The sequence below is a fragment of the Nesoenas mayeri genome (genome assembly GCF_963082525.1).
Source record: "Nesoenas mayeri genome assembly, chromosome: 1".
Classification (NCBI taxonomy): domain Eukaryota; kingdom Metazoa; phylum Chordata; class Aves; order Columbiformes; family Columbidae; genus Nesoenas; species Nesoenas mayeri.
This window is the reverse complement of record NC_137541.1, coordinates 184,878,759-184,950,847: the sequence shown is the minus strand read 5'-3', so window position 1 is coordinate 184,950,847 and position 72,089 is coordinate 184,878,759. Positions and strand designations below refer to the sequence as shown.

The window sequence follows — 72,089 nt, the reverse complement described above, 5'->3', positions numbered from 1 at the left end:
TACCTTTGTTCAGACAACCCCAAACAGGAGAGCCCAAAACCAGCTCAAGCCTTAGAAGTAGGTGAGCAAGTACTTGCATGAACCAGTGCTGGTTTCCAGCATGAAGTTTCTTTGCTTGCTACACCCTTCTTTTTCTTTTTTTTTTCCTTTTTTTTTTTTTTTTTTCCTCCCCTTAACTCCAAAGCATCATCCCTGAGCCACAGCAGTTCTTGGAGGTTAAGAGAGTGAAGATAATATCCAGAGTAGCAGTGATTTTGGGAAGCTGCCCTCCTTCTTGCCAGCATGCAGCCAGCTTCATACCCAGCCATGAGCTCTTTTCGACACAGCTGGAGGCTGGCAGGAGAAGAGCTCCAAGCTGAACTTCAGGGCTCAAATGCGGTCTCAGCTCTTACAGAAAACATGCACTGCCTTCTCCTCCTTTAAACTAAAGTCTACTGGAAAATGCATCTAACAATTTTCTTTTTTTTTTTCAGATTTGTCGGTAGTAAGCAGCTCTGCATTAGACCTAGGTTCAGTAACACTATGTTGTTACCCTCAGTTTTACTCTGGGGAGACCGAGGCACAATGTGATTGAGGGTCTTGTATGAAGCCACGCAGAAGGTCTGTGCCATTAGCTACAGGATGTGATGGCTGCTGGTGTTTCATCTGCAGTTGTTCTCTGTGCACATTTGTCCTGAGCAGCATTTCCAGCTAGACCCTCAGCACTGCTATATTCCCAGCCCCTGAGGTTGTATGTTTGAAAATATACACATGGCAAATCTGTGTTCCAGAAGAAGACAAAATTAAACTGTTAATCTATCTTGTTTCATCAAAAAATTTAGTAGTAATAGAAAATAAAGTGTTAAAAAGCTAATTGCTCTTTCTGAAGGTCACTTCAAGGACACAATGATACGCTGATTCTGCCTGAGATGTGGCATAGCACATATGCTCACTGTATGACTGTTGTAATTAAATATAATGCATTTATTTCTCAATGGATTTTTTTTTTCCTTGCTTAGTGTGTCTGTCCTGCTGCTTTGTTTCCTAACAACTCTATTAATTAAGAAAAAGTGTCAAAGGACCAGCTGATGAATGAACGAATCATGAAATTAAGGAACTTCTGGTTTTCAATGTTTTCTTTCTTTTAGAGATAGAAAAGCTACATCTGTCCATAAGCGCTTGTGTCAAGTATGGGGACAGCTAATATTACAGTTCCTTGGAAAATAAGACAATCCTTTTACTTCAGCACTTCAAGAAGAGAAAAAGTATTCATAGTATGTTTGGGGGAAAAAAAACAGCCAGCAGTTGTCACAGTGTCAAAAGTAATTATTTTTTGATTGATCCATTTGCCTTGATCTTTATGACCCTCAAAAATTCCAAATACTTCTCAGTCAATCATCTAAGCTAAACCAGCTAAACCCTGTACCTCATTAAAGAAAGAAATAAGGAGGGTCTTGATATGCTTTTCTTTAGCCTGTCACTCCACAGTCTGAAAATACAGATCATGGCATCTTAAACTAGTTGCAGGAGTTTAATTTTTAAATAGCAGAAGAGATTTATGTTTCTTTATACATCTAATCACATTCTCATCAATGTCACTTTCTTGCTGGTCCCTCCTAGGACTACCTTCAAGTACCACCTTCTGTGGTGGAAGAAGACCATGGGAAATTAAATTTACTGGTGAGGGTGCTAATGCCATCAAGGAACAAAAGATTGTTGGGTGTTGCAATGGGCTAATGAAAAGCAAAGGGAAAGAGAGAAAGGGTGTATTTAGGAGGCACATACAGAAGATACATGTGAAGATTTCTGTATGTGTACTGCGTTCTTAAAGACATTGTGGTCTAATGGGCATATTGAAGCAAGGAAGAAGTGACCCAAAATATCAGACAGTAGGATTGTGTATGTCTCAGTTTTTGTGCTTTCTTCATTCTGGGTGCAAAGCAGGACAGAAGGAGGCAATACTGTAGCATGTACCCCGCTGACCCACAAACACCAGAGAAAAGCAGAAAACGCCTTTGGACATTACAGGTAAGAGAGGAAACAGCTCAAAGGCCAAAAAAAGTGAAGATATTCCCGCAGAAATGTAATTACTGGTGCTCACTGTAGAACAACTTATCCATCCTCCCATGTCCCAGCTGCTCTCTCAGTGCTCCGTGTGATCCACGTGGTCTCCTCAACAGGAACCACATGCACCTCCCTTTATCTGCTGCCGGGGGAGGTTTCATGTGATGCCTCAGTGAGGGGCCACCACAGTTGGGCTATGAGTGGGACATATACACATCCTCCCCTGTCTGATCTGCTGTGCAGTTGTAAAGCCTGAATCTCCCAGGAGCTCCTCCTTGCCTGCCTCCCACCACCTTCCCCAGGCAGCTGAGACAAGCTGCTCTGAAGTTCTCTTGATGAAACTTTCCATTTTGTATAAGACCAACGAAGTCTGTAGGGAGGCGAGATCTCTGTTGATGGATGTAGATGAGAGAAGCTGCTGGGCACATCAGCCCTTTTCAAACTGCTGTCGTTGCAGTTATGAACTAAGCACATAAGAAATTATTAACTGCTTCTTAGAGATCTGCATCATGGAGCTGCCATACAAGAGCCTGGTTATACACCACATCTCACAGGGGACTTTTGCTTTCTCTGTGCCTCAGGGAATATTTGTTATTGATGGAGGAGGAGCCACTGTCTTGCAGGTAAGAAGCAATTGTCAGTTTGAAGGAAGAAGAGTTGATCATTACTAACTTTCACAGACCTTCGCTGAGCTAAACAACCACGCATTTTACAGGGCTTCCTGAATCCCACAAGTGCTCCTTTGAGAGACAGCTAGGATCTTTCAGTTGATTCTGGGCTCCCCTATATCGGCCGTCTTTGCATTTTTTGGGGTCAAGACCCCAGTGCTTTGGTGAGCTGCAGTAATGTGCCTTACAGGATGCTCAGGTGACTTCATCTTCCTCTTCCCAAACCACAGTAACTTCACACCTGAAGTTTCACTGATGCATCAGATCCAATGTCCAAACTATGCCAATAGATGCATTTCATGTACCTCAGTAATTTCTTTCCATCATACTTCTCTATCAATAGATGAAAGCCAGCTTTTGCCCTGGTCTCTGTTTTTTCATGATAGATCTTTTCTCCTCTGAGCATCCAGCCTACTTTTTTTTCCCCTCATTCTTTAGGATGGCACATCTGGTTTGTTTTCCACTTCCAGTTTTTCACCTTTCATCTTCTTTTCCCATTCCATCACGGTGTGATGAGCATTAGAGACCAATTCCTGGACCTGGACAGCTGCCAAAGTGCAAGCTGAAATCAGAGGCGAATCAGAGCCATTTATAAATCAAACCCAAACAGAATTTTGCTGCAGTTTGTGTCTCACAGTATTGTGCACTGTGATAACTTGAAGGAGGAAGGCATCAAACACTCAGGGTCTAAAGAGGCTCAGAGTGTCAGCATTTAAACTTAGTCCCACAGACAGAATCCAAACTTCCTAGGTTTCTCTCCTCATTGCAGGTAAGACCTCATGCAGTGTGATGGCCTTTGTCCAGATCTGATGCGTTCCCCCTGCCAATAGCCCCTGTTTCCCCAAGATGGCAGAGCAGCACTTATTTCCTTTCCTGGTGTGTGAGTAAATTCATATCATGCATGTGTATCTGTCAGGCCCTGTGGCCCATGGAGATGTCCCTGTGATGTGCACATACAGCATGTATGGAGATGTGCTACAGTTAAGTTACAAAATTTGCAAATCTGCTTTCTTATCATCCTACATACCTCTCAGGAACAATGCCAGCAGCTCCCAAGCTCTGGCATAAGAAGTATCCCCTTAGTGAACATCAGAGGACAAACCTAGCACTGTCATGTAAGTTACTGAACTCAGGGGAAGCAGTTGATGCCCTTCAGCAGGACCTGTGCACTTATACCTGTAGATTTTGCTCTGTGTAAAATCCAGATTGCATGTGGCATTTTCAGTGAAGCTTCCCAGGAAAACAATGATTATTTTCATGGAAAAGTTGTTCCTCAGTCCCTGACACTGCAGTTGCCCAAAGAGTCAAGTTCTAAGAACCAGCAATAAGGAACAGGACTGTCTGTTATTCCTATCACCTTTGGGAGAATTATTTTCTGTAACTTGATTTAATTTATATACATTTTTCTATATAGCATTCTTGTCATGTACTCAGAATCTTAACTCCTGTATCACAGATTGCAGTCCTCTGTCTATCCTTCTCATCCATCCATATCTCAAGTCTTCCTTTTTTTTTTCCATGCCACTCTTTATATGATTGCCTATCATTTTCAGAAGACTTCACACTTCTGAAAGTCCATATGGTTGTCAAATTCTTTTCTGATGCCACTTGTTTATGGCTTCAAAATAATCAACATGGGTTCACACATCCTTTTTTTTCTTCCATTTTTTTCCCACTGTCTCTTTCATACACAACTACAGTAAGATTAATTCACTTCTCTTCCAAATGATGCTGCCAAACTTAACACAGCAGCAGAGAAGGCCTGGGGCAAAAATCTGTTCCATCTTGCTGTCCTTTTGCGTCAGGCTGCAAGCTAGCTGTCACTCCAGAGAGCAGCCAGGTTTTCTTTGGAAAATCTACCAAAAACTGCAGCATCAGAAAAGGCACGTTCTGGTGACCTGGTATGTCCAACAGACAACAAGCCTCCATACGCAGAGAAGAGCAGGGCATACCTGCAGCTGCATCCTCAGAAGTGTCACTGAATGATTCCCTATGATGCTGAAGGCAGAGTTTCGTACCTTGCAGCATGCTAGAGAGAAGGTAAGTAGCAAATTGCATTGATTCAATAAGCAGATGCTAAGGAGAGGAGTGGACAGGACAACAGGAGCCTGGGGCCTGTGCTGCTCGGTTCTTGACATGGAGCTGCAGGCACAGCCCCAAACTTGGGTCCTATCTGAAGAGATGAGACAGAGGATGTGTGAGGGAACCGGGGGATGGGAAGAGTGGGAGCATCTCTAGGGTCGTGTTGGTTAAGGAGGGGTTAGTGCTGTACTGAGTGTGATTTTTATGGGCCTGGGGTTTTGTGAAGGAGAGGACTGAGCTGGATGGGAAGACAAAGAAGAGGGAAGATAAAGGGAAAGAAAAGAAAGACAGGGAAAAGGAGGGTCTGTGGAGACAGGCAGCAAAAACCCAAGGGAATTCCTTTGTGAAGGAAGGGGTTGAAATGCAAACCAGCCCGTCAGCTCCGAGCAAAGGTTGTCCTGGAAACCTGGAAAACACTCTGTGCACTTGGGCCGTGTTGGCAACCTGACAGCTTCAGCATCCTCAGTCCCTGGGGCTGACGGCTCTCCTCCACCATCCCCATATCTCACCCCCATGCCTTGAAGAGCAAGGTCTTGCACAGACTCATGTGCCTGGAGCACATGCACCATTAGGGTCTAGAAAAAGAGAGGGAAGTCACAGCTGGCTCCCATCTTCCTCCCATCCTTTGTCTTGTCCCAGCACTCCCCTGAACCTCATCTCCAGCTCTTTACTCCCCATCTCCCACCCAGCCAGGCAGCAGCCCCAGCCCCAGCAGCGGCTGTGCCTATTGCTGCCACAGGCAGCCCCAAATCTCCTTTCTTCCAAATTTCTGCACAGTCTTTACAAACATAGAAAGGTAGGATTGAGCATCCTCACCTCTCCTGTGGGAAAACCACAGAGCAAACAGCTCTTCAAAGAAAGCAATGCAGCAAAGTGCTCAGAGAGAAACTTAAGGGCAGAGGTTGCATTTCTGTGGATTTACATGGCATAACAAGGGAATGCTGGCAACTAGTCAAAATCCATGAAAGTCACCAAGTAATTAATTCAAGCTTTGCTTTATTGTGATCAAAAAAAACCCAACCCAGAGCAGGAAAAAGTGGGAGTCATAGCCATACCATGACAAACCACGTAAAAAAACCCACTCGGTCCTAATCACAATCCTGCCCAGAAAAAATCTGTCCATGCAATAGCACACATGAGCTACAAAAATATAGCTGTTAATTGACTGAAACAAGAGGGATTATAAAATTGGTATTAAATACTGCATTCTTAAGCTGTATCAGTTTCGGGAGGTCCTGTCACCAAGTGCATTACACCTAAGGAGCAGGAGCACTGTGGTGGCACTGCTAACCTAACAAGAAGCATTGTCTTGGCAGGAGTTAGGTCATACTTAGCAGATTATCTCCATACCAGGAGGGCTAAAATTTCCATCAAAGTAAATAGGGGAATTTGTGACAGGCAGGCAGCTTACCGTGTTGTGCTTGAGGGTTTGTTTGCAGCAGATGCTCAGCTCCATCCTGAGCACAGCCCCGAGCAGTTGCCCTGTGGGCTGTAGTGGCTTCCTTGCCCGTGGCTTTGGTGCAGCAAAAGGGCATGGCAGAGCTGTTTGGGTCATCAAGCCACTGTGTTATTCTGCTGCCCAGCTTTGTGACAAAAGGGAGGGCGATAAAGCACAGCAGGGAGGTGGAAGACCAGCACAGGCACTGTCAGCAGCTAATGATGAACTGCAAGGCACAGAGGGTGTGAGGGCTGGCTGGTCACATTGGAGGAGAGGCTGGAGCAAGGCTTGCTTTCTACCATGCTGTGAAGTGAACGTCACTGCAGTTACCCCATGCTCTTAGGGGATGCTTGCTGCAAGGCACCTGGCAGACCTTGGGGACAGGGACATATCTCAAGCTGGCCAGGCACTGCTGCGAGGCGTGGAGGGCACCGTGACAGGGCTCGTAGGGTCCCCCGCTGAGTGCCCGGGGGTGTCACCTGCCTGGGCTGGCAGGTCCTTGTGCTGGAACTGGAGTGCATGAAAACCACGAGATGGCACTAGCAACTTTTGCAGGCTCGTGGCTTCCCAGCAAGGTACACAAAATAAATAGCATGCTGCATTGCCATGATCCCATCAAAAAATACAGGTATTGTGCAGTCACGCAGATGTAAACAGGATATTTCTCCTACTGACTGATCAGCTTTGGCTAAATCCATTTCCACTGCCATGTCATTATGTACTGATGGTCAGCAGTTTTCGTTTACTATGGGCAGGTCAGATTAATGGCTTCCACCTACCATGCCATTTTGCATTTTATGCCTCACACATTAAGGAAAAAAGGGATTAAAAAGGAAAACTGATTCTAAAGTAAACCGTACTTAATGCAAAAGGCTGAGTCAAGGCAGAGACAGGGTGCGCCTGTTCAGTTGTGAAGCTCTCCAGGACTCCAGATGCCCTTTCTTTGGCCAAATTGAAGCAACACTGTCTATCTGCAAAGTGCTAAATAAAAGCAGGCTGAATACTGATCTCCAGCTTCAAGGCCAGCCCAGTACTGTTCGACCTGTGTCCACGCCCTTCAGAGCCATCCCATCCATTGGTCACAGTCATCCCACAGAGTAGCTGCCCTGACTTCCCTCCTGGACTGCTGAGGGATCCTTATGGCTCTAGGACACAATTATCCCATTTTGCAGGGGAAGCTGTCATCCAAAATAAAGTTGCAGTCCAGCTAAGAGGTGTTTTTACAGCATGACCCTAAGGGGCTGTGTTTCACGCCCTGTGGGATGCCCAAAGACATGTGGGAGGACAGGAAGATGCAAAGCCTGGTAGGACAGTGTTGGAGACAGAGGGACCCAGGCTTAATGTAGCCTCTTCCATAGTGGGAACAGTCCTTGGGGTGAAGGGCACCACGTAGTGTCTTGAAGAAAGCTGCTTGAGCAGGTTCAAAACAGAGCCAACAAGCAGCCACGTGATCCAGTATCCTGTCCCTCTTCCATTTACCACTGTAGACATTTCCCATCGCAGGATTTACAATGCCTTGCAGGGCTTTCTACATGGAGCAATGGAATTCCTCCCCCACCTGCACACATGCAACACATTTCCTCACAGTTATCTCACAAGCATTTTGTTCCTGGGCTCAGGGTGGTAGGATCCTTCCCAGGTACTGAAGTAACATTGCTGCGCACTCTGCATTGACTTCTGGAAGAGGAAGCAGTCAAATTATCTGGATGAAGGCTGCAAAAAAATGTGACTATCTTCTCATGCAGGGCATGAATTCGGTGTCATTCATTGTCACAAACTGCTGTGGAAACCTGATTAATTAAAAAAGATTCAACAGGAAATTTGACAAATTCTTGGAGGATAAACCCATTGGTAGCACAAGGTAGCAGTTGGTCACACAGCGATCTGAACACAGTTTTTGGCTCAGGAAGTCTGGATTCTGTAAATTTAGCAATTTACACTATGCTGAACCCTGAAAGCTGGAGAAAGATGCCACAGGGAGGATTGCTCGGTACTCAAATGACACTCAGATCAGAGAGAATTCATTATTTGAACAGAAATAATTTTTAGTTAGTTTGGGGAAGGATCAACATGGTTTTATAAAGGGAAATCATACCTCATAAATCTGTGGAGGCTTCAGAAGGCATCAACAAATAGGTGTACAGCTAAGAATGGTTTTCTAAAGTCCTTCATCAAAGCCTCTTAAAGAAACCATGCTGTGGTGGTTTAGGAGGTAGAGTTATGTGAAGAAAGGACTGATTAAAAGGCAGGAAACAGAAGGTAGAAATAAATAGCCAGTTCTGACAGTGGAAGGAGGTTGGCAGTGGAGTCGTGCAGGGATTTGTACTCAAGCTTATATTGTTCAACATGACTTAAACCTGGAAAAAAGGGTGGTTTCTTGAGATAAGAATTTGCTGAGGTTATTAAGCATCCAAGATAGTAAAGATGATGGACCACTGGGGAAGTTGTGGAAGAGTCTCACAATACCCAGCAGCTGAGCAATAAAAAGGCAGATGAAATTCAATGTAGATAATTCTAAAATTAATTACATCCAAAAAATAAACCTGATTTTGCATATATAATAGTAGGCTCTGAACTGACTTTTAGTGCTTGGGAATTGGACCTTGGGGCTATATAAAGATCTATGAAAAGGATAACTTAGTGCTCAGCCACAGTCAAACAGTAGGCACATTACTAGGAAAGGAACAGAGAATAAAATGGAAAACATCTTCAAGCCATTCTGTAAACCCACAGTGCATCTGCATCTACATCTCCAAAACTATGTGTAGTTATGGACACCCTAGCTCAAAAAGCACATAGTAGAATAGAAAAAAAAAGCAAAATGTTATTAAGAATGAACAAAAGCATGGCATAATTTTCCTATGAAGAATAGTTAACCAGATTAGGACTTCTCAGGTTGAAAAGAGAAAAGAAAGGAAGGTTTTATAGAAATCTATAAACCCATGACTGGTCTGAAAAATTATGAATGAGAAATGGTTCTTGACTGTCTCTTCCTAGAGCAAACCTAGAGGGTACCAAACAGAGTTAGCAGGTGGCTGATTTGGCAGATAACCCTTCCTGTACAACATACTGCCATTCCACATGTAGCCACAGGATACTGCAGATGATAAAGGGCAAATTCAAGAAAGGAAAACATTTGCAAAATTGCTGTCTGTAGCACCCTAAGTCTTCCTGAGCCACACAATTTGGGTATGTTCTTATGAAGGCAGCTTAGATGTTCAAGCTAGACCGCTGCAGTGCTTTGCTACCCAGGCATGAAACTGCAGGCCCAAAATGCTCATCTCCTCGCTAATACCACCCACTGACAATACCAACATGTTCCAATATTCTGATTCCTCAATAGTTAACACATCCACAGTTTTACTCTGCTTCCAAAGGCCTTTGTGAGATGGGACTGTCTTACCAAGAACAGGGTAGCTCCATTGTGCTGGACAGATGGGAAGGCCAATGCCAACACTCAGGCTGCTGAACCTAGAAATCACTCCTGAAGGACCTTAGCACTCTCAGGATGTAAAACCAGATGATTAGAGGGTTGTATAACTAAAGCTGCCATATCTAGATACAGGTTCTTTAGGAAAGGTTGTTGGTGGGGTTTGTCTTCTAGGCAACTGGGCGGCATGAATGCATGCACATTTGCAAGGAAACAGAGGATAACACAGTCATGAGCTCAGGACAAGCCAACAAAAGGCATATTGTTGTAGGTATCTCCTACAACTCACTTGACCAAGAAGAGAAGACAGACAAAGCCTTCTCTGAACAACTGGAAACTGGTTCAAAACAAACTAGAAAAATTTCTGTCTTCTGTAACTGGAAAAACTTGCCAATTGGAAAAAACTCTGTCTTCAATCCCAAGATCTTCAACCTCAAGGTTTGCTGTCATGCCTGCCATGTGTCTGTACCTAGTAGTAAAGTTTGGAGGAGAAAATTACTAATCGTACTAGAGGACTGAGTCAGGAATGCAATAAGCTGGACATGCACATGTCCATGGGGTTGGATAGGCAGCATCTGACAGTGCTAAAGGAACTTGCCAATGTCATTGTGAAACTGCTATCAGTTTTGAAAGGTTGTGGTGATTGGTGAAGATCCAGAGGGCTAGAAGAAACAAAATGTCATAACCCACTCCAAGAAGGGCAAGAGGATGATCTGTGGAACTACAGGTAGATCAGTCTAACCTCAGACCACTTGAAGATTATCAAGAAATCCTCAAAGACATTTCCATGCTTAGGATGGACAAGCGGATGATTTGCAACAGCCAGCATTTATTTACCAACAGTAAACCATGCCTGACTAACCTGATTGTCACCTTTGGTGACATTATTTCCTTGGCGGATGGTGAAAGAACAATGAATGTCATTTTCCTTGACTTCAGTGAGGCTTTCAACATAGTCTCCCACAGCATCCTTGTATCCAAATCAAGGAAACATAGACTAGATGGGTGGACTACAACACAGGTGAATAACTGACTGGATTGTCAGGCTCAAAGGGTACTGGACAACGGCATAAAGTCTAACTGGTAGCCAGTTGCAAGTGACATTCTTCTAAGGTCAACACTAGGTCCACTGCTGTTCAGTGTTTTCATCTATGTCTAGCATAAGGGGATGAAATATACCCTCAGCAAGTTTGCAGATGACCCCCAACTCAGGGGAGTGATTGATACACAGAAGACAAGGGTTACCATTCACAGACACATTCACTAGCTGGAGGAAGGTGCTGACAAGAACCTCACAAAGTTCAGTAAAGACAATTGCAAGTCCTGCACCTGGCATGGACTAACCTGGTATGACAGCAGAAGCTAAGCACCTACTGGCCAGGGAGCAGCTTTGCAGAAAAGGATCTTGGGGTCCCTCCGAACAGTAAGTTGAGCATGATTAAGCTGTGCTCCCTTACAGTGAGAAGGCCAGCAGCATACTGGGTGGTATAAGCAAGGGAGTTGTCATCAGGTTAATGGAAATTATTCTTTTTGCCTACTGAGCGCTCCTCAAATCACATCCAGAGGGCTGTGTACAGGTTTGGGCTCCTCAGTACAAGAGAGATACTGACAAACTGGAGAGAGTTCAGATGGTTAGAGAGCTAGAGCATATGATGCTGTGGGAGCAACTGCAGTCTTACAGGACCTAAAGGGAGATTACAGAGAAGACAGAGCCAGAGTTTCTCAGAGGTACACAGTGAAACAACAAGACAGAAAGATCACGAGTGTGAACATGGGAAATTCTGACTGCAGATTTGGAAGCAATTCTTCACCATGCCAGTGGTTAGCCACTGGCACATATTGCCCAGAGACACTGTGAAATCGCCACCTTTGGATATTTTCAAACCTGATTGGACAACGTCCTGAACAACCTGATTTAACTTCAAAGCTTTGAGGTTTGAGCAGCTTTGTGCCTGCTTTCAGCAGACACTTGGGACTAGACAACCTCTGGAGGCCTCTTCCAAATCCTGATGTTTCTACGACCCTATAACTGCCATATAAATATATATAAAACCCAAAATGTCAAACTGTAAAAACTAAACAAAGCCAAGCCTACATAGCTTTGTATATACAATCTAAAGTTGATGTGCAGAAACATCCCAAGAAGGGAATAAAGAAATGTGTAATAGATAACACCACACACTGATAAAAATAAGAGCGAAGGACTATTATGAAGACCAGTGTACACGAAACAAATCAAGATGGGATTTAAGCATGCAAGATTACCAATATATGTCACAGCTCCTATTTTATCATGCAGTTTTACTGGACCAAATGATTTACAATAACACAATGAGAAACAAAAGATCTGGTCTGCAGAGGCAATGCTGAGTACAACATAACAATATTTTTGCTGTGTTTATTTTGTAATTAGCCCACTGACATGCACTGCCAAGAGCTGGAGAGCTTGCGTCACTGCATTCATTTTGAAGCCTTGTTAAAATAGTCAGTGAGTCTTCAGTACGTCAGAAATGAACACACAGAAGGTTAAGCACAACTGACTTTTCATCTCTATTTTATTTCAAAGGAGCAATGCATTCTGGGGTGGGAAGGAGAGAAATTTCAGGGAAAACTTCAAGTTCTCAAATGACATTGTTCATAATTTAACCAAAACAATATGATACATAAGTAAATATCATGAAACTTGTACATGTTAAAGTCTCTGAAGAAATCAACCCCTGCTTAAATAATGTGAAGAGAATTATTGAAGCTTACCTTCAATGAAATACTCTTCAAAATCTGGCTTTCTTTATTATAGACAAAATGTTTTATGTACACTATCATCTCTGTTCTTCCTGACAGTAGGATACTCAGTTATTCCAAAATTTGGTTACAAGCACCATGAATGTAAACAATGAAAACTTTCACTTCTAGTTAAGTATCAGTAAACAGAACAGAAATACTTGGAGACAGCATAAATTCAGAGTCCGTGGAAGCTCATTTGGCTTTCTTCCCATTAGGATTAACGTGGTAAAATCCGGAGCTGAGATTATTTTTGGAGCTGCTGGTTAATGCCACACATGAGCCTCACGATTGACACTTGAGCAGTCCTGTGCTTGTCTGCAGACCTCCAGTACCAGACCTCCAGTGGTTCCTGCCGTGACAGGATAGGACCCCCGGATGTGTTGAACTCCTTGCAGAGGCACATCCTAGGCAGAATGATGTTTCAAAGACTCCTCTTTGTTAAAAGCCCCAGTCAGCTTTTGTCAGGAGTCTGGATGTTGGCATCATTCCAGGATCAGACAGACACATCAGCTCAAATCAGTTTTTGATTCCATGTTCACATCAAATGTTATCTATATTACTAAAATATTGAGAAAAAGATTTTTAAAAGTCTTTTTCTGTTGCAAATAATGAAATACTAAATTTTTTAACAGATTTGAACCAAATTTATCCTGGTAGTTGTCATATCTGGAAGTGGGTAGTGTTGATGAAATGCCTGTCCCATTAATATATAATGCTATTTCATCGTTTAGTTTCATACTAAAACGAGTATGACAGAAAACAATGAACCATAAGTTTAAACCTGTGGAGCCTGACTGTCCCAAGCATTGCTGCCCACATGGTGAATTGCAAGCTGATGGAAAAACTGCTGGTCTGACCTCACAGCGCTTTACAAGTATTTTGACAGGGTACAAACAACAACATGGAGCACAACTCTGGCTAAATCGGGTCCGCTGTGTTCAGAGAGGGTTTGATCTAAAGGCCACAGACGTCAGCACAAAGACTGCATGGACTCTCAAGGAGTGTAGAGCAGGTAAACACACGCACACCATGACAAATCCTTCATTTGTGCGATTTCTGGTCCCAGACATTTCTTAAGAGAATAGTTTACCCAAGATTGCAGTAAGCCTAAACAGTTTGGAGGGCAGGAGGAGGCTGATAATCTCCTGTGCTCTTATTTTTCTATTTATACATCATGTTTAGCATGAAAGACAAGGTCTACCTCTGGTACATGCTATGATAGCATCTCACAAAGACGAGACTTGGACTTTAGCCTCTTTCCCTGTGTGGAGAAAAATGACAGTAAAAGGAAGAAGACTTGAGGAGCAGCATCCTGACTCTTGACTGTCCCTCTGGCCTCTTCTGGATTAGGGGTGCAGGTTTAATGTAATCCCCCCCACTCTCCTATAAACCTGTACTCAATTTCCCCCAGGTTTTCTTCCAGAATTGTTTGTACAAACTGTGCATTTACTTAAATGGGCCAGGGGAGCTGTTCTACTTTTTATAAATGTTATTTAGAGTATGTGTGTGCTTTTTTTTTTCTTTTTTCCTTTTCCCACAGCAGCAATTCTTCTGAGCAAAACTCCTTGGTAATATAACAAATATTTTTCTCCATAAAGGCATTTTTATTCCATCTAACACAATGCCACCATTGTAGGTCTTCCGCACCTGTACCTGTATGTAGGTTGCGTACAGTATTACACATATACCTTTTAACATGGTCATTTTCTCACTTGATAGACCAGAGCTGCAATCAGTGCCACTTCTCTGTCAAAAATGTAACTTTTCAGAACATGCGTGATACAATCTGTATATAGAACTTAAATCCTGGTGGAGGTACTTAGCTGTCATATTAACAGCTTTCTACTTACTTTTTTTTTTAATACCAGATTAATTGGAGCAAAATAGGTTAACAAGAATGCATATTTAAAATTATCACTTGAAAAGCCAGTAAAATGTGACTTGTTTTCCCTTTGGATACAGGTATTTGAGAAGAAGTGTGTTTTACCCAGAAAGAAGTATGCTTACACTGGAAGAATAAAAAATAAGTTTTTGTATTAATTATTTTTAACAGAAAAATTGTAATCCCTTAAAATATAGGGAGCTGCCATATATTTGGGACTAGTGGTGTAGAAATATATAAAAACACTGTTTTACCTTCCTTGATTTGTATTCCAAAACTGTAAGCTCTTCACTGCCTGAGTTGGAAGTAGCAAACATTGTTTACTTGGATTACCACTGTCTCCACAAGCAGGTCAGACAACAGCCCCGATGGCTCGCTTCCAGCTGCAAAGGATGGGCTTTTTGAAAATGTTCTGTAAGGTTTCCCTTTTGGCACTTTTTGCATCCCGGACTGTCGAAGAAATACAGTGGAGCTTCCTCTTCCCTGGGGAAGGAGTGAAGCTTCTCCCCACCTCAGCACTGTCAATTCTCAGAAGTTAGAAGGCACCATGTGTGTCCCCACAGGAAATGTCTTGCCTGACTCTACAGATGTGCTACTGGGACCTGCTGTGCTCAGAGCTGCCTTTGGAACTTGTGAAAGGGAAAGAAGACTCCTTCCTCCTCCCATCTTTCCTGAATTAAGGGAATTTCTCAGAAAAGTTAAAGGAGCTTCGTGTCACAAATTACTCTTCATTTTCTGCCAAAGAAAACTGGATTATTAGTTGCCTCTTCTGGTATTTCCTTCACCACCAGTCCAAGGGCCAGTCAAATAAACCATCCACTTTGCACTGCCATGGCCAAGCCCCTGTGCTGATCGTTCCCTCCAGTACAAAGCTGTATGGCACAAGTTCAGACTGCTTTACTATAAATTGTCTGGGGACACACATGTTTGAGGGATCCCAGTGCATTCTCCAAATATTTAGCATGCTGTGCTGCATCACCTCTCCTCAGTAAGGAGCAAGCTCAATGTGTGCCCACTGCTGTCATTCACAAGTAGAACATGTTTTCCCTGGAAGCTGTAGGATAAAGAAACCTCAGATGTAAAATTCTTCTTCATTAGCTGGTGAAGGTGGACAAACAGTAGCATGATCATCCAGAGAACAGGGAGCTGGTCTCAAGGACTGTTTGGGTTGCTTGGAGTGAGATGCTGATGTGAATGAGCTGGAAGACCATTCAGAAAGAGAAGGCAGTGAACCATCAACTGACTCAAAGGTATTGCACACGGCTGATACAGGCCTTCTACTGGTGGCTGCCTGTTTAGCCTTACTGACAGTTTGTTTCTGCGGGGGAAGAGAGGCTTCCAAGTCATTGCAAATTCCATTAAGGGCAGAGTATGCAGAGACCACAGACAGGTCTGAGAAGGACAGCTTCATCCCCGTGTCTACATCAGTCTCCTGGGCACCCTCCAAGTCATCAATGTTAAGCCTGGGGCTGCATTTCCATGTTTTCAACCTGGTTGCAGATGACCCAGTACTTAAAAAGTTAAATGGTTCACTGAAATGAAAGGTCTCTGCGGCTGAGGAGGAGTTCACTGTGGGCAAGCAGAATAAAGACTTGCTTCGTTGAAATGACCATGAAATGCTGGAAGCACTGCTGGATCTGCGTGTGAAATCTCCTTGATCACTGTGTCTCAAGTCCTGCTGGGAGAAACCAAGATAATGACCAAGGCTGTTTGCGTGATGCACCTTGTTTTGACCCATTTCTTTTGGTTGTTCAGGGACAGACTGGTGGCTCTGAGGAAGAAAGGTTGGCAGAGTGGTGAAGTGGGAATCTGTTGACACAGATGGATATGGTTGCTTGTTCTGCTTTTCAGACTTCCTACACCAACTGCGTGCTTGCTGCAGCCAGGAGAGGGAGAAAAGAAGATCACATTAATACAGAATTGGCAGTCTTACAACCAGAAGTCTCCATTGTGAAGTTGTCACTGCAAATAATTACGAAGCAGACTTCATTCAGTATGCTTGCAGCAAATGTTTCCCTTCAATAACAAAGAGAGAGCACCCTGCCAAAATCCCAAATATTTACATAAGGAGCCTTGAAGACAACAAGAATAAATGGTAGAGGAGACTGGCCTTGTGGGTTGAATTACACTAGCTTGAAATTCTCGCTTACTATTGACTTGTTCAGATTCATTCATATTTTGTTATCCAACATTACTGCCTTAGTGGACAGCAAAAGAACAAAAATGAAGAAATGGGAGAAGTGTGTTACCATCTTTATTATTTCTAGTTTCTTCCTTACTGTGGTATAAATGTTTTTACTTTTTCCACTGAAACATCAAAAACCGTTAGCAAGCAACCTCATACTCTGTCATCTCAATGGGAATTTACTACTTCTTCCAACCCTTTCATGTTTTCACTTTCACATCTGGTTAGTTGAACAGTGCACCCCAGAACCCACTTGCTCTATTCTCTAGCTTGTAATGACTTTAAGGACAGCTTTGGACACCGAATGTGCTTGTAGACACCTAGACTGAAGACCTAACCTGATGGTTATGATCTGAATCAGGACCTGAACCTCATCCCCAGGACAGAATTAATTACCTGCCAGATACTTGAGCATTTGCACAGGAACAGCAGCTGTGACAAATGGGGAGCTGATGTCCTTCTCAAGAAGCAGCTGGAGGCCAGGCTTCCTATGGGATTAGACACTGATGTGTGGGTAACTGAACTGAGGCCCTAGTGTCTGAGCAATCATAAAGTTATTGACTTTTAGAAGTTCAGGTTTTAAGAAGTTAAATTTAAAATCTTCTTACTGGATTTTCTCACATAATACAAAATGCTAGATTTCTGTCCCAAAAGGGACAGTGGGATAAAGTGCAAGATCATACCCTTGAGAATAAACAATAATCTCAGCTATGGGACTTGTCAGCTGGAAAAAACAGAGGAGAAAGAACCAGATATCTTGGTCACTATGTGCTATTAAAGTGACAAGGCGGTGACAAACACAATCCTGGGCAGTCTCAAGTGAGTTAAAAGACTATTAATGCACTGGGGACGACACTGCTAACACCTCACCCACGATGCTGCGTATGACTCAAATCGTGCCAATGTGAAAAAGAATAAATTCACACTGGAAAAGATGGAGCCACAAGAAAAAAAAAAAAAATTACTATCCATTATAAAACCTGAACCACAAACTAATAAAAGGTTTCTAATCACAACAGATGTAGAAGAGTCTTCTGGGGCAAGTAATGGATAAAGATGGAGCTTGATCATTTTAGCAAAGAGATTATATGACATGACAAAAATGGATGAGACCTGGCAACCAAGAATGTCCTTTGTCTCCCCCTTCTCTAAAAGAACTCCATACATTGCTGCTTCTAACATCTTCCGAATGCACATCACATTGTCTTAGTGACCCAGATATGTCATAACCATATTCTGTTTTCTTTTGCAGTGATTTTATAGGCAAAAAAGGATTTTCACATCTGCAAAAAATGTTTTGTTCATTCATGATTACCCAGCTAGAGGTGATTTATAGGACAGCCAAACCATATTTCACTTAGGCGTTGTAGATGAATACATATACCAATATGTATGAGGAAATGAGGTATGCTAATTCATAACCTATTTCTGCATAATATAATAAGCTGCTTTCCTTAATACCATAAAGAATTAAAGGAATTAACAGGGAAATTAACCACAGTAGTGCAGCAGTTTCATTAACTGATAAGAAACTGAGTAAAAGAGAGTCAAATAACATGAGTCAAATTGTCAACAAAACATTAATTAGAAATCACTTTAGATCTCTACGTGCAACATTATTTTATTTATACAATACACGAGTTAATTTGTTTAAAAAATTACTCAGGAAGATAAAAGGCTTGTGTCCATGAAGGAAATGCCAGCTGTTTCTTAACTGGACATTTTTGGGTAACCCAGCAATTACAGTATGACATACACAACCGAATCACTGCACTCTTTTGATGGGTTTCTCCAAGAAAACATTAATTATATTTTGTCTGCATTAACCAAAGGCACTATTTTTTTTCTCTGCAGTAGCTTTGGTATCAGATACACTACCTGGACTCAACCACCCTGCTTGGTGAATGAACATAAGCACCTACAGAACACTTCTGTTGTCCCTCAGTGAGACAATCACAGAATCATAGAATTTTTGGTTGGAAAAGACCTATAAGATCATAGAGTCCAACTGTTAACCTAGCATGGTCTGCCTGACCATGGCTTGTTTTTATGCCATGTTCTTGTGTTTTTGTACCTAGTTGATAATCTGGCAGACCAAGCATCCAAAGAAATCAAGGATCCAAGCATATTTTCAGAGAATCATTTTGGTTGGAAAAGATTTTTGAGATTGACTCCAACTGTTAAACACTGCGAAGTCCACCTCTAACCATGTCCCGAAGAACTTAATCTACACATCTTTTAAACAACCACTTCCCTGGGCAGCCTGTTCCAATGCCTGATAACTCTTTCTGTGAAGAATTTTTTCCTAATATCCAATCTAAACCTCCCCTGGTACAACCTGAGGCCACTTCCTCTTGTCCTATTGCTTGTTACTTGGGAGAAGAGACCAAGCAAGTGCAGTCTTCTTGTTTGTGAAAAGGTAAGGAGGCTTTTGGGACCACTACGTCTGGCAAGAGATAGGACAAAACTGCGCCTGAAAACACAAGGCTTTTGGGAACAGATTGCATTGGGGAGAGTTCCGCAAGCAGTACAAAAGCCTTCGCTTTACCTTGCACAGACCATACCATCTGTTTATATGTATATAAGATACAGCCTACAGATACCACATGTAGCACTTAGCTGTCGAGTTAATACAGCCAGTGGAGTCTGGAGAGCAACTTCGTTTCCCCTGAAGAAAAATTCCTGTGTCTGGTTAGCTGAATTGCTGTTTAGGTCCTTGGGCTGTTCTGAGTACATGGCCATTGGCTACAGTGAAAACACAGACTGCTGCTCACACAAAAATATCTGCAGTTAGACACCAGTTTTAGGTGTTTACAATCTGGAGCTGAACTGAGTCCTGCAGAGATAACTCTCATGTGTTCACTTTAATTTGGTGTATAGAGGAGATATTTTGAACACTACTAAATGTCTCATACATTTATCTGAAGGTAATAATTTGTTATTCTTATTTATTGACATTAACTTTTGACACGTTCCAAAGAAAAAGTCTTTCCGATCACCATTTGTGAGAGATACTGCATCTGATCCAGTTGTCTAATTGTAGGTATTTGCCATGCCCTGCCTGGCCTGCCAGCACACCCAGGGCCGCTCCATCTCTGAGATTTCACTGGGAATGCTCCTGGGCACATTTAATTTATTAATACAGGTAAAGTCTTAAGCATTTTGGGAATAAAGCACAGACTCAAGAATAGCTGTCCTGAGATATTCCTAATATTTACAAACTCTCCAGTTTAAATCACCTTGTGTTAGTTTTGGACTGTAGATACGCAACACACAATGACTAGTGGTGCAACCAAATTACCAGTACTCAAAAGGATGTTTACCCAGGGTATCGCCTATGAGGGAATGGAGGGCAACACCAGGATAAATGGATGAGGTGAGATGAAACACCTCTGCTAGAAACTCCAGGGGCTCTCGTGTAGCAATTTTCTAACCAAAATGCAGATAAAAAGCAGAGACTCAAAAGAAAGCAGAAATACACCCCTAAGTATGAGCACTTGGAAGGGGCAACCTGCTGCCACACAGCCAAACAGTTTTAAATTCCTGGTCTAACAGGAACATAATTACACTAACAAGAAAAATCTACTTTATGTTAGATACTAGTTTTAAGGTTTTGTTCTTTTAAACTTTTGTTGTTTTTTTTTTTTTTTCCCCCCCCTAGCTCTTTCAGTGTTCCCGTGGACAGATAAAAATATTTCATTTTATACGAGGTCTTTGCTGTTATTCCTGCTGCTGGGTCACAGCTCCTGGTCAAGCTTAGTTGGCCTGGCAGAAGGTACTGGTGGATCAGTGCGGAGAAGGGGACAAGTACAGCCTGCCCCTAGGATGGCTGCCTGCAGGCCAGGCCAAGAAGCATCACTAACACAGCTTATTTCTGAACAGCTCTGTTGATAGGAAGAACTGTTTACCTTGATTTTCTTTTAGTTGGATATGTTATGATTTAGAAGACTGATTTTCCAATGCTGTTCTTCGTGACAGGGGCAGAATAGAAAAACAATAGGTGGAGATTTTAAAAATATCTTTATATTAAAGCAACATAACTGAAAACTTTCCTGACTGTGAGAATACTGGACTACAAACTGTACTACAGGTAGAGTATCAGAAGCTCCATCTCATGAAATACTAGTGAATGAAGATTAAAGGCTAATCCTATATTGTAGACAACTGGATTACATGGACTAATAAGACTCCTCTACATCTACATTCTGTAGCTTGTTAGAGATCACATAGAGGATTCAATGATTTAGGCAAGATTAAAACTCAGGCAAAACTAGCTCCTATTCCTGTGCCAAGGCCATTGATGGTGCTCCCTTGTACCACCCTGACACAGCACACAGGGCACTACATGCGGCCTGTGCGTTCACGTGATTGCTCCTCTTCATTTAAACCTTACAGTGCTTGACAGTCCCACAGAGTTCAATCTGGATTTCCAGGTGTGACTGCTCTCAAGAGAAACTGTGAACTGGCTTAAGGAAAGAAGCCAGAGAGTTGTGGTCAATGGCACAGAGTCTAGTTGGAGGCCTGTATCTAGTGGGGTCCCTCAAGGGTCAGTACTGGGACCAGTACTATTCAATATATTCATCAATGACTTGGATGAGGGAATAGAGTGCACTATCAGCAAGTTTGCTGGTGACACCAAGCTGTGAGGAGTGGCTGACACGCCAGAAGGCTGTGCTGCCATCCAGAGACCTGGACAGGCTGGAGAGTTGGGCGGGGAAAAATTTAATGAAGTATAACAAGGGCAAGTGTAGAGTCTTGCATCTGGGTAGGAACAACCCCAGGTTCCAGTTTAAGTTGGGGAATGACCTATTAGAGAGTAGTGTAGGGGAAAGAGACCTGGGGGTCCTGGTGAACAACAGGATGACCATGAGCCAGCACTGTGCCCTTGTGGGCAAGAAGGCCAACGGCATCCTGGGGTGTATTAGAAGGGGGTGGTTAGTAGGTCGAGAGAGGTTCTCCTTCCTCTCTACTATGCCCTGATGAGACCACATCTGGAATATTGTGTCCAGTTCTGGGCTCCTCAGGTCAAGAAGGACAGGGAACTACTAGAGAGAGTCCAGCGCAGGGCAACAAAGATGATTAAGGGAGTGGAGCATCTCCCTTGTGAGGAAAGGCTGAGGGAGCTGGGGCTCTGGAGCTTGGAGGAGACTGAGGGGTGACTTCATTAATGTTTGTAAATACAAACACAAGGATGGAGCCAGGCTCTTCTCGGTGACAATCAATGATAGGACAAGGGGCAATGGGTATAAACTGGGACACAGGAGGTTCCATTTAAATTTGAGAAGAAACTTCTCCATGGTGAGGGTGCCAGAGCACTGGAACAGGCTGCCCAAGGGGGTTGTGGAGTCTCCTTCTCTGGAGACATTCAAAACCCACCTGGACACATTCCTGTGTAATCTCATCTGGGTGTTCCTGCTCCAGTAGGGGGATTGGACTAGATGATCTTTTGAGGTCCCTTCCAATCCCTAATATTCTCTGATTCTGTGAAACCACAATAAGCAAGCAGGAGAGAGAGAAGCTGAGAACATCAAGATCTGTTTTGAAGATAGTGTGATGCACATGCAGCTACCCTGCAGCAGAACAGCCTTCCCCTGCCTCCCCAAAATTCCTTTGGCTTTGGAAGCTGTTGCATCTGCTTTAATTTTTCTGAATTATTTTCCTTTTTAAGTCCTTATCTTCAGCATTCTCACAGCTCGTATTCTACATCGCCTGATACCCGGCTGCAGCCCTGCCCAGTACAGTCACGCTGCCTGTGTCAGGCACAAGTGTGGCAGAGATGCTGGAGAGGGGTACAGCTGTTGGAGAGGACAAAGGCTTGATCCAAACCGACACATTGATTTTGACTGAAATTCCAAATACAGGGAAAGAGAGGCATCAGACTTCACTATAAGGATGCACAACAAAACCAGCCATTGACTGAACAGATTAGCTCTCTAGCAGAACAGATTTTTTTTTTCATGTGGTGCTAATCTGCTGCTCATTTATAATCTCTGCACAAATCTTTGTGAAGCCTGGAGGGATTTAGAGTCTTTGTGTACTACAATGGACTGCAGAAGAATTTCATGACGAATATCCGTGAATGCCATAAACAAGCTGGAGCAAACCTCACAGAAATGTACTTTCAACTTTAGTTGGGCTGCCTATACCTAACACAAAAAAATCCATGCATACTCCTGAGGTCTATTTAAAGTTATCTGCTTTTTAAAAAAGCAGATAGCGATCTCATTACACATTATCTGTATTAAGCAGTGCTCGCAGGGCTCCGTTGAGGCCAGAACCCAGCCAAACAGCCAGTATGGCAATGGCATCATGTCGAGCCCAGATTTTGCCCACCTTGCTTAAAAGGAGTATGATGGTGTTTCTTTAATTGTATTAAAACCAGTGAGATTGAACCAGAAATAATAATAAAAAAGAATCAGCTTGAGAATAAAGTGGCAGAGATTAGTCCTCAGTATCACCACAATAAGTCTTACTTGAAATGCAAAATGTATTCAGAAGGGCACAATACTAAAAGGCAAAATACAAAAATTAGGTTTAAAATTGAGTTGAATATATTTGAAAAGTGGCAGATACTGTGTTTGTAAAACTAGAACAGGTAGGTGTCTTGCAATGCTAAATATATTCACTCTCTGGAGTTTTTGCTGTATGTACTATCATCAGAGATTTTACTATGCCACAGAAGATAACTGCATTTACAGACAATACAAAGTACCTTGGGATTAAGAAAAACCAGTAAAAAATAAATCACCTCCTATTTGATTTAGTGACTGATTCAGCTGTGTCACCCCCAAAGCCAACTGTTAGCACTAAGAAAAACTAAACACCTTAGGCACTAAAAGGAAAGGAAAAATAGAGTGGAATATTTTATAAAACAGGAGGCTACTAAAAGACTTATAGATTAATTAAATCAGCTTAAGGCACCTCCATTAACTGGGCCAATTTTTACTCCAAATGTCTGTAATTTTCACTACTTTAAACAGAAAGGCAATTTTTGTAAAGGTGACATTTATACATCCTTGCTTGTCCTTGATGCTTTTCTTGCTTTTCTTCCTCTTTGTGTTCAGATCTGCACTAGCTGCACCACTAATTCAAACAAGCTTGAAACTCTTTTCTCACCTCCATTTTCCTTCTTACAGACCCAACTGTTCCCTGCAAAAGTTCCCTCTCTTCACCTGTTTTTGTCTTTCCTTTTTACCTTCTCTGCTTCCTGGTTCACTTGCTCATCTTTCTCTCTTGTACTTAATTGTAGTGACTCAAGACTGCAGTCGCCCATAGTTTGTAGCTGGTAATGCTTTAAGAAACAGGGATAAGATGGTTTCACTGTGTTTAAGACTACAGGGGTACATTACATCATCCAGTCTGACCTTGTGTTGATCATTTCATAAATCATTAAGCAATTTCTTTACTGAGCCTGCTGACACCTTAGGCAGATGAAAGTATTTCAGCTTTCAGGAGAGTGCACTGCTGTATGCTTCACACAGGGGCATAAGACAGAGGTGCCAAAAAACTCCAAGGCCTCTAAAATGGTAGCAGATTGACTAATGCTCCTAGACTATGTACATGTTCTATCACGATCATATGAATGTTGGATGATTATCAAGGCACCCAAAGTGGAAATCAGGGGAAGGAGAGGGAAGGCTGCAGTGTGTTGGAGAGAGGAAATTCAAAGACAGGTGAGGCCTGGCAGGGTTTGGTGGGTCAGCTGAAGTAAATGCAACCATGACCACACTGATCTCTGCCCTAAACCTCTCAACAGAAATGGGAGTGGACCCTGAGCCTCCAAGATTTACCTCTCCTTGGCCAAGATAAGATTGAGAGATAAAGTATTCCTTGTGCTGAAGAGGGGAGTAGAATGTTTCTCTTGGTCTCTATTTGGGCTGAGAGAGAAAAAGTAAAAGTTGTGTCCTAACCTCAGACCTTGTAATTATTTTGACATCAGCAGGTCAGTAATACCCACCTCTGCTGTCCATATATCTCAGACTGGTTACTTTCTGCATTTCCCACATCTCTCTTGTCTCAGTTCCTTGCTTCACTTATGGCCAATCTCCAGCACTCTGTAAGAAGGCACAGTCTCTGCTCCCACCTCTCAGCCTAAAACACACTGGATCAGCTGTGCATCATGGAAAACAATCTCTCTAATTTCTGTATTCGGCTATCTTGAGTGTGAGGTTTGACTACAACCATACTTTTCATGCAGATACATACATGTTGTAAGTAAACTGAGGGAAATGAAGACACTTTTGTTCTCCTCTTGGCCCCAGACAAAAGGAGATGAAGAGATGAGTTCAGGAGTCTCACAGACACCTGTATATACTACACTGAATACAAAAAGAGATTTTCAGCTACAAGCTTTTAATGATTTTTTTTTTTTGTTTCTATATAACATATTTGCCTGTGTCTGTGTAGACATGTAACCTTCATGCTGCTTCCCATCACCAGGTACTTTGTGCTGCAAATGCCTGGCACAGAATGCCTTTATGCATGCAGCTGGCAGACATCTGCGCTCCCAGATTGACTTCTGGCAACTCCAAGGACATATTCAACAGTAACATAGTGATCCTGTATGTAAATGACTGCAGCTGACCTCATGAAAACATTAGGGAATGAGTACTGCCTGACCATAGAGCTAGAGTACATATTTTGTATACCAAGCGATGGAGGAATCTCCAAGGTGGCACAGCAGCAGGTTAACAAGACTTAACAGCTGGGTCTACAGGCAATCTTTTCTCACAACTGAAGATGCAGGTAATAAACCATGCTTCCTAAATATGATTATTCTGCTTCTGAACTCAAGATTGTGGTTGCACGCTGTAGGTAAGAAGAAGCCTGTCTGATTACCTCAGCAAATAGTCTGAAAAATATCTCTAACTAAAAGCTGTGATCAGTTAACATCTGCACTATTATTTCAGAAATGTTCTGTAAAGCAGCACTAGGCAGAAAATAGCCACCCATAAACAGTATAGAGTCATTAGCACAATAATTGCCATAAGAGCCTTAAAATGCCAGATCTCACTACTTTGTTTCAGGCAAGATTAGCAAACACTGGTCATAAACCACACATTTCTTGGGATTTTTATTTATCTTGGCTCTTTGGCAATGTTATCTGTTTCTTTCTTGGTGCTAGAGATGGTGGAGGGGGAGGAATTTCAGCGAGAAATTAATTATTACAAGGTGAATCTGGTGCCTGAACATAGGTGTATGGTCCATTTTGGCATCTCTTAGGGTGTCTGCCTGGCATTCCAGAGGGGCACAGCCCTCCTGTAGGTCCTGAGTCTAATCTGCCAGGAGAACTCTTCAGGGTGTCTTGGGTACTCTTTGGCATGTTAAAACAGCAAATCTTACATTTAAGTGCTGAGTCACTACCCGGCTGAGATACTCATTTGCTGTCACCCACCTTCCTCACAAGAGTGTCTGCATGTCCCCCCTCATGCAGAGCAGATAGGAAATTCTGCCAAAATGCTAAGTTTAATGTACCCTTCTATCCTATCCGAAGACATTCTTGCAATTTAAATAAGCCATCTGTGCACTTTCTTCTCTTTGCTCACTATCTGTGGTTCCCAAACATGCATGGCCAAGCCAGCCCATCAGTTATTAACCTTTCCTGCTTCCCACGTGTCACTGCCAGCCATGCAAGTTCATTAGCACTTCAGCTGTCTCTGCAGAGATTATGCCCAGAGGCAGACAGGAATTTGGACAAGACCTATAAAACTGGCAGTATGTTCAGTATACCAATATATGCTATATTCTTAGCTACATTATTTACATATTCTTCTCACTACTCTGCCAAGAGCTCCTCAGAACTCCTCCTTCTGGGTTTAGCACTGGGGAAGCAGCATGGGTGTCTTCCCACAGGATGCAAACATGCTTCTAATCCACGCTCCTGCTAAAGCCAACTGAAGCTTATCCTTTGAGTCAGTTGCTATTTAGGTGTACCCTTGGAGCTAACTCGCCGATGTGGAAAAGCAACTGCGACAAAATAATTCTGAAGGGTTTCCTTACAAATGAAGGAATAGTTTCTGTGGTATTAAACATGCTGCCCATGAATAATGTTTTTGGTTTTGTTTTGTTTTGTTTTGTTTTCTCTTGCACTGACTTTATTTAAGCCCTTTGGTAACTGCATTTGTAAAATGGGTTAAGAGCATGGATCAATGTGGCTGGCAAGTATCCAAGTCCCTGTAAGCACACCAAGAAAAACACAGAGGTCACATCTTATTAGTCTAATCATGGAGGTTTATTCAAACTTCAAACACTAAATAGTGCTTGTTATTAATAGGGATGTCAATTTGTCATTTTGGGTATAACTGGTAATTTTAGCCTGTAAAAAGGTACAGTATCAATATGAAGTAAATAAAAATATATTGATTACTTAGTACCAACTGATGTGCAGACTGAAAAATTGCACTATGTAATTGTTTGGGTTCACATAACTGGGAAGAAGTGAAAGTTATTACCAATCCTGTGGCATTGATAATACTGTAACAGCAGCACTCCAAGAGAAATCAAAAAGTATCCCTGTTACTTTAAAAGGTAGATATTTTTCTTTGAACTCAGAATGAGTTAAAAGAACATGAGGAGTCCATGGATCACCCAATCCTGTGTTTCCTATAACTTGTCCTCCCTCATACAATCTCTTTTCCTTAACTGACCATCCTGTCTTGAATTAGGGTAGAAATCTGTTTGCACCTGCTGGGTGGTTGTTATGTAGTTGGCCATCAATATTGAAAACTGCCAACTTAAACCTATTTATTGACATTGTTTTGTTCTTGTGCTAGGAGAGTCATCCAGTGAAACAGCCTTTTCCCATTCCTGCCATTCACTCTCTGGTATATTTTTGGAGCTGCCTTCAGACGTATTCTGGCCAGGCTCAGGTGAACCTGCTCTTCCAGTTTCCATTTGTAAGACAGTATCTCCTCTCCTCTGTATGGAGTAAGAGCCCTTACCCATACCTGCACCTCCCTGTAGCCACCTTTCAGGAGCCCAGGGCTGAACACAGGTGGGGCCCATGGGACCTTGTGCAATGGCACAAGCACTTCCCACACTCCTTACAGAATCACAGAATGGTTAGAGTTGGAAGGGACCGCTGGAGATCATTTAGTCCAACCCACATGCTAAAGCAGGTACACCTAGAGTAGATTGCACAGTACTGTGTCTAGGTGGGTTTTGAATGTCTCCAGAGAAGAAGACTTAGGGGACACTAACTCTGGTACACACTGGAGACTGCACTTCTCTTTCCATGGCCGTGTTGTACCGGTGGCTTGTAGTCATCTGAATACAAACAGGACATTTTCCCTTGGGTTTAGTCATAGAGCTCCACTTCTGACTGCACAGAATTGTTAAAAACCTGCATATTGGGACCTAGACTTCATGACTTTACAGTCATGTAAGTTAGACCCAAAGTCTCTGTTTTCTGCTCATTTTATGTATATTAAACTCATTTTGCTTCACCATACTTGTAATGTGATATCCATTTCTATAATTTCATTCCCATTTGCCATTTTACCCTCCTGTTCAGCATCATTGTCCTCACTGAAAATAGAAATGAAAATTAATTGCACTTGGAGGCCATGCTTAGCAGGCTTTCACCCTTCTCTTTTGGAGCATATGGTTAAAATCTTGTTTTAATTTTCTTTGCAGGGTTTACCTCAGCCTGCTGTTTGGCAAGTCTCACTTTACCTCTGTACTGCCTGATGCCTGTTATTTCTGAAAGTTTGCTTTTGTGAAATTGAAACCCTTATTTAGAAGCTCTGTTGTTTTTTTTCCCCTTCCTTTCAATTTACTTGAAACCAGTGCAAGATCACATAAACCAAGATTATATCGCATAGCAGAAATCTCCTGAAAAAGAATAGGAAAAAGGGGACGAAGGTGCATGTGGTTGTTGTGTAAAAGTTTTGTGATGGCTCATGGTAGCTTAAGTTTACAAGTTATCTCAGCCCAACACAGATACGCCTCCAGTGAAAACAGTAACCCTGACAAACTGGTGATTGTCTTAGCAGACTGGCAAAAGCTGAATTGCCTCCTGAACCCTACACATGTGCTGTTCGGCCCTGGCATAGGGTGTCTCTGTGGGCAGCGTCTGCCAGCAGGCACTGAAAGGTGTCACCACCAGCTGGATGTGACTCACCAGAGCACAGATGCCCCGAGTATCTGGATTTTTAGCCCCAGGAGCTATGCACCCAGGGGTGCTATGCTACAGGGAGGGTGTCTGCACCTCTCTGCATGCTAGGAGGTCCGTACAGTGGAAGGATGGTATCTACAATGTCTCTTCCACAGAAACAAGGTCAGACAATTTGACAAGCTTCATGAACGCAATTCACTCTGAAAAATCCTACTTCAAAATCTGAACAACATTTTTCCAAAGGTGAGAGTCTGTGCTCCTTGATCCAAATGCTAAGCAGCAATAAATAACTCTGCAGTGCAGGAATGCATGTTAACTGGGGTCTGGATTGCCACAGATACCCTCTCTGCAGGGCAGGGAGCTATTAAAAGCTTGCTGCTTGTTATTCCCTTTATCTCCCTTGGATGTGGCATCATGAAGCAGAGCATGCTGATACATTGCCCAGATATGGTGCCTACAGATGTCCTAATGAATAAATTCTCTTTCAGGACTTGGTTACAACCACTTGAGATTAGTTGAAAAAGAGTCTGTGGGAATGTCTCTCTTAGAGAAATGCACTTCAGGGTGCATTTATTTTCCTTCACCATCTCTCTCCTCATCCTGACAACCACTGTGCAAAAGAAGATGCAGCTTGTTACTCTATGATGCTAGAAAATAATGAGTGCGATCAGGAATTCTGCTTGTCTTCCATAAAAATCTCATAACTGCAAGCTGTTTTATAACCCCCTATCAGTTCTGTGCCTGTATTTCTTATAAAACTACACCCATCAGCCATCATTTCTCCACTCGGGCTCATAATTCCTTCCCTCCTCATTCTTTTAAACAGCTACCTCATCTCACATCACTCTTTGCATAAACTAAGGCTGACTGATATCGGGATAGTATCATCCGCTGCCTTACTGTTTAGTCACACACAGCAAGGGGTTTCAAGTTCTTTCTTTAGTGGTACCGTCCTGGCTCTTTCTCCTAGGACAGAGCAAAAAAACCCTCTGCTTTTCTGGCTGCCATTGCAGGCTAAGCTTCTTGCACCAAACAAAGAAATGTGCTTCTGTTTACCTGTGTACTGTACTTACCTGCAAAAGGATTCTATTTCCATCATGGTCTTCTGTCTGCCACCTGCCTTCACTGATAGGGCTGCAAGGGTTGGGCAAGAGAGGCACAAGCTGCCCCACATCTTTTACTCTGAACTCCAGCACCGCTGACTCTGTCGGTACTGGCACCTGGCCCTTCGGAAGTTTTTTTAAAGAAAACTGAATGTCTATTTCCATGTTAGAATAGACAGGAAAAACACAAAAGTCCACTTTTTTCTGACACACGGGTCTTTTCAGTATTAACTCGTACAATTTCAAAATGTCAACAAAGTTTTCACTCCTGCAGTATATAGTGAAGCGGATAATTTCTTTCCCGTAGTGCACTGGGCGAATGGCCCACAGGGGAGTCTCTGGAGCCAAAGTGTAGAAGTCCTGGCTGCATGGCATGTAAGGGAGGAACTTCCCATGCACTTTTTCTGTGTGGTGGTAACGCCAAGGTGGCCGCTGAAAGGTTTCGTGGAGCTGCAAGATTGGTTCTTCTCCATATTCCTCCTGCAGAAACAGAATGACAGCAAGGGCTGGCTGAGAAACACCAGCCTTACACGGCTTCCTGCGCTTCTTGGGCACTCGTCTTTCTGAGACTCGAAACAGCTGGAGGTCTGGATGGATCCAGGCTAGAAGCTTATCGATGGCTTGCTGAAGAGTCTTGGATTCACCTGGGTCTGTGATAATATGTACACTAACAAGGAATGGGTCTTGTATGCCTTCCACAGAAAGTTCACCTGAGAGTATAAAAAGAAAAATATCCTTTAAGATTTGTAATCAAGCTGACAACATGTAGGTAATCTCTTCTCCCAAACAGCAAGCAACAGGATGAAAGGAAATACTCTCAAGTTGTGCCAGGGGAGGTTTAGATTGGATATTAAGAAAAAAATTTTCATAGAAAGGGTTGTCAGGCATTGGAACAGGCTGCCCAGGGAAGTGGTTGAGTCACCATCCCTGGAGGTATTTAAAAGATGCATAGATGAGGTTCTTAGGGACACGGTTTAGTGTCAGTGTCAGGTTAATGGTTGGATTCGATGGTCTTGAGGGTCTCTTCCAAATAAAATGATTCTAGGATTCTATGATCCTTAAAGGAGACACAGTCTACTCAGTCACACAGTAGGCTCTTTTTTTTTCATCTCTGTCAAGCTCACCTGCAATAAACTAATGCACAGAGATATAGCAACCAAAAAAATAATCAGAAGACAGAGAAGTTTCGTCAAGCATACTGTGAGACTTGCTGTTTCTACTGAGGTAGCATCCAAAAGACATTACCCGATGTGTATTTCTGTCTGAGAAAAGAGCTGCCCCATATAGCTGAGAGGTAGGTAAGGCAAAAATACTGACATAGAGTGGGTGTGAAAGGGACACCGATGATGTGCAGAATTAGCAGGGTACAGTGTTCAGTGTGACAGTGCTCAGTGTTCATCCCACCTTGTTTTAATTTGTGCCAGTTGGCTTGGGGCATGGAAATCACACCACTGAAATCCACTCTATCACCTTGACGTTGGAGCTTTTCACCCAGTTAAGAGTGTTCTGTGTCCTGGAGGCAACTGTTTTAATAAGTAAGGCAAAGTTTGTAGGGAAAGGTAATATCTTTTATTAGACCAACCAATACAGTTGGGAAAAAAAAAAAAAACAGACAAGCCTTCAGGCACACAAGTCCTTCTTCAGGAAAAGATATTACTTGTCCCTACAAATCCGGCACTGTTTATATCTTCAGACCATCAAGACTATAATACTACTGCCTCAAGGTTTTTATAAGATTAGGGAAGACTGGTAAAAGTAAGAAGCACAAAAAATTACACTTAGGGGAAAAAAGAAACCTCTAGTTATCCACGTGAATGTTCACAGGGGCTCTATCTGTTGTTGCCCCTGAAACATCTTTGATAGCTCAGAAGCAGAGTAATGGCTGGTTGAACGGCAAGGGAGGAATTGTCACTTCTGTCCAGCTGGAGTTGCAAGCCAATAAAGGTGTATGCAAATGCAGATCCAAGACAATTTAATAAATTATGCAGGCAATCTGGACATTTTCCTGAAATGGCTCCCCGTGTTGTTTTCTGAAACCACCTCCCTGTCTGAGACCCTGAGCCTGGGCACAAAGCCTAAATGTGTGAAGCCTTAGAAAAGCTTCCCAAGCTTTTCATTGTGCAGACCACATTTAATAGGGGGATTGTCTCACAGGCTGTTTCCCCTCCTATTGGCAATCAGTACGAACCTCTCCCTCCACCCTCCTGGCATCAGAACAACATTCCTGTGATACTTCAGCAATTGTTTTAATGGAAAAGAAGTATTATACAAGTAGTGTATTTTAGTTGTCCTTGAATACAGAATAGCTGCAATACACAGAGAAAAGCTAGATGCAACTGCATAGCTTTCCAGAGGTGACTGGTAAATATACCATCAGCCCCAATTTAGAAGCTGCAGAAAGATAGGGTATGCAGAGCAAAGAGCAAGCATGCATTTTGCCTACAGGAATATAAAGAAATCAAGTAAATAATCAAAAATACAATTACAGCAGAGTTCTTGCATCTATGAAGGAAATGGGTAATGCAAAGTGACTTTGGTTAATGGATGAAAAAAGCTGAAGCAGTATATGTCAGTACATGACAACAGGCTTTGCTGTGGCAATTGTTACTGGTAGGTAATTATTTGAGATACAGTCACAGTATGGAAAAAGACAAATGGGTTGTGGGGGGAGGTCCTCTTGTGGTCCTTCACACAGGACAGCAAGGAAAAAAAATTTCAGAGAACAGTGATATAAGAAAATCAGAAAGAAAGTAATCACTATAGCTACCTAGTGATTCATTTTCGAAGACTGGAATAGAAGACATTCAGCTCTTTTCTCCCTCCATTTCCTTTGTTACAAAAATGCTATCAAGGCCTGCAATAAGTGACAAGCTTGATATTTATCTGTATAAATGACTGCAGCTCTGAAAGAAGCCTGGGCACAACAATGTGAAGCAAAGAGTCATTGTCTCTCTTGGCTTCTTGCTCTGCACTGGAAAAAAAAAATCCCCGAGCACGGCTTTTCTGCCCTCCTGTTGCTCAGCATGGTGCACAGACACTGAATGGCTAAAGCATTTTTCAGAAGTGGAGCCTTGTGGGAGCCAGTTTCAGCATTAGTATTCTGCAGCCATCGCTGCCTGTGCCCATCAGCAGCAGATGCTCACAGAACCAGCCTCCAAAGAGCTCCAAAGCATGGCACAAAGCCATCATTAGGAGCTAGGGTTATACATACAGCAGAGCAAATCATCTTTTTTTTGAGCAGGAAGCAACTATGCTGAAGGGGGAAAAGTGTAACAAATCAGTACAGAAAGACCTTCTGTATCTATTGCATGGTAGCAAAGATGCTTTTACTGCAACACTTTTACACCTTTCATTATGTGGCTTCTGTGCTTGTAAAATGGCAGCTCTTTCTATTTTAGTCAGAAAAAAGAAAAGCATAAGAAACGCAGAAGTATGAGGCAAGGAACTAAGAGAAACTTCATCTGAACTGATGATAAGTTGCAAATCATTTCTATATTACTAACAAGTATTTTTGCTTCGACTGACAAGGAAGCGGGGGGACATGACACCATTTCTCCTGTCACAGTTCACTTTGCCCCCGGCAAATGGTCACAGAGGCAAATGAAAGCTCTGCATATGTATTAGCCTTCCTGTGTTACTAGTTAATCTCACAGAAAATATCAAAATGCTGAGGCATCTATTTGAAAATAAGCTGCACAGTTCTCACAGCTACTGCATTTTTTTTTTCTTTCCTATGACAGAAGGGGATTAGTTCTCTTTGAGTTGGCAAAGCACTAACATTGCTAAGAGGTAATTACTACCAGGATTGAAAGAGCATTTTACAATTCTAAACTTTTTACTCCTCTGTTAGGTAGTATTAAACACCCATGAGAGGTTAAAGCAAACAGTCAGCCAAAATGCTGAAGCACTGTCACACTTGATGTCCTGAAGCTGGGATCTGAAGGTGGCTTGATATTTTATGATTGAGCTTTGGATGGGTCCTTCTCTACATATTATTTTTTATTTTGTGGCTGATTTTATTTTGTGGTTCCTTCTGCCTTCCTTTCCCTGCCCAGAAACCAGAATCTTCATCAGAAAGACAATCTGACAGAAAGCAGTGGGTGCTGTCACATCTCTCAGTGCCAGCTGCCTCATTTTGATATGACTTCACTGAAATTCAGGCTGCCTCATCTTGGGGACAGAGGGGACAGGTACCTGCCTGTCTAGCCCAGTTGCCTACGTTCGCTGGAAAACTTGTGGAGGGTGATCCTGCCTTCCTAATTTCTCCCACACCCCTCACACTGTAGGGAACCTGCAGAAGACAACCCTGCTGGTATCCTGAGCTGTCCAGCCCCTCCCCCGGCCAGAGATACCTCGTGGGATGGCTATGACAACAGTGGTCATCTAGTGACACAAACATCCATGGGCGGAGTGGAACTCAATGGGTTAAGTCTACAGCTTCCTCACAAAGGGAGGAGGAGGGGCAGGTGCTGATCTCTTCTCTCTGGTGACCAATGACAGAACCCGAGGCAATGGCAGGAAGATGTGCCAGGGGAGGTTCAGGTTGGACATTAGGAAAAGGTTCTTCCCCCAGAGGGTGGTGGAGCACTGGAACAGGCTCCCAGGGAGGTGTCACGGCCCCAAGCCTGACAGTGTTCAAGAAGAGACTGGACAACACCCTCAGACACATGGTGTGAACTGTGGGGTTGTCCTGTGCATGGACAGGAGTTGGACTCAATGATCCTTGTGGGTCCCTTCCAACTAAGGACATTCTCTAATTCTATGACTCTAAGTGCTCTGCTCCCTTGGGACAGAGGGTGGGGGGCAGCCTCAGAGGAGCCATGAAGACTCGGGTACCTGGTAACTCCACCCTTGCTGCAGCTGGCCAGGAAGGCAGGGCTCCTGGCCAAAGCAGGCATGAATGGGTGTAACTTCAGGTCAGCAACCCCAGCAGCTGGGAAGAAGCTTGGCTCAGCTGGAGGTACAGGGAACTGGAGCTACAACCCCTTCTCCCTGGAGTATGTATGCATTTTACATTAAACTACACAAGAGGCAAAACATCCCTAGAAGAAATGAGCAGAGTTTTCTCCCATGGCAGCTGAATAACCCTAGGTTAGAGAAGTGTCCCTCTTGCATTTGCCTTTTGGCCACAGGACTTTTGCACACTTGGCTTCAGTAGAATAGTTACTGGGTTACCTGGCCATGACCTGGCAGTCTGGTCCCTCTTTTACACTGAGAGAGGCCTAGGGTGCATTCCTCTAGAGCTCCTGTGCACTAAGATCTGTCCCTTCTCAGGGTAATTCTCCAACCACTTCTCTGTTTCACAAATCACCACATTTGGCAGTCTTGATGGCACCTTATTTTCCAGGCTTCTCCAGTGGATGTGGCTGGAAATCCACCACCTCCCTAAACCCAGCCCATAGAAGAGCTTAGGAAAGAGGTGAGCACGTGTCTCCCTTGAAACATCTCTCCTAACCCTCTGTTGGTGAATCAAGGTATGGACCTACAGACAGTCAGTCAGTCTCACCAGGAGATATTTAATGAGGATTACCTACAGGGTTAGGCAAACCCGGTAACTACATGAGCTAGGATGGAGTCTATGGCAAAGAGAGATTTTAGGCAGGCTGGATCCCAGCCCCAGTTTGTGCATGGGAAAGTACATTTACAAACTGTGGCAGGTAGTTTCAATTTTCTAGGCACCTACATTATAAATCTTCTATCCAGGAAACTCAGAGCAAGTATTCAACCTATAAATATTTGACAAAAATATTTTTTGAGCTGTCCTGCAATGTTGCATTGAGAATCTGAACACTGGAACATGAAATTATATTTTCCTGTCGTGTTGTGCTGCTTGTTGGGAACCAAAGCCTGAACCTTTCTTACACATTACAGACTAGATTCTTTTATTGGTACATCAGGCAGTAAGATCTCACATTTCATTCTGACCAAACTGTGTGATGCACTACAGAAGATGTAAATCGGGCAATGAGGGAGGATGAGAATGAACATACCAAGCTTCTGAACTGCAGCTCCCATTGAGCAGTACTTCATTATCAGGAAATAATTGCTGTCATCAGGAAGTAATGAAATAATTCAAACCTGAACACAACAGATTAGTATATTTGCTCATTGTTAACAAATCAAAATATTTCAACTGTGGGAATGTAAAAAAAAATCACTGCATAAATAATGTCAGAAAAAACCACTATAATGTTTCCTAATTGAAACCTCAAGAGATTTCTGTTGCGCAGAAAATGTCAGTGTTTTCGTCTTTCAGTCCTATTTCAAAACACAAAGAAATGCTGAAATGTCAGCATTTCTTACTGAACAGGACCTTCATATTGTATGAGTCCAAGGCAAGACTGACCCTTTTAGGCATATCAAAAGGCTCATGGGCAGACACAAAGACAGAGGCTGTTTTCACAAACAAGAAGCATCAGTTTATGGGCAGCTGCAACAGAAGCGGTTACTGGACACCTCTGGCAGCAGAGCCCACTGCTAGGTCATGCTTTGATGAATTATGCAGCATCAATAATCTTTTGAACAAGCAGGATGTGACAGATTCACCAGATCTTCCATTCTCTTTCCCCACTGTTTAATAGCATCCGACAAATGCAGGGCTGCAGGATAATGTGCTTCTCAGCATGCCCTGCTCTGCACACCACCTCAAACTCACAAAGGTTGTTCAGAAGCCATAAGAAAGGGGATATTCTGCATAGCACAGTGACAAGATGAGAAACCTCTTTCACACTCCCTTCAAAGCAGTGTCTTCCTGTGGAGCTGCAGTTGGATGCTGTGGTGGGTTGACCATGGCTGGATGCCAGGTGCCCCTCCAAGCTGCTCTGTCACTCCCCTCCTCAGCTGGACAGGTGAGAGAAAATATAATAAAAGGCTCATGGGCCAAGATAAGGACAGGGAGATCATTCACCGATTACTGTAATGGGTAAAACAGACTGGACTTGGTGAAAATTAATTTAATTTATTACCAATCAAATCAGAGTAGGGTAATGAGAAATAAAAAGTAAACTTTAAACATCTTCCCTCCAGTCCTCCCTTCTTTCCAGGCTCAACTTCACTCCCAAATTCTCTACCTACTGCCCGTGAGCAGTGCAGGATGACGGGGAACATGTTTTGTGGTCAGTTCATCTCACATTGTCTCTACCACTCCTTCCTCCTCAGGGGAGGACTCCTCACACTCTTCTCATGCTCCAGTGTGGGGTCCCTCCCATGGGAAGCAGTTCTCTATGAACTTCTCCAATGTGAGTCCTTCCCATGGGCTGAAGTTCTTCATGGACTGCTTAAGCGTGAATCTCTTCCATGGGGTGCAGTCCTTCAGGAACAGACTGCTACAGAGTGTGTTCCCCATGGGGTCACAAGTCCTGCCATCAAACCTGCTACAGTGTGGGCTCCTCTCTCCATGGGGCCATAGGTCCTGCCAGGGGCCTGTTCCAGCACAGGCTTCCCACAGGGTCAGAGCCTCCTTTGGGCATCCACCTGCCCTGGAGTGGAGTCCTCCATGGGCTGCAGGTGGATCTTTGCTTCAACATGGACTTTCATAGGCTGAAAGGGAAGAGCCTGCCTCACCATGGGCTGCAAGGGAATCTCTGCTCCAGTTCCTGGAGCACCTCCTTCTTCACTGGCCTGTGTGTCTACAGAGTCGTTTCTCTCATGTATTCTCACTCTTCTCTCTGGCTGTTGTTCCTGTTGCACAGCAACTTTTTCCCCTTCTTTAATACCTTATACCAGAGGTGCTACCACTGTTGCTGATGGGCTCGGCTTTGGCCAGCAATGGGTCCATCTTGGAGCTGTTTGGCGTTGGCTCTATTTGACACAGGGAAAGATTCTAGCAGCTTCTCATAGAAGCCACCCCTGTGCCCCCCCCCCCGCTAACAAAACCTTGCCATGCAAACCCAACACAAATGTTCTCTAATGAAGATAATAGAATCATAGAATCACAGAATGTCCTGAGTTGGAAGAGAACCACAAGGATCATTGAGTCCAACTCCTGTTCCTGCATAAGACAACCTTAAAATTCACACAGTGTGTCTAAGGGCATTGTCCAGTCTCTTCTTGAACACTACCAGGTGTGGGGCCGTGATGTCTTCCTGGGGAGCCTGTTCCAGTGCTCCACCACCCTCTAGGTGAAGAAACTTTTCCTGATGTCCAACCTAAACCTCTCTTGGCACATGTCTTCATGCAGACAAACTGTAGGAATGCACAGTAGGTACTTTCACACCATAGTTACAAGCAAGCGAACTGCTTGGTGATTCCTCACAAACGCCCCTCAAGGTAAGTATTTTTCCACCAATGCTGTGGTCTTCTCCATGCTCTTGCTGCACGGTGTTCTTGCAACCTGGTGTTCTCCTCCCTCAAAATATGCTGCTGACACCATGTGTTACATTGGCAACAGCAGTGCTAGAAAAAATCAGAATTTCAATTTTAAAAAAATATCCTTGTCTACTTATCCTCTGGAGAGCACCAAACTCTTACTTCAATACTGTCCTCAACCACAGATTTAGCTACTAACTTGCTGGAAAGTAAGAACCCCAAAATGCTGGCGTACTCATACACCTTCCTGGATATTCTCCTGGGTGTCAACTGTTGTTATTTCCCTTTTTTCCTTCCACACAGGTCACCACAATTTTAGAGATGTCTTGGTGTCTCAGTCTGCACATGTCCATGCCCCAAAACAGATTCACATGATTTGGCACCTTTAAACTGTCTTCACTGTCTTAGCTGTCTTCACTCAAAAGCCACAATCTATCTCGATTTGCGCATCTAGGAGCTCAAGTGACTTCATCACACAGAGATTAATTCTCACAGGAGACTCAATACCCAAACAGCCATAAGAGAAACAGTAAGGATTTTTTTTTTATGTCCTGAAAAGTATTCCTGATCTGTGGAAAACAGATGGCAATTGTCATTCTGTGTCTTTCAGGAGCACACAAGAAGAAACAGCAATCAGAAAACCCTGTGTGGGGAACGGAAGCACAACGGTGAGCTGCTGCTTGCAGGGTTTGCCCCAGTGAGTTTGGTGATGCTGTTGCCATCAGGGCAAGACATGGGACTTTATGTCACAGCCTATATTGCTGCAACATACGGTCCAGTGGAGAAATAAAGGGAAGGTGCATTAATTATTAGTGTTCAACTATTACATTAATTTGTTTTATTGTTACTTTATATTGTATGTAGAATTAAAAAAAAAAGTAATCTCTTTTTTTTTTGGGGGGGGGAAGGGTATAGGGAAGAGTGCCTGAAACTGGAACAAAGAGGTTGCATATGCCCACTTTTAGAAGAGTTAAGCTTTGCAAAGTTACATGTCCTTCCCAATCATTTCCTAAGGAAATATATGGATTGCTGTACTTCACAAAAACTCAGTCACAAATCTTTGGTATTAATATCAGATTCTGTACAGAGTTGTAATTGTAGTAGTAATTCAGTAAAACTCTTATCAGCAATCACCAGTAAACCAAAAGCTGTACAAGGCATGTCAGCATTCAAACTGCATCGAACACCATACTGTTCAAAGCCCTTTGAGTGCAAGCATTGTATTTTCTCAAAATCTGACTCACATGTAAATCTGAGACTCTCAAAAATACGGCTTTTATAAAAGGGTAGAAAGAGCATTGCCTTAAAAAAACCCAAGAAACACTGTATATTTGAGCAGCTGACAAATTTGCTCCACCAATGAGCTCCATACCTCACACAATGTACTCTAGTTAAAGAGTGTGATTTTATGATGGGCTTAAGATGATTTAAGACTTCACTGCTGGCAGCCTTCCCCCTTCTATTCCCAGCTAAGCATTTCCAGTGCTTCCCATGTGTCAGGTCTAGGTGCAAGCTGAAGTAGCATGTTGAACAGACTAAAAAGGCCTCAGACAAGAAGTAACCAGGATTATGCCTTCTGGTGGCTGTCAGAGAACTGATCCAGATAAAAATGATAATTTTCAGGAAGACCTCTTCTTTTAATCAGTTTGCACTTTTGCACAAACCTTCTTGGTATCACAAAGAAATAGTAGGGAAACCCAGCCAGTGGGAAGGAAGAAGCAATAACAAAGCATCTACACTTGAGAAAATACGTGATCGTAGAATCACGGAATCATAGAATAGTTTGGGTTGCAAGGGACTTTCAAAGGTCATCCAGTCCAACCCCCTGCAATGAGCAGGGACATCTTCAACTAGATCAGGTTGCTCAGAGCCCCGTCCAGCCTGGGCTTGAATGTCTCCAGGGATGGAGCATCTACCACCTCTCTGAGCAACCTGGGACAGTGTTTTACCACCCTCAGTGTAAAAAATTTCTTCCTCATGTCTAGCCTAATTCTCCCTTCTTTTAGTTTTAAACCACTACTCCTTGTCCTATCATAACAGGCCCTGCTAAAAAGTCTGTGTCCATCTTTCTTATAGGCCCCTTTAAGTACTGAAAGGCTGCAATAAGGTCTCCCCAGAACCTTCTCTTCTCCAGGCTGAATAACACTGCCCAAACAACTCTCTCAGCCTGTCCTCATAGGAGACAGATCAGATGTGAGGCATGGTCAAGCACTGCCACGTTTGTGTCTCTAGACAATCAACAATATTAGCATCACAACAAAGGAGCCATTTGGACTTGACAGTAGTGGAAAACTATTTTGAATCTCATAATCCTTTCAGCTGACAGCAGTGTGCCATTCAAAAAGCCTACCCCAGACCAGCTGATGGAAGAGTGAAGCAGTAATAGAAAGAATGCTTTGTCATCGGTGCTTCATCCTGATGCTGTTATGGTGGCAGCCAGGAGTCACCTGGTCAACTTTGCATGAATCTTTTAGAAATTACAGATACAAGATTTTTTTCTGAAACTATTAATCAACAAATATGTGGTGCCAGCAAACATGAGGCAGACAGTGGACATCTACTGCTCTAGAATGTAGCACACACCAATTACCAAATGTTCCAGTTCCCCATCCAGCTTGGATAAATAAATTTTATTTATTTTAAAACTAAATAAAATACACCATGATAATGTACTGCAGCCATCAAATGAGGAAACTAATTGTTGGCATTGTCAAAACAGCATACATCTAGTAGAAACTGCCTTAATAACTTCAGCCTTCACAAGTGCTTTGACATTTGACTCAGTGAGTCAGATGGCTTTTCCCATTCTACCACAACTGGTGCCTCTGAGTCAGGAGTTGCCATGGGACAGGTTTATTTTTTTTAGCTTCCCTCTTTGGATTTTAACAGTTCAGACAGATGTCTCAACAATTTCCAGATCATTCTCATCACTATACCAGCTGAACTTGGAAGGCCAAGATCTTTCCTGCAACCCATTGGTCAGGGTAAAAGGCCCACTATTGGGATTTGAATATAACTATGTGTGCACAAAAAATGAGCTAGAAAAACATTCAGATTGTCATTCATACATTAATTATTATTCTTTTCTTTTTAATAACTAGTCCAGTTTTTATCTGCTGTATCTAAATGACAGGAAAAAAAACCTGACTGAGTGTGGTCAGAAAGTAACGTAGAAGACAACAAAAATAAGAGTTTTGATGGCTCTGGTCCAGTAACTGTTTAGGGTGCACTTACACCCCCTCGATAGAGAAATCCCAAGCTGGCACTAAGCCAGTATGGTGTATGCTAAATGATCCCAAAGAGTGAAACTCTGATTTTGACAAAGAACACAGATACATGGGTTACTCTAAGCTAAATACGTTTAAACAAGAACTTCAGTATTTACAAAGGGAAGGTTCATGCTTGTGATAAATGCCACACTTGGCCTGCAAAAATCAAATCTAGATTTGATTTCAAGCACAGTCAAATGTTTGTTTGTGTGTGTCCTTACACATGACTGTGCCTCATTTCTTTTTTATCTCCTCTTTCTGGCCACTGGCTGTCTTTAGTCATGTCTTTAAGGACACATTCCCTCTCATTATGCTTCTAAATAACCATGTGCACTAAGACAAACCCCAGTGTGCTATTTCCTTGCTAGAACAACATCCTAACCTCAATTTCTTGAAAGGTAAAAGTGCAAATAACAATGTTAACTCAATATCAGCATTTCCATCACGGTTTCCAGGCAATGGTGCTTGGCAGCAGTGATAACTCTGTGCCGTTCCTGACACAGGCAAGGGTCCATTAGCAGCTCCTGAAAATCAGGTTGCATCATCTGTGGATGCTTGTGGATGAGACAGGAAAGCCAGTGGATCTGGGAGGGGGAATGGTGCTGTGTGATCAAATACCATAACAAAACAGGAAGAAGCTTATTAAAATTATTAAAATTATGCAATTGAGAGGGAAAATCATGGACTGGGGACCAACAGGGCCTGCTGATGTTGCTCCGGGCTGATGATTCAAACTGAGACAGAGGAAATTTTGTTTAAACATAAGAAAAAACTTTTTTACTGTGAGGGTGGCCACTCATTGGAAGAGGTTGTCCAGAAGGGCTGTGGGGAATATTCAAAATACAATGGGTTGCCCTGAGCAACTTGCTCTCACTGCCCCTGCTTTTAGCAAAGGGCCTGGACTAAGTGATCTCCAGAGCTGCCTTCCAACCTCAGCTTTCTGTAGTTCAGTACTATTCTACAGTTCAGTACCACACTTTTCTATCCTGTATACAAGCACTTGCTTCTTCACTGCAGTGGAATTTGATGACAAGCAGCTACATTAGCATTTTTTGCATAGCCAAAGACTGCTAGGTGTCATGTAGCAGTGACATGTACCTTCTTCACACAGCCATGGTGGGAAAGAACACTGCTTTTTACCTCTAGCAGCATAACACAGGCTGAGTAAGAAATGCAGAAGATGCTTACTATATTTTCCACAGGAGCTGACACTTTGAATTTCACTACTATATAAAACACCTGAATATGCAACATTGACAGATGCTCCAGGCTAAGAACTCTACATGATTTGAGTCCAATTTCCTCTTCCATTTTTCCTCATACTTTAATTAGTCTTCCTTTTGTAATACCACCTTCTGGAAATGCAGCATGATGCTGGCAAGCCCACTGTAAGTTGTTTTTACAATTGTATTCAATGCAACTCGTTGCCAGCCATTGTAAAAGCATCTCAGTTCTCTATGGAAATAAGAAACAATATGCTACAGTATATCTTCATGTTGCACTAAAAGAATACAATTATATCCTTACACTTATTAAATTACATTGTTTGGAGAAATATACTTAGGGGACACCGAGTCCACCAGTACCTGTGTCAGAACCTGTTTAAACTAATCTAACTTAAAGCAGGCAACTATATTATGAAATTTTAGCTTTGTGACAGATTTTTAAAAGCCCAAATCAAACCCTGCATGCTTCTTGCTCCTGGTTAGTTTTCATCACCTTTAACAGTTAAATGAAGGCAACCAGATTTTGAAATGATACACAAGTAATGGGAAGCCATTTCTCCCTATGCTATTGCTACAAGGCACCTACACGTCTGTGTCATGGTTTAACCCCAGACGGTAACCAAGCACCACATAGCTGCTCACTCACTTCCCCTGCTGGGATGGGGGAGAGAAATGGAAAAAATTAGAGAACTTATGGATTGAGATAAAGGCAGTTTACTAGGTAAAGCAAAAGCCGTGTTTGCAAGCAAAGTGAAACAAGGAATTCTTTCACCACTTCCCATGGGCAGGCAGGTGTTCAGCCTTCTCTAGGAAAGCTGGGCTCCATCATGCATAACGGTGACTTGGGAAGACAAACGCCATCACTCCGACCACCCCCTCCTTTCTTTTTCTTCCCCCAGCTTTATATGCTGAGCATGATGTCATATGGCATGGCATAACCCTTTGGTCAGTTGGGGTCAGCTGTCCCAGCTGTGTCCCCTCCCAACCTTTGTGCACTCCCCAGCTTCTCATTGGCAGGTCAGTATGAGAAGCTGGAAAGTCCTTGACTGCTCAGCAACAACTACAACATCAGTGTGTTATCAACATTATTTTCGTACTATATCCAAAACACAGTACTATACTAGGTACTAGGAAGAAAATCAACTCTATCCCTGCTGAAACCTGGACTATCTCTGTAATACTACACATTCTTATGTTCCTGTAGCTCCTGTTATCTCTGCAACCAGGAAGGCTACATATTTTTGTCAAAAGTTCCATTAGTGCCCATTTTGACAGGTGTGAACCCTTGGTCTCTGGAGTGTTTGGTAACAAGAATTCTTAAAAATGAGAAATGGGAGAACTTCGGGAGACACTGACTTTCTCTCCTCTATAAAGGCCCTAGTGCTCAGGCTGGATCTGACTCTTTCTGCTATTCAAGTATACATTTTCCTCTTCACATTTCTTTCCAGCAACACTTACAAGTGTTCTAACAAGTTCCAACAAGTTGAAGAGAAAGGGAAGAGGAAAGTTCTTGCCAGGTAACATCAAGAAGGAGATGCTGTGATGAAACAAAAAAAACGGGGAGGGGGGAGAGAAAAGACAAAGATCAAAAGAGAGAGGCAGCATATTGTTACACACACATGGATGGAAGCAGTGTGAAAACTGTCATGTAATGGTGACCTGGCAAGCTCCAAGCATGGATGGGACAAGTGGCCCAACACAGATCTCTTACAACCTGATGGACTACATAGGCATCTGAGTAGCTTTTGATGGATCCTCAGAATGACAGTGCATACAAATACATAATTTCTACTTCTAATGAAGCTCTAGCTTCACAGCTGGCTGCAAGGTAAACAGTTACTCCAAATAAGAGCAGAGAAATGCAGCACCGAATCAGGAATGAAAGGTAATGCAGCTTTGGAAAAAGAAACATTCGCCTCAAATTCAGGACAGCACTATGTTTTGGGCAACCATTTTTCTCTTATTTGGACATTGTCACTTGGCTACATCCCATTAATTTATCCTAATTGTCTTTAATGAGAATTGCTAGGTGTCTAAAAAAAGACTGGGAATAAGTCTGAAAGAAAAAGGATGTTGATTAGGGTATGTCATTGGACTAGTTCAAGGTGCATACACAAACACAAGGTTTCAGTGGGCTTTTCATAAATAGCAGGTACTGCAGTGCCGGTGATTTCCTATTCCCCCATGGCCAGAACCAGCACAAAGAGCAAACACTTCTCAGGAAACAAAATCTACCATCCAAAGTGCCATTGGGACAGCTTGTTTCAATATACAGCTGGTGCATGGAGGGAAGACACAGCCTTAGCAATTCACCCTGCTTCTGAAATCAAGAACAAGGGCAATTTTGCCCTTATTAGCCCTCCATAAAGACTGCAAGTGTTGCACATGAGGACTCTTGCCACTTGTAGAAAAAACAAGGTCCAAAATCAACCTGGGTAGCTGATGCAGATAACACTGACAAAACATTGACCAAATCCCAAACCAAAGATCTGAATTTATACTAGCATAAAAACAGAATAACAAACAGAAAAAAAAAAGAATTATCAAAATGAAACCTGCTCAGTAACCCACATATTTGTAAATCTGCCAAAAATCTCCTGTGCTTAATTTTTAGAACCAGCAAGTGAGTAAAATTCCATGGGTTAGAAAGTATGTGCAACACAGAAATAAAATTTCAATATCCCAGCTCTGAGGTTTACCATGGAAGAATATGAATGACCTAAAAACACACCAAAAGGACTCAGTCATTTCCCAGCTACTAGATGAAGGGCAGGGGAGCAGGGGAAGGTGAATTACCAGCTTTTCAATTGCAAAGCAAACGACAAGCCCTTTACCTCACTGAGAAGCACAACATGAACCACCACATGCTACAGAGTTTTACTATCACAAATGCTCTAAAATCTGCCACAAACTTGTATCTTATCCCATAGGGCCAGTTTTATGTTTCATTTACCGACTTAGCTGGAACAGCACAAACATGCATCCAGGCAGCTCCCTACTGACTGCCTAGCTGAAAATGTCAGGGGGAAAAAAAATCACTCACTTCCACAATTATTTTTCAGACAACCTGGTTAAATTGGCTCCAGAGCTGACTAGTTATGGAATATTTCAAATATTACAAATCACAAAAGTCTTGCCTCCAAATGCCCACTTCTGCTTTGAGTCTTTCTGAAGAGCCATTACCATAAATGCAAAGATTATGCAGAGGAGGAAATAAGCAGCCCACATCAAAACTTCTCCCTAGCCGAAAATCATCCCTGAAACACATAGCTCAAAGCAATTTGCAGATAATTAAAACAGTGATGTGTAGAGACCGTTGCTTATTGTGTTGACCAACACTAATTAATTATTTCTTTGTTATTCCAACTGTCTGTATTGATATGCCGCATATTTTGGTATTATGTATTTTAGGTAAAGATCTCTTCTGTGTGTGTAAACTGCCTAGCACAATTCCCTCTCATATACGATTAGGGATCCCTAATGGTAACTGAGAACTGTAATTGAAAAGGTAATTGAAAATATGAGCAGAGAGAAGCTTAATACTTTTTCTAGATTAATGAAGAGCATACCAATGGGAAAAGCATCCTAATAAGACAAAGCACACCTCCTGCTAAAGAACAACAGGAAAAGTGGATACACACACCAGAATTCAGGGAAAAAAACAAAAAAAGGGCCAAAATTAATTTAGCACATCTCTTTCTTCAAATCACACTGCTGATCCTTTCAAAGCTGTAATACCTCAAAATCCAGCATCCAGCAGACAGGTTTGCATGGCCTATTTACTCTGCTCAATGAGAAAAGGCAAAATGACACTCAGTCACCCTGACAACAGCCAGAGCCTGCACGGCAGATAACTGCTGCATTTTCCTGCAGAAATAAACACACCCTGCAAACTTTGGTACTCTTCCCTAAAGTACTTGCTGTACAAAACCACAAATGTTAGATGAACGGTGCCAGTAAAAAGCATTCTGGGGTTACCCGAAGCCAGGACACAAGGGAAAAGAAGAAAAGAATTGAGATGCTGCACAAGACCCACGGTCCAACCAACCCACCAGGCAGGGCTCTGAACTGCTGCAGGAGTACGTCATCCACGATAAATGCTGCCATATGCTTAGGGAAAAACCTTATAGAAATGACACATGTGCAGAATGATCCTTCCCTTGCCAGATAGCAGCTGATGAGATTTTACTTCTGATGTGGGGGGTCTAGGGCTCCCGTATACTTCTGCATTGGTGCAAAGTCCTGCAGATTGTTCAGCTGCTGTCACTGATGCAAGTGACATAGGCAGCTGGAGTTAATTCACCTGCTAAATCTTTCTTGTCCTTTTCTTGGCATGTTGGTGGAACAATTTTGTCCAGTGGAGTTCATTCTGAAATTTAGAAGATCATGCATTTATTAAACAATGAAACTGGACGCTCATTGGTACCACTGAATAAGACCCTGTAAAACCAAATTAGCTTGTAATCCTTCTGGTTTAGATAAACTCCACTTCATGACAACAGGAGCTCCAGATGAAGCAGCTGTAAGTAATAGAGATTCTTCACTTTTTAATTTACAACTACTTACTTTGTATTATATTAGGGCCTAACAGTATCATTGATTAGACTGCTTTCTGTTCTACAAATGATACCACTTACTGAATCTTTTCCCCAAAGAAATTAGAATGGCCAAATCACCTTTTTTCCTAATATCTCTTCCCCAATAATCTTTTCTCCAAATGCACTGTGCAGCCCCTGACTGCCAGCCTCCAACATGAAAGCATTTCTATTTTATTGAAATTCTTTTATGTAGCTGTTCCCGTTACTCTTTCACTGCCTCATCAAACCGACCACACAAACCTCACAAAATGCAAAGTTAAACACTGCTACTTGTGTAGCTGTATCAATATAATTTGCCTTGGAAGCAGAAAAGAGAAAGAAAGAGACTGTCCTGCCTCCTGAGCTTTTGTGGTTTTGCTGGAATGATAATACCTCCTTGTACTGACAAATTACTGATGCTAAAATACAACTGTAATGCCCACATATTCTGGACAGTTGTGGCCAGCAAGACACTGAGGTGACCACAGTTAACAGGACACACTGTAGCTGCCACACAACCAAAAATTACCATTAGAAACAGTTCATTTGATAAAAACAAAGACTTATAAATGTAATTTGTTACTTTTATTTGTAGAACGCGCAGCAGTTATGCTAAGTTGTGAAGGATCAAACCCACATTTTTAGATGAAAAATACTATACTTACACCTTGTCTTCTGAACTTGTCTGCCAAATAAAGACTTCTATGAGGCAGATAATTATGAGTCACCACCCAAAAAGTGGAGGAAGCTGGCAGCATATTCCCCAAGCCATCACCCAAAATCGTGAGCTGAGGAGGTGGTGGGGCACACATCTCGTGTAATCAGTCAAATCCAATATGCTTTTACTATCACAGGAAAGTTCATTGCCTGAAATTTGCCTCCCAATCATTTCAAAAACTATGTTCGATAGAGGAGATCCAGAAATCAATTTAAACAACAGAATTTAGGAAGAAGCTGCACTAAATTCTCTCTCAGACACACACACACTCACACTGAGCAGATGGAGGAAAGACAGCGAGCTCCCTTCTAGTCACATCAGCTCTAGAGCCAGACATTACAAACACTGTCTGATCCAGCTCTTGTTGAAATCAATAAAAGCCCTCTGCTGAAGACCATGGGAGATGGAAAATAACCCTCTCCACGCTGCACCAGAATGTGTGAATGAGAAAAAACTGACAGCTTTCTTCCCCTCCAATTTTCATGGTGCTTAAAGATCCAGATTATAAAACACAATTTGTCATCTGTGAATTTTTTTATCTGCTTGCTTGGCGTAAATAAAGCTCACGTCGATGTGTGAATGGGAGAGACAGGCATCACCTTGCACTTTGACAAGAGAGAGATACCAGTAGCTGTGCATGAATAAGCATTATTGCATTTCAAAGTTCTGTGAATACCGTATGTACTACAACTAACAAAATGGTTGGAGTGGGTAGACAGAGGACTGAAAAAGCGTTCCTTGTTCCTTAAAATAATGCCATTTTGCACTGGTCAAAAAGAGAGAAAAAATAATGCAGCGTCTGGATTCGTCTTTTATCAGCTGGATAACCTGAAATTCAACTGACTATTGTAAACCTATAGAAAGACTGTGACACTGACTGAAGTGTCTATCATCTTTGAAATCAAAGAAATGCTTCATAGAATTTGCTCTCAAATGCTTCCTTGGCATCAGCTTACAATAAGCATTCAATTATTCCTGCATCCCCCAGCTCTAATGACATTAATCACTGCAGACTCATTTGGCTGGAGGGCCCATTCGCACTGGCCACACTGTGTCTATAGATTTTGTTCTCATTTTGCCTTGCATTCTTGTGACCTCCAATATTTACGACTTTACACATGGCTCCTATTTTGGTCATAAACATCCAATCAGTTTAAATTTCTATACTGTTTCTAGACACAGATCCAAGGAGAGAAGGCACAGGGGCTTTACTCTGTCAAAGTGAACTCCATCATAACGCTAGGTTTACATTAATAAATATTAGCAAACAGAAAAAAGAAAATATGAGAATCCTTGTCAAGAATATTCTTAAAGTTATACTCACTGCTGGTAGATGACATACGGCTGTATTCAGACCTGCAAGAAAAAGATTTTAGACTATATTAAATCTAAAAAAGATAATGAAAAATGCACCAAATCTAACTCACATTGCATATTAAAGTAGTTTAATGCCCATTTAGCATTATTTTTGTGATATTTTGTGGAACAGGTTTTGAACATGGCCTCAGAAAAACTAGCATCCTACATGTATTTTGAAAACACCTATGTGGAGTGTGTAAAGCAACTAGGGATTTATTTAGGGGCTATTCACGCTACCTAATTTTAGGCATAAAAATTAAAGCTCAGAAGGCTCTCAATAAGGAAAAAATAGGCTGCTTCAGACAGCCTACTAGACTTCGACTATGCTCCTCATCTTCCCTACTTTACATCCTCTAAATGCTGCTTTGCAGATTTTCTTCTTTTTTAAAAATAATTTGTCAAAGAGCAAAATTTTTATTGTTATTTGGTCACAACTGGCAGGAAAGACACAAAATGAGTACCAAAATATAAACATTTAGATGACAAAGCTTTTTGCTTCAGGAAACCCTTTTCCTCTTTAAGACATCTCTCAGTAAAACCATACATCCATTGGTTCTACTTCAGTGCATACAGCTTACCCATGAGAAAGTCAGAGTAGTTAAATATTTTGAGCAACAATGCAATTAAATTTGCAGCTGCATATAAGCCCAGACTCCTCAAAAACCCATTCTGGGCTGATCAAAACATGGCCCATTTATGTCCTAAAGATTCAGAAATACTCAGGTAAAACAAATATACCATAACTGGGTATTAAAAACAAAAATCATACTCCACTTCTGAAGCCCTACTTATGGCTTCTGAGTGGTTAGTTTTGGAGTTCACAATCACACGGCTTCCACTACCCTCGTCTCTGGGTCCCCAAAACAGACCCCACTCACCAGAGCTCTCTGCCACAACTAACATATTGCTCATATGCCCTGCAGTGCCCTGAACGTAACAAGCAAAGTGTTTGGGGAGCCCTAACACAGTTCTTGGATTCAAACCTAAATGCTTGTTTTATACAAATAATTGCAACAAGTTTGCAATATTGCTTTAAATTAAAAAAACGTGTGAGCCTTAACTCCTAAGATATTTGCCTGGAAATAGATACTGTCTAAGCATGTTCTCAGGATACCTTCATACTCTATGCTCTCAGGCATCCAAGGGAATAAAGAACATCAATCTCATATAACTATAGCGGCTGCTTTAATATGGACATATCTCTGCAGAAGAAATGAAGCAATTACAGCCCCTATTTCCTAGCCCCATGCTTAGCACTCATTATTTGGCAGATCAGATCCAAAGACTGCAGTTTAGATGAGAAAGACCATGAAGAACTAACCTAGACTCTTCTTCCCAGTCCTGCTGGATTGCTGAAAGATGACACAATCTGAATTTTCACAATATTAATGAAAAGAAAATCCACCAATACCATCAAATTATTGTAGCTTTTGAAAAAGGTCTGTGCAATGCTGGGTGGAGAGCTGATGATGGGGGCTTGCAGCTCGTGCTCACTCTCTCTCCTTTGTTAAATCCTGGACTCCCAGCCACTTTGATAATGCCAGGGAGCAAGGAAACATCTTTGGCACCTATGGCAGAGACTCCAGGCCATAGAATCATAGAATGTCCTGAGTTGGAAGGGACCCACAAGGATCATGCAGTCAAAATCCTGCCCCTGCATATGACAACCCCACAGTTCACACCATGTGTCTGAGGGCGTTGTTCAGTCTCTTCTTGAACACTGTCAGGTTTGGGGCCGTGACACCTCCCTGTGGAGCCTGTTCCAGTGCCCCACCACCCTCTGGGGGAAGAACCTTTTCCTCGTGTCCAACCTGAACCTCCCCTGGCACATCTTCCTGCCATTCCCTCAGGTTCTGTCACTGGTCACTAAAGAGAAGAGATCAGCGCCTGCTCCTCCTCCTCCCCTTGTGAGGAAGCTGTAGCCGCCATGAGGTCTCCCCTCAGTCTCCTCCAAGCTGAACAAACAAAGTCACTTCAGCTGCTCCTCATACGGCTTCCCCCCTAATGGTCTTTAGCACCCCCTCTCAGTTGCCCCATATATACCTGCTACATAGCACCTCCTCCACAAACAAAATGCTACCCCTCAGCCAACCTCCCACAGGACCTTTGTGTAGCTGGGAAAGGCAGAGGCAGGAATGACATTAGCAGAGAAGGAGACCTTCTTGTTCCTGTTGCTGGGCCATGCACACACTACTGGTCTGGCTCTGGGTGGGGGCCAGCAGGAGTTGATCCTTGAGGCTAGCTAAGTAGTGCTGTGAGGGCCATAAAGCTGCATGGTATTTTTCAGCAGCAAGTCACGCTGGTATCATTTGGCAGCCTGTATATTTGGAAGGGTTTGAAAACTGTGTAATATGTCACTCTTCACAAGCCCAGAGGCAAGCAATATACATCCAGTTGCCTCCAAGCACCCCAAGCAAGGATTCATTTAGTCTGCACTTCTGTATGAAAACAGCCCGCGGCTGTCCATCAATGTATATGTATTCAGCAGTTGGTGGCTAATTCAATATGAATCTGCACTGCTTGTGTTTCAGATAGAAGGGAAACAACATTTTGCCTTTTGCTTACTGCAAGTAGAAGCAGCTTTCTATTACTTCACACTGTTATTTTATTATCCCAAAGTGCTGCAGGCATATTATAGGACATGGAGAATTAATGAGTCCTGAACCGAGGAAGTGGCAGTTTGCATACAGGCAGGACATGAAAAATGAGACAAGAGGAAAAATAAAAAGATGGGGAGTGAGAAAGGAAGAGACAACAGTGTGCTTGGAGACTAATTGCACAGACACATTTTAATCGGCTTTAGAATTGTATTGGGGTTTTTTTGTAATTCTAATATGGTTCAAGCTAATATTTAATTCATGTTTGTTGCATAACTGACATACACAGAATTAAAGAAAAAGGGTAATTAAGCTCAAAGGCTTATGTCAACCTCAGATGATGAAATGAGGATTGTACCTTCTCTAAGCTCCCTCTATAGTCAATAAAATGGAGGTGTGAAGTGTGTCTCTCCCTGGACGTTGTCTAGAGATGAAGCCTACAGAAACCACTTCCCTAATGCAGGACCCTCAGCTACATGCCTAAAACTAAATGGGATGACTATGAGTCTCTCTGTGTGCTCCCAGGGCCAAACCGAATCCCTTTCGTCCTCTCTTCAACTTCTTTCTATCCTAGAATTTATTTGTCTTAAATCTAGTCCTTAAGAACAAAAATAATAGTGTAAGTAAAATCCATAATAATTTCAAATATTGGCACAAACCATTCAGATTCATGACGTGTGCTGGTAAGTGGCTTACAAAATACATTTTTTTTCTTATAGTCAGCTATTTAGGATACTAAATTCTGAAGGTTCTATAAGTCTTTTAATCTTTTTAGACTACTATACACAGTAAACATTCCCTTTGACAAGATCACGTATTATAAAAATTAAGTAACAAGATAAACATCTCCTTGGTCATATAGAGTCTCTGGACATCAAGCAACTTTGTTCCTTCCTATTCTTTCCATCCCTGTTTTAAACACCCCGAGTATCAGTTTCTATCAGTTCCCTTGGAAGAGGATTTTCCCATTAGGATACCTCAAGAGTAAAGCACTCATGGGTTTTAATTGTGACAGACTGGGGCCATACTGGGCCTCAGAGGTTCCAGGCCAATTACATGGTCTTGCAGCAAGCTACTTCCTCTGATAGATATTATAGATAAAAGGAGAGAGACATTCAGGGCAGAGGCTGAACAAATGGAGGACTGTTCCCTTTATAGGCACATAATGAGGAAAAAAAATGATCAAAAAGAGTATTGAAGCAGTGGGAGGTGCTGAAAAGGAGGGCTCATCGCTCAGTCAAAAGACACATCAGTCTGTAAAGAATTTGAGCTCAACAGTCAGGCCACCAGCAAATAGGAGCTGTGAACATGTCAAGAGACATTAAAACAGGAATGTAGAAGCTTGAGATAAATGTGGGACCTCGATTCCCATTAGCGCCATTGAAGGATCAGGACTGTACATTATTGGAGAGTGTAAGATACAAATGTGAGCACAAACGGTCCTGAGCAATCCTCTGAGATCAGCCTGCACTCCTCATTGTTGATGAGTAATACAGAGCCTCAAAACACCCAAGAAAGGGAAATAGACCACTAAATATCAGTAAGTAGCTGCTAGCACAACTTGCAGTTACTGAGTATGGTATACAAAAATACTCTTTGGGTAAGAAGCACAATTGCGTTCCATCTCTGCATCACACAAGCAATGTAACTACACCAGCACCACACTGTGCTTGGGTTACTCTGGCATGCTGATCAGCCATGGCACAGCATCACCTTAACACAGCTACAGCAGTGACATCTACCCTAATAAACAAACGTGCTCAATAGAACCATCTGGGACTGAGGCCAACTGCCATGAAACACTCTGCACCTGTACCATTAAAACCTCTTGCCTTCCAAAACAGACTGGCAAGTGGTCTGCCAGGAACAGTCCCTGGGACGTGAGAACGTGATAAAACAAGTCCCTGGCCCACAGTAAAACACACTCAAAAATCACATGGGGGAGAGCTAGATGGTCCAATCCAAACTGAGGCCATCAATCATTTTAAGTATTCAACAATATGGACAACTCTGTCCAGTGCTCAGGGACACCCCCATATGCTGTTTAACGCACTGGCATGGCTGTAACTATGTTTCCCAGCCAGGCAGCACCTCCACAAGGCAGTCTGCTGTGTAAAACACACATCTCTCAGGTTAATCTAATGCAATACTACACCATGATATGCCCAAGGTCTCAAGTGCCAGGACTCCTTAATCCCCCTAAAAAATGAAACTGTGGAAAGTTTACCAGCTCTTCTGCTGTCTCCACCCTTCACTTACGTAGGACTGATGCAACAGCATCTGCTGGATTCCCATTTCCTTTGCCTTTTCTATCTAGCATTGCTTCAGATTTCACTGTTTCATATTAAGAGCTGTATTTAACAGCTTCTTTGCCTCATAAAGGGCTCCACAGGGCACATGGGAAGATTTTACATCAGCTAAATCACAATGCGTGAGTCGGAAGATTTAGCTTTGTAGCTCTGTCTTGGATTTCTTCTCATCAAATTCCTGTCTGTCACACTACAATCTGCTCCACTAATATCAGTCCAATGCAAATCCATTACCTTCACCATACATCTATCACATTTGGAATATTGTGTCCAGTTCTGGGCCCCTCAGTTCAAGAAGGACAGGGAACTGCTTTCCCTTATGAGGAAAGGCTGAGGGAGCTGGGTCTCTTTAGCTTGGAGAAGAGGAGACTGAGGGGTGACTTCATTAATGTTTATGAATATGTAAAGGGTGAGTGTTACAAGGATGGAGCCAGGCTCTTCTCGGTGACAACCAATGATAGGACAAGGGGCAATGGGTATAAACTGGGACACAGGAGGTTCCATTTAAATTTGAGAAGAAACTTCTTCATGGTGAGAGTAACAGAACACTGGGACAGGCTGCCCAGGTCGGTTGTGGAGTCTCCTACTCTGGAGACATTCAAAACCCACCTGGATGCTTTCCTGTGTAACCTCATCTAGGTGATCCTCCTCTGGCAGGGGGAATTGGACTTTCGAGGTCCCTTCCAATTCCTAACATTCTGTGATTCTGTGATACTTCTACTTCTGTAATCAAGACAACTGCAATGGAATAACTCAGAGCATCTTGTCTTAAAACACCCTACTCTGGATTTCTAGTCGAGGGGTAAAGTCAGAAGATGGGTTCCCATCCCTCAGCTGTAACTACCACATTCAGGAGCTTATTAACAAAAACAGTGCAAGAGGCCCTACGTGAGAGATATCATCATAATCATCATACAATGAGTAACCTTTCAAGACGCATCTGATGGGACAGGACCATACTGTACTTTAGTGAGCATCTGGACTGAGGTGTCACGTACCTGCTTTTCCAAAGCCAGCAGGTGTGTCACCCTGTCAGGGTCCTATCACTCTTAACTAACAACAGAAGCAGCCTTACACCAAACACCTAACATTTGCACTGCAACAGTTAGCTGAGGTGAACCTCGCTGCCTGCTGGGACCCAGCCATCACCAGTGTCAGCCTATACCTCCTGGCCACCAGAATGTGATTTAAAATCTGTCTCAGCATCACTTTTGGTGCCTAGTCCCAGTGCCATATGCTAGCAGATCTGCGTGCCCTGCGGTTAAACCAAACAGATTTGCTCCACCAATTAGATCTGGTTAGAAATGGTGCCTCACCACCAATTTGCAACAAATAGCTCAACATTATAGTATTCAAATGCCAAATCAGAGACAAGTTGTCTAACCTTGGCATGTCTGGAATGATGGATATATAGGAAGTGAAAACCTCAGAAAAAATAAAAAATAAAAAAGAAGAAACCCCAAGGTAAAAACAGGCCTTAAAATAGATTTCAGCAGCAGCGATTTTTATTACTGAGAGTTTCTCATAAATGGATGAAATATGTGACAAAAGACTGACATGTCGTATTGAAGGACTACCGTACAAATGACAAAGTCATAAATGTTGAATCTCTTTAAGCTAGAAACATGTCACATGAAAACAACCTCTCACTCCAATAAACTATTTAACTACTAATTTGTTAATTTAAGCAACCCATTCTGAGGACACATATGAATTACATTTTCTCAAAACTTTCTATTTTAAGTGTGGTACACCGTCTTTTTTATAGGCTGCCTTGTCTCCTATTAGCAATTGTATTTTCTGCTTTAAAGTCTCATGCATTTTACAGAACTGCAACCAAATAAAGAAAAAAAATTCTCTCTACCTAACATATAACATAGGCTCAAATAATTTGTGATTTGCCCAGGGTCACACATGCAGCTACAAGGAAAACCAATAAACAAGTATGGCACAGTAAAAAAACGAACATAATCTCTGCAAAATTAATTTGAGGGATAGAACCACAGGAGAAAATGAAAAGGAGGGAACACCCCCCCTCAATATGACTGTAATCAAACAGTAATGGATTTTGCTAAGCAAATTATAAAAATAGCTGCTGCATGGTACAGCGCCCTAAGCTTCAAGCATCTTTTGTTTGTTTTGCAATAGGCTTCTCTATATTTCATTGAACTGTTCCTTGGCCATTGCCTGCTATCAAGGTATATCAAGTATGATTTTCCTTCTTCTTAAAATTCATCAAATACTCAGCAATTAACTACTGACAAATTCAGTTTGCATCATCAATATTTAGGTTTTAAATTAATTGTACAGAAAACAAAACAAAATAAACAAAACCCCTTGTACTTCAATAATGTCTTCAACTTTCTCTAAAAATATAATTATTTGAAATATAAATGGAAATGTTGCAAGTTCAAATAATTTAAGCAAAAAGTTAAAACTCCTTGAAAGTTTAAATGACTCCTAACAAGGAGAAAAACGAAGGGTTTAGGCAAACTTTCATACTATTAGTAAGCTAATGATTAAAGTGTGAACCCTTTAAGACAGGCTCTCACAGCTGTTTAAAGGAACAAGTGAAGTTCTGCTGGGAATTGTCACATATACTGAAATTTTCATTAATGTCAATTATCTCACTGAAGTGTTATGCTCAGTTAAGGCATGCACACTCGATAAATAGGAGGGAGCATTCCTATAGAAGTAGTCCTTGAACACAGCTAACAGGACCAAATAAATGTTTAGCAATCAAAAATTTAAGACTTTAGGTCTGAGAAACTCCGCATTTTCCACATTCACTATGCGTTACTCGGGCTATCAGTCCTGAACACAATGAATTCAGCTGATGCTTTGCCCTTGACATTAGCGATAGCAAGAATCTCTCTCATTGCTTCAAAATTACATACCTAACAATACCTAAAATTGTTTTAGTTTTTTATCTTGGGAGTTTCAGACTCAAAAAACTTTACTATTCAGAGTAAAGAACAGTGAAATAATGGCATTTGCATGGGTTGTATAACCAAGAAAATTTGAATATTTCTACAAGTCATTTTAGGTAACTTGGTATTATTTTTTTCTAGCTTTTGTTTTGTTTTGTTTTGTTTTTCTTTACAATTTATCTACCATTCTTTAAATATACATATTTATCCTCCCTTCAATTCCTTTCTTCCACTTGTTTTTCCCTGTTTTCTTTCTAATCAAAGACCAAAGAAAGACCATTTACTTCTTCCTAAAATGTCAGGTTTTATAGTACAAATCCACTACTAAAATTATTACCATAGAAAGCTCTCTGTCTCACATTCTTCTGGGCTAAAATATTTCAGTAGCAGATAAAGTAAGGTTTTTATACTAAAAAGCCCAAGAACACATTACCCAAAAAGCCACGGCTTGTACAGGCAAAATCTCTAAGATCAAGGATGGTCAAACTCTTTCAAATCTCATTAATAAACAGCCAATATAAACTAATTGGCTTATATGTTTTACTCCCTTTATTTAGGTACTTGACAACACCAGCTCAATCCATTCTTATTGGATTCAGGAACGCATAATGCACGACTTTTGTTCAGCAGCCTCTTTGCCAACCCCATTTATCGAGGCAAATGCAGTAAGAGGAAGGTATTTTCCAGCAGATTAGGAAAATGAAGGCTTCAAACTGTAACCAGGCTTGCCTGTAGCACAGAGTTTTGCCTGCTCTTGTAGCTGGAAACCACAGCAAAACTTTAAGGAACATATGTCCCATGGAGTACTTGATGTATTAGATTGGTTAGCTGCTATAAGCAGCTTCAGAGGTATGGGCTCCACATAAGAGCTCACACATCATTACATATGATTATCAACATGACAAGGGCTTGCAGCCCTGGATTTACTACAGTCACTTTCCACTATTGTTCCTGGAGTGACAGAAAGGGACCACTTCATGTAGAACTGTTACTGAATTATGCTGTCAGTTGTCTCTCCTTGTACTTTCAGAGGATCATGGCCAAATTTCAAAATAGGTTGGGTTTTGTTGTTGTTGTGTTGTTTAGTTTTTTTGGTTTGTTTTTTTTTACCATTGAATAATTGGAGAAAAAGGGAAACAGCTCAGTTTAGCACTAGCTATGATGGGACTGAAACAAAGCAAAAAGCAGATCTAGTAAAAGGGAAAAGCAAGTGCTGTGAACAGTTGGTTTGGTGAGAAAGCTGAAATATAAACATTGTGAAAGAGACATACGCAACATGTTTATCAGACTAAAGTAGCTGCTAAACAGAACTAAAAATAATAATTGAAATGCAGAGATCCATTGCTTTTCAAAATAAACTTCAGTGCAAAGCACTGCAGTTATTAATTGCCATATGTCATTGTTCAAATTCCTCAGACAGACTCTTCTGCTAACCTACCCCTTCCAGTGCTGAGCCTGGGACAGGGATGCTTCATAAAATCATCAGTTTTAGCACCTCCTCAACACCAGACACAAGCAGCTGTCCTGCTGGTCACTGCGGTCTAAAAGCTAATGTCACCAGCTGGGTCACATCCTTCCAAGAGCCACTCCCAAGGAAATCCCAGCTTTTCTAGTCCAGATAAACACTGCAAACTAAGAGCAATTTGACTCACCAATGATTTTTTGAGCTTTGAACCAGCCATGAATTCACTATTTGTTTGTTTTTGGTTGTTTTTTTTTTTTTTTGTGGTGGTTGTTGTTGTTGTTTTTTGGTTTTGTTTTTGTTTTTTTTTCCCCCCTATTCCCCCAAAATGAATTAAAACCCTGTTATCCCATTATCTGGAAAGAGGCCTGAATTTTTTTCCTTTAAGCTCCCATCACATAAACTACTTTAAAATTCACCCCATTAGGTGTGTCCACAATACTACAACTATATAAACTATATAAGGTGATGGAAAAACTCCTTAACTTCCCAGACCAAAGAAGAGACTTAAAAATTATTTTAATTAATAGTTGAGTGTATAAAAATATCGCCACACTCCATTTCCACCTTTTTTTTTTTAAAAAAAACCTCTTTACAATTTTGTGTTTACAGTTTTGTTATGCTCACAGTCTCATACACTGGTGTGGTGCCCTGATGCAACAGTAGGTGCTATTATTCACCAGTATCAGTCTGAGTTTAGGTACCACCTTTCTCCCTGAACCTCAGCATGTGCTGCCACAGTAGGAAGGAAAAGTCATAGAAAGAACAGGAACACTGTTTGACCTTGTTGCCAAGGGAAGTATCTGTGTATGCGTACACCTTCATGCTCACGCAACAGTCAGACTAGAGACCAAAGGAGATACGCCAGACAAGGAGTTGGGAGAAATACAGTTGGGAAAACAAGGATGGAGGAGAATGAAGACCTAGGAGAGAACAGTGTTAACAGGAGTGGGCAACCTACTTTTGTCCTTCCAGAGTCAGAAAAGGAGCAAAGGCTCAGTGTTGTTCCTGACAAGATGACATGGCAGCAGCATGTGGGACAGGCTGGAAAGCACTTCCCAATCTCTCCCAACGAGATGGGCTGAATGTGGGAGCTGAATGGGGGATCCCACGGAGCACCCTTGCAGCTCCATGATCTCAGGAGAAGTCATTCAATTAACAAACACAACACACCTCCGGCAGCTGGGTCATGAAGTCAGAAAAAAAAGTAATTCTCCTTGCCTCTGATATGACACAGGGTGGACAACTACTGGCGAAGATTAAAGCACTTCACAGAATGGTGCAATGAGTATCATGACAATAGCAAGCCGGTTTCAGGGTGCCTACAAATCTAACCTGCTTTTGTGGCTCTGTGATGGTCCTTCTAAGGAGTCAGCTCTGTCTGCTTGATGTTGTCCAGGTGTCACTGCCACAAGGACAGCACAGGTAGCTGGGTACGCTTCCAGACTATCCTCAACACAAGTTATCCTGGCATACAGGGATGGTGCAGCACCAAGCCCTCACCAATGTGTCTACAGCCCATTAGGCACTGTGCTGGGCCCCACTGCTGAGGCAGCATCATGTGCTTTGGGGCTCAAACTTAAAGCCCATGGCCACGACATCTTAGTATCTTCCTCCCCACGTGTAGAAGGATGATGATGGGGAGCTTTCCCCAACTCAACCGAAGGAGAAGGTAAATTCCCTGGGGCTTTCCAAGCACGGTGATGCCCCGCGGCAGGAGCGTTCCCTGTTTCCCCAGGGGATCGCACAGGATCCCCGGCCCCGGGGTAGTGGGAGGGAAGGAACTATCGGTCTGGGCGGGGTGCGGTCCCGTCTGTGGGAAGGAGGCTCAGCCCGGGACAAGCTGCACCCGCCGCCCCAGCCCCAGCCCCGCCGCTGCCGGGACGCGCTCGGCGGCGGCCGCCGGCAACAAGTGCAGCCGCCGGGCGGACGCTGCGGCCCGGGAGGGAGCTCCCTCCAGCCACGGCCCGGGGAAAAAGGTTAGAGCCCCCTGCCCGGCCACCGCCACTCACCCGCCCGTCTCGGCTCCCGAGTCCACGCAGTCGTCCTCGCCGCCGGGCTGCTTCTCCATGGCGGCGGCAGTGAGGCTCCACGCCCGCGCTCCCGCGGGGGAGCGGCCGCTGCCGCCACCTGCCTCTGCCGCGACCCGCCTCGGCCGCCGCCGCTCCGCCGTGTGCGACAGGCAGCGGCTCCGCCGCCCGGCCCGCCCCGGCCCGCCTGCCCCGGGCTCGGAGCCGCTCCTCCGGCCCGGCCTCCTCACCGCCCGTGGCGGGCGCCGAGCCCCCCTTCCCCTCTCCCGCCGCCCTCCTGCCGCGGGGGAGCCCGGGCGGAGGGAAGGGGGCCGCCCGCCTCGCCCGGGTCTCTGCAAGTGCTCCCGTCCCGCAGAGAAAACCTTCCATCCACGCTTGCCGACAGCCCACTGTGTTTAGGTGGCTTGTATTTTAGAAACTACTTCAGCACCTTCATTTTGTTTTTCCAGTTGGGAGAAGGGCTAAAAGATGCGACACCCCGTTTCCAGTGAAAGTTAAAAGAGCCTATTGGATGGATGTCATCACTATCCATCTGTCTTTGGAGTATATCCTGTCTACAGCCTTTTATTTGAAGTCTTTTGCTATGCTGAGCTTTCTCCAGTCTCCCTTAGTGCTGCCCAGCACTTGCTCATTACATCCAATACAATAATTTTGAAATTACACAGAGAAGTAGGCAGGAGATGGTTTTCCAAGCCCATGAGAATTTCTGTAATGATGGCAAAAAAAATGATGTGATGCAAAAGGCGCATTTTGAATGCTGCCTGTGGAGAAATGCTGATGGAGGAAAGCCTGCCAGTAGCATGGCAGTTGTGTTCAATAACCTGAGAGTGCAGGGAAAAGTTGTGGGTGAGCTACTGTATTCTGTGCATGTCGTGTGAACCTGCCTGTTTTGTTTTCAGAGGTGAACACCTCTCTGTTTCTCCATCACACAAATACAAGTGTTCACCTATATAGGTGTGAACCAAGAGCTCACTCAGCCAAAAAAAAAAATCAGTCTTTCCTTAATCTCTTCAGTTATTCAGACTGTAGCAGAAAACAAGAGAAGGGGACAGAACTGATTTGTCAGCTTGTGTCTCCAAACTGGAAGACCAGCACTTGTGTCTCTTCTGGATCAAGTTAAAATATGGAACTGGGAGGTGGTGGTCGGTGTTCCCCACAATCTAGATATTGTGGGACAACTGAAAAAAATAAATCTACTCCAGAGCTGGCAAACATCTTCTGTTAATGTTTTGTGGAAAAAATATCAGATTTGATGAATTCAGATTTTCTCTTCAAATTGTTCCACCTACCAAATTACTATCAGCTGCAGGAGATGGCCACTTGAAGAAAGCAATCAGAAGTTAAAAAAAAAAAAAAAAAGGTGGAAAAACTCAGTATTTGAAAAATAAGATGGACCATAATGTAAAATAATTCTACACAAGACAATCTTACATTGGCTGAAGAAGCGCTGAACTGGTTTAGTTTGTCACCAGTACTTTTTAAGTTATGTCTACATTGCATGGCATTGATGTCCTTCATTTCAAGATTAATTACGCTTGCCAGTGGTCAATCAGGCTGTATAAAGTAACACAAATTAATAGTAACATCTAGCATTGTTTAACAGGCTCATGCTGGGTGTAGTTCATGCCACTGTTGTCTCTAATAGTGTATGACCCTGGTTCTCTAATCTAGGTGTGTGTAGGATGCTTGTAAAATCAATGGAAAGGAGAATAGCTTGAGAAAAGCTGTCAAGGTGGTCGTAGCATAGTGTAGGAACAGTGAGCAGGCACCAAACCCAGAAATGCTTATTATGAAACTGGTGAGTTCCATCTGCTCTGTCATGGAGAGACACTGGGCTTGTGCACAGTCATGTGGCCTCTTAGCATCACAGGAATTCAGTCCGCTGTGTGTCTCGAGTGATCTTTAGAAGAAACTTTCAGCCTCTACTATTCATCAAGAGTTTGAAAAAAATCATTCTATAGGAAAGTTGATCTTTAATCTGTTTTGAATATCTGGCTAGGTTTGCATGCATGTCATTTTGAAAGCAGTATAAATTTTTCAGTTTATGTGAAGGATTTCACATAGATATTCCCATAAATATAAGGCTTTAGATATGGAATAGGGCCCTTTAATTACAATCCCTCTTCCATCATTTCCCCAGCAAGTTGCTAAATGGTAGTTTGGACAGTATGCCATAGAAATTGCTCATACAGAACAGTCCTGTACAGGTACCTACATAGTAGTTCGGAATGTATGGAAACAAAATCTTCTGTCTCTTGTGACTGGTTAACTGCCATCTAAACCAGTTTACTCACTAAATTAAATGCATGTGATTTCTTTTAGGACCAGGACCAAAATGCTGTTCCTGGCTATGAAAGTAACAGTGGCATAAGCAGGTTCTCAGCTTGCTCATATTTGAATTATCATATTCTGGTAAGAGACATTAACATGTTTTCAGACACAATGTGAGAGATTCATCCAAGTCCAGAGAGTGGAAAACCTGGGACATAAATTCAGTATAGCTTGATTCCCAGCTCCAGACTCTGTTTTGGGAATGGGTAAATATTTATTGTTCATCAGTTGCAATGGCAGTGACGGACTCTGAACCCCAAAAAGGAGGTTTCAGTCATCTGTGTTACCAGAATTGGACAGGCCTTACTGACCCTCTGATTCTTAGTCTACACATGTGCATTTGTTTAGTTAGTGCAACTGTGCTCAAGAGCAGGTCACTTCCATTTGCTTTTCAGTGTGATTTCGAAGTGAAATAAATTGACTCTAGCCACTGTTGAACTGATTTAAGATGTAACCAAACCTCCTTAAATATTTAGAAATAGGTTTAGTTAAGTTGATACATTTCTGTATGTAAAATTTTAGGTGGTCAGCTAATAGATCTTTTCCATCTCTGACTTTTATTATTCTAGTTAGTTATGTTTAAGCACTGGCATATGAGAGGATCTGGAATAGATTTTATGCTGCATTTAAGATTAATTTATTCCATCTGTCCCAGCAAAGGAAAAAAGAAACATATGAAGGAAATATATAATTAAGACAGTAAGTAAAGCTACCGCAAAATCTAGGCTCTCTTATTTATATATTTGCCTCATTTAACTCTGTTTTATTCTGGTCTTTCACATAATTATGGTGAAAAGGAGACTTCTCTGCATTAAATTCCAAGCATTTCAGAGATTTTAATGAATGAGGTGTTAAGTTCAGGCCTTTACTTAGATTTTCTCTGTTACCTATGCTTCACATTATCTCCTCTGTAGGGTTTGTTGAAAAGAGAAAAGTTTTAATTACTTTCTTATGAGGCTGTGATATCAGTTTAAAAATAAGGATAATAGTAAAAATATTCCTAGGTTAAATTTCCTCAATTTTCAAGCCTTTCAATAAATAGCATTTAATAGCAGTGGTCACAAAAACTCAGATACAAAAGTATCAGGAAACATCTTCAAATATGCAAAAAAGTAAAGCAGTCTATTGTCAAAACCAAACACCGAGGGTGTAAAATTAATACTAGTTCTGCAGAATGTTCTCTTACTTCTAGTTGCCTAGGGCCAGATCTAAAATAGGACTCAAGGTACTTAAAGAAGGATGTAAAGTGAATTTTTATGACTGTGTTCAAATCTGTTGTCATAATAAGTCCTATACAGTGGATAATTAGGAGGTATCTGCCTTCCAAAGGAAACTTTCCATGTGGCTGGTGCTGTATGTCTGGATTGTACATGGTTAACTGTTTCAGCTCATATCAGCAAAGTTAAGCATCACTTAACTACAACCTCCAGCTGCTCTTACCTCTGTCCTCACAGAAGCGAACACAGGCAGCAGAACCTCCTTCTCCTCATCCCTCACATAATGGTCTTAGTAACTGAGAACATGGTGTAGGAGAGCGAGAGCTGCAGCCTCGAGCTGAAGAAAGGCAGAGTGGAAAGCTGAAAGATGAACTGCATCAGATCATACATGTGCTAAACCAGAAGAGGAAGCAAAAGCATCAATTTCCCTGATGAATCCACGCCTGGATTCAGATTTCAAACTCCTTTCTGCTCCCTGAGTTCTGCCTGCTGTGATATCAGCTTTCCTGCTCCCACTGTGAGGATGGAGAGCAAGCAGAAGAGTGTGGGTCTGGCTCTCCAGCCCAAAGAGAAGTGAGCAAAAAGAAGTGGCTGTTTTCTTCATTTCCCGTGTGAATATTCTACTGACTCTGGTATCACTTATGGGATATTTCTACCTTCTCCCCTATATTTCTTTCTACACAGTGGCAGAGCTTCACTGTAGGGTAGGGAGAAAGAAGAAGAACATGTCCCTTTTCATGTAGGTGAAATTCTGATGATAAGGGCACTTGATTCTGTTCTTTTCATGCGGCATTTTGGATCTTTCAATTTTTCTGTGCAGTTCCAAAAGAAAAGGGGACAGATGGCACTGCAGTTCCTTCTGACATTATGCTATAAATCAGAGAGTCCTCCTAGTTTTTGAGAGACAGACCATGATCCTAGCTTAGCAAAGAATGCAGTACCATAGAGAAAAAAATGACAAATATGATAAAAGATAGGATTTTTCATTCCCAACTAAAACTTTTCAAAATGGACTACAATCATGCTCTCTCCATCCTCTGCTACCTGACTCTGGAGGCAGAATCTTGCCCCTAATAAGGGGTTCTGGATTCCATTCCTGGCACTTTCCATCGCACTCTAGGTGTTGCAGTGATGAACTTCTCAGTTTACAGGATCTGGCATTTATAGAAAAGGTTTTCTCCTTTAGTGCTCCCAGTGGAAATTAGTACTCTGCAGGTCAAGGCTTTGTGAACATTCACTACTGGACTTAAGACACTGGATTGTGGATTAAAAAAAAATTGAGACAATTGCAGTTTTGGAAGGAGGAACAGAGTTACGGCTTGGCATGTGGTTCAGGCTTCATGCTAGGTCAGCCCGAAACGGCTGACTTTCAAACTGGTGAATGCTGCCAAAATACTTGTGGCAGTTTCTCACATAGACTGTTGAGTTGTTGGTTTTTTCAAGGGTTATGATGAGGTCAGTTTCATTTGTGGTAGGTCTCGAGCCAGACGCCCAACCTCCTAAAATTCTACAATTTTGAGGTAAAATACAACTATGCTATAAAAAGCTGTTTCTTCAAAGCACTGAGGTGAGGGTTTTCAGTGGAGTTTAAGGGAGTTTGGTTCCCAGGTCCCACTCTTTTATGTTTCATTTGAAAACCCTAGCATGCACACTCCTACCAAAGTTCATGGTACAGTGCAGAAAATATGTATTTTATAAGCAAATGGCTCTTTTTTACTTGAATTCTAGTATATTAAAATTTTTATTGAAAACTTCTAGTATTCAGTAACAACTTCTATAAAAACCTGAGTGTTTCGAGTCCATTTCTCTATCATCCTGAAGCCCAGAACTCAGTGGGGGTACAAGTGGGAGCAGAGCTGCACCCCATCTCTATGCAAGCATCTGATTGAAGGCTTGACTAAGTTGAGTGATGGAAAACCCTTTTCAGGGGAAGTCGAGGTGACTCTGCGTTGTGGACTTTAAGGGATTAATCCTGTCCTCACACTGCAAATGATTCCATTTGGATGCATCTTTTCAGTGTATGTAATCAGTGGGTTTGCTGCATGAAGGTGCCAGGATCAGCACCTGGGCTTGGACTTTAGGGCAGTGGCTCTGTGTCAAGCGATGACGAATCAGTTCCCAGGGTATGTGGATGGACTGATGGGTACTGATATCCTAGATAAAATATAAGCAGTGAGCTTTTGCTCCAAACCTTGACCCAGCCCTCACTAGGTTAAGGAACCTAGAAAAGCTCAGCAGTAGTTTGGACAGCCTTGAATATGGAAATCCTGGTGTACAAGGGCTCCATGCCACAGTTATGTGAAGGGATGTGGAGGTCATGCAGGTGAATGCCCCTTTTTCTGGTCACCAGCTGCTGGTGTTATACTGCACCTATCCCTTGGTGCCCTGCAAGAGGGAACCACCACAATCCAAACAAGGCCTTCTGGGACTCCACTGGAACTGGAGGGATGCTTTCAAGATCTCAATGGCTGGACATAGACCTACAAATATGCACATATTTCCTTGTGCTCTTAGCCTGCTTGGCCAGAAGCTACTTTGATATGTGCTGGCTGATGGATGGAGAATGAGGTTGTCTTCTGTGGACTTGTTGAGTTGGGGAGGCAACAGCTGAGCCAGAGTGGGTGTTAGGGGATGCTCAAGTGTTTGCTTGGTTTCTCTCTTGATGGAAGTGGTAAGAGGACATTGGCACACAACCATTAAAGCAGAGTGGAAATGTTTCAGTTGTCATGTTTAAAGGAGTGCTAACAAGTGTCATGTGGTGCCACACGTATGAAAAGTTTACCAGGAAAACAGACAAAGGACTTAGTGTCAATTTTATGAGGTCATTGAGACAGTTCTGGCTTCTGGTGGGCATCCTGAGCCCTTCACATGTACTTGGTGCATGATCATCAGATTTACAAAAGCACTCCTATGCTGGTAACCATGGTAACTTATATTAAATGAATTTTTTCATGAAGTAGTGTGCTTTACAAGGCAAAGGAAACATTTATTTTCAAGGACTAATTCTGTACCCACTGGTGTTTAAAGAGGAAGGATTAAACCCCTATGGCAGCAGTAGTAAAAATTATAGCAGCTCTTATATGTAGACTCTTCTGAAAGGGAAAATGGACTTGAGTTTTTTTCTTTTGCAACTGCTTGTGGCAGTAAAACATTTTACCCTGGGAAGCAGCTACATTTAAAACACTGTTGGATCTCCAAGGAAGATTTTATTTCTTAATTGTTCTACCACATTTTTTAAAAATCCAGTTTGGAATTACCAGTGATACAAATTTTTAATCATAAGATTGACAATCAGATAGTACTATTAGGTTTAAATGTTTTTACTAGAACTCTTAATCCAGTAATTTTGAGTTTAGCAACTGATTTATCAAGCAAACAGTAGGAATGGCTGTTTTATGTGTAATCAAAGCCATGGTAAACATAGTGAGGTAGATCACAAAAATAAAGCTTAAATATTTCTTGCTAGAAGATATTTGATTCTGTTTCTACTCCAGAGATCTCTAAACAAGAGTAGATTTACTGGTGTAGAGGGAGATGTTGAAGTCCCATTTGCTCTGGCTGGTGAATGAGCTCCTGTGTCCAGTGTCCCTCATTAGATTAAGGCTATAACTACTCCTTTTACTGATATGGTGAGAGAAGAAATGCTAAAATATCCTTCCTCTCATGTCAGGAGCAACCTTGTATATTTGATGTCTCAACCTGTGCGGGCAATATTAGGAGGCAATGATTGCCAGTGAATTGTGAGTCAAGAGGGTTTTGCTTCAGAGGTATCATGGCTGATCAGCACACGGAAGGGCAGGTGTGTAAGAGAAATCATATTTTATATAGATGTGTGCTTCTATTAGAAACTGGTAAGGAATGAAAGCATTATACAGGAACCATAGAAAGAACATCACTGGGATTTTAAAGGAGGAGAATCACTCTTCCCCAACATATGGGCTGGGCAGTTCTTTAATGTCCTCTCACAGCACGAAAATTGCTGGAAGAATGTAAACCATCCCAGTTTTCTGGTTGATTCACTTGTACCAGGGTGGCCTTTTCTGAGAGCTGACAGTTCAAATTAAAGATCTCAAGTAAACCTGCAAGCTGCATCATCCAAAGATGTGCAGAACCAGAGTGTCTCACACTTTTGCTGGCAGCAGAGCTCCTCAGCAGCTAATATTTGGCTCAACTGAAATGGCAAATTCTGCCCTTGTCCCTTGTCCCTGACCACGCATGTCCACTTCCTCATCTCCACACTACCTGGGGAATTTGAAGGAGCTTCTCTGACTAAAAAACAGCCCAGCAAAAGAGAGAAGTGTTTCATCTTCAGCTAAATTATTTTCCTGGAGAGACTCGCCTTCTGCTTGCACAAGTGCTAGCAGCAAGACACAGAGGGGGACAGAAGAGCATGGCCAGGAGCACATGGGTCCTCCAGGGCTGAGGACAAGACCACAGCAGCCCAGATTCAATTTAACTTCAGCTGCTGTTCTCAAATGGCACTGAAAGAATTGCAGAACTATAACTGGACTATATAAAAATACGAAGGGCAGAAAATTTGGCCCAAAAATCCATTAGCCAGAAAGGATTATTAGGGAAAAAAAAGCATGCTATTTCTGTGTTTTAACTGAAAGTTATATAATTTATTCTGCCTTGTATAAATCAAATTTAAGAAAATAGCTTTGATGTTTAAGAAACTCAGATATGTAATAGCTGGCTTTGGCATTTTGTGACAAGTTCATAAAATAGCTTAAGACCATTAGTATCTGTAGCTGTAAACTCGCTCTGTAGCTTGGGAGCCATCTGCTTATCCCTGGAGTTTATTGCTGCTCATCTACCTTAGCATTTTGGATGGCTGCCCATCACTGGAGCGTGTTAGTGCTTTCCCTTCAAACAGCAGTGCTTCCTGGATTCCCTGGCTGCTCTGCAATCTTCTTTTATTAGAGACTATAAGAATAGTTGTACTAGGCCATATCCAAGATCCATCTAGCCCAGTATCTTTGTCACTAACGTCTGTCACTAACATCTGTCACAAAGGCAGATGTTTAAGAATAGTGTAAGAACAGGGCAAACTTCTAATGATACTTTCCTGATTTATCTCAAGATGCAACTTTGATATTTAAGAGGGCCAGGGATCATAAGAGTTTATGAAGTGGATCAGAGCATAGGTATGCTCAGCCCACCTCTGGCTGGGGTAACAGTTTGACTATGAGAATACATGGCTGATTTTCTGAATGCTACACATCCTAGTAGCAGTCTAGTAGCATCACACAGCTAGTGATGGGGAACAAATCTTAATGAAAGAGGAAAGCTGTCTTGGCAGCAGTTACACTCTAATTTCATTCCTCCTGGAAATCTGTACTCTGTAGGTGACAGAGCATTTAATGGTTGTTGTCCTCAGCTTTGATATGCCTCAATCAGAGTTTTGTGCTGTAGCAAAAGCTTCTTGGTAAACCTGTCAAGAACACTATTGGCTGGCAGTGCTACTGACTGGAGCTGGCCTCTAGTGATTTATAGGTATCATCCTGTATACAGATGAGTTGTTTTGTCCTCTCTGAATATGTTGGTTTCATTTTGAGGGGGAAAAGGATTGTCCGGAAGAATAAAGGTAACAATGTTAACCACCGTGGAGATCACATCAAGAGACAACCTCCAACTATCTCTTGGGAAAATAATCACTGCCACAGTATAATGGGTATTTAGGATGAACCTAGAAATAATTATGCAAATAAAAGCATTTACTCTATTAGCCAAGATCAGGTTTTGCAATGCAGATGGAAATTAAATAGAAACATTTATTTCTAAACTTACTCTTTTTCCCTGTTGATTGCTGGATTTTCCCCCAGAGCTGGGCCCATGCAGCTCACTGGCAAATAGATCCTTTCAGAGAGCCCAGATGGGCAGTAAAAAGACGACCTGAGAGAAAGGTTTCCAAAAGCTGTTCTCAAGGCACCTAACATGTAGCAGCTGAAAGAAAGACAATAACATGTGCAAAACACTCTTAATCCAAATCCCAGTAATGGAGTTACATGACAGGCTGCCGCCTCTTGCCTCTTAATTTACAAAGGATCAAGTGGTATTAGAGCCAGTCAGCTACGCATCATAAAGTGCTCATCACAGCATGTCAGCATGTAAAAAAAATGCCACTCCACAGAGAATGGAGAATAAATTCATCATCTCTCCTTTAACTAGCTATTCAAGGAAGCTGATCAGCATGTTCTTGTCTGAGAGGAATGTTGTTTATGCTCAAAGAAATGGTTTGTGACTTTAATGAAGTGGTTTAGATGCAGATTCTGGGCAAAATAGAAATGCATGAAACCAATGAAACAGTTACATTCATTGTCTGAAAATGCACTGTTAATCTTAACTCTAAGGTAACACTACTTATTATTTTCATCTGTTCAGCAAATGGCACTAATATGTAAAAATGTTAAATTTCATTTTGAATATATACACCCTTTATACCCTTATATGTGTGTGTGCATGTTGGCATTTCTGGGACTATTTACTATGGCCTATTACTGCATAGTGTGTTGTGTATCTATACAGTATTTTTGGAATATGCACTGTGGGCAGTATTCTGTATTTGCAGGATTGATCTGATAAACAGTGCCTTTTCAGCTGTTTTCCATGATAATACTAGAATGATAAGAGAAAAAAAAACCCTTAAGAAAAAACTTAAGAGAAAGAAAAAAGTCTAAAAACTTCTAAAAATTTGTATTCCAAGGCTGTCACAAGAAGAAGTGAAGTACATGATTTTAAGCACTTGCCTTTCCTCAAAGAATGTAAAAATAAGTTTTACAAGTTACTTCTGCATGCCCAGAAGTTGCTCCCATAACTGCACTCCAGAAGTTCTGTGCATGGAATAATGATTCAGATGCCAAGTTTACTCACCTGGGATTTATCAAATAAAATCTCATCCTACATTTAGACACTCACTTTCAAGCCTATCCATTTAAAGTTAGGTATCTACGTCTGTGTTTAGATTCCCACATAAAGCTGACAAGATTTTCAGAGCTTACTGTCCATGGGCACTGCAGATGCTCAGCACTCTTCAAAATCTACATCTCTGTTATTGCTCTGAATAGGAGCCATTAATTCAAGTGTCAGTTTTGGAGGATAAGAAAGCTCTCAAAAGTGTAAGAAAAGGATGGAGTGATTAATAGGAAAGCAGAGGATCCTCTTATCCCATCCAAGGTTACACCATCCCTTTGTTTTCCTCCAGTTTTCATATAAATTGCCATCTTCTGCCTTTTCTTGTGGCTCATATCCCTGAGGGAATTACTTTTTTAGGTTTGTTTGGTTTGGTTTGGCTTGGTTTGGTTGGTTTGGTTTATTTGTTTTTTGCTTTTTTGACTGCTACAGCTTGACCCCCTTTAGCTCACCTTCAGGATCCATACCCTATTTGTTAATCTTCCTTCAAAAATCCACTCTTTTCCTGGTGTTTGCAGGAAACTACAGTGAAAACGCCTCTTACTATGAGTTTCAACATCTGTACAGGAAAATCTGTGCTGCTGTAATCAAGGACTGTGTTATCTTCTCCTTCCACTCTCTACTTTTCAGAAGTCTGTGCTGAACATATGAGAGAAACAGATCTTTGTCCAGCAAACTTAGTAGTGTTAAATTATAGGTAAAAAAAGCCAGATGCATTAGTCACTAGCCCAGCACACAAGGCTAGATGAAAAGTCACTGCCTGTGGAAAAGTTCAAAGAAAGTGTTTTGTCCGAAAGGAGATTTGGAAGAGAAAAATGGAGATTGTCTATGCACGAGAGCAGAGAGCAAGTTCATTGGGTGAAGACCTGTGTGCAGCTCCGTTTTGTAGTTCAGGGGAACAATGACCATACCAAACCAAACAGGTATTGGAGAAAATAAATTTTGCTTAATATTAGGTATTCTTCTGAGCAGTGTTAGGTAAGGAACTTAGCTGACCTGGTCATCTGCCTTCCTTAGACAATGGAGAAGGACAAGCACCCTTAGGGAGATTTACATTGCATAGCATGTTTCTTCATTGCTACAGAAGAAGCCTACATGTGGATGATGGGGCAACT

The 72,089-nt window shown here is 42.2% G+C and overlaps 1 protein-coding gene across 1 annotated transcript; it reads right to left on the bottom strand.

The window, feature by feature from the left end:
- Nucleotides 1–15,399: 15,399 nt before the first annotated feature.
- On the bottom strand, nt 15,400–60,555 carry FAM124A (family with sequence similarity 124 member A; the record flags this gene model as incomplete). The annotated part of the gene is made up of 4 exons (XM_080350729.1): nt 15,400–16,203; nt 29,701–30,440; nt 49,152–49,183; nt 60,497–60,555. The coding sequence occupies 4 exons, from the start codon at nt 60,553–60,555 to the stop codon at nt 15,400–15,402; spliced, it is 1,635 nt and encodes a 544-aa protein (XP_080206855.1).
- Nucleotides 60,556–72,089: the final 11,534 nt, after the last annotated feature.